Raw genomic sequence first — 72,089 nt, 5'->3', positions numbered from 1 at the left:
CAGAAATGGAGGTGCGAAGCGTAGACGGTGTGTGGAGGTTGGAGTTCTTTTGTCGGGGCATTGCCATCCGGATGCACACGGAAAGAAGTAAAGGAGCTCCGAGAAGCTCATAGTTCATGGGAGTTTTTCGAAGAGGCGCTCCTATAGGCATATGGAGGACGACGGAAGAGCCGGGGACGATGCGACTTCGACTAGTGGGTTGCATCGGCGAAGACCCACCGAGGCGCAACGAAGGCGTTTCGGGAGTTCGAGCGGGGGCTTGTTCGGCTCCTGGAGCGGGAGCAAAGTTTGGTGGGGGCAGACACAACCCTGTTGTTCGTTAGGTTGATTGACCGAGCGGAACGAGAGGCCATTGGGATTGAGCTCGAAGACGATGACAGAGCGAATGGCCTTACCGAGGAATGGTCGGAAGTCGAACGAGTATGCCGATAGTTGGATGAGGAGCAGTTTGCGAAAGGAAAAAGGAAGATAACGCGCGACGACGTGTCATCACGACAAGAAGCGGGCATGCAACAAGAAGGTTCGTCGAAGCTCGATGTCGAAGCCTTGGTCCGGGAAGCGTTCGAGGCTTTGAAGGCGATGGTTGAAGAAGAAGAGAGATCCGGCACACGGATAGATTCCGAAGACTCAGAGCAAGTCGTTCTTCTGGACAAGGTGGACAAGACCCAGGCAGAGGCCGACGAATGGTATGATGGTACCATGGGAGAGGGTGTGTGTTAATCCTTAGGGCCGGACAACAACCTAACATAGGGTGTCCCCTTAAGACACTTCACCAAAGGGTGTTACGGCGAGGTAACTTATGACACAATGCTTAATTAGACCTTCATTGGTTACTAGTAATACGTTATCAACACGCATAAGATATACCATAATCACATAATAGTGAACAATACTCAATGATTAAACAAAACGTTTATATTACTCTCCGTTAATGACTACATTGTAACCGGGCCTTTATATAGGTCACCGGTGCGAAGTACAAAATGGTGCCAACCGGCACCTATTCAGGATCGGTCGGGATCCGGATCGGCATACAGATTCCGGTCTGTCCGTCCACATCTTCTCATATATTAATATATTAAGATTAGTAATTACAATAGATTCCCTAAATAACAATTCCCCTTTTCACACCCTGGTGTTGGTGTCCTTAGCTCCTTTGTTGGCCGGGTAACAGTGTGGAGCGAGACGCTCTCTCGACTTGCGGAGAAAGACCGGCCAAGGAGGAGGTCGACAGCGGAGAAGAACCCTGCACACGGATTCTGGAGACTCCGGCAGTCAAGCCCATGTGCCGGCATAAGAGTAGAGAGATGGAAGACGCCAGCGAAGAAGGATGGGAAACGGCCTGCGAGGAGGTTGAGGACGGAGCCGCAGCAGAGAAGAAAGAGGAAATGAGAGCCGGCGCCGAAGGGAGCGAAATCGGAAGTCGACCCGACCGGGGATCGAACTGGTCGGCGTTCCGATTAGAGTGGAGCACGATCTAGATGTGGATTGTTCGACAGGGGCAAGGTTCGGTATGAAGGTGCCGATACGGGAGAGGGTGCGGAATGAGCCGCCCTCTTTTACATGGGAAGAAAGACCGACCGGGAGAAGGTCGGGAATCGGGAAGAAGATGGTCGAGAGTCCGGCGGGATCGACATCGGAGTCGAAACTCCGGACATTGGAGAATTAAGCCCAAGTGGGGCTTGATCGATCATAGAGAGAATGCTTTCCACCGACACCACTAAAAGGGTCGGTGGCCCTGGACGAGTCGTCGGTAGTCATTACGAAATCGGTATCCCCACATTTTGATTGGAGACTTCGGCAGTTCGGCCGGCGAGGCAACATGAGATCGAAAGAGAAGGGAGATGGTGGGGAAGCGCAAGAAAGGCGGTCGATGGTGGCAGGGAGAAATGAAAGAGGCAGTTGACTGAAGTATGGGTCCTCCACACTCATTCCTGAGACTTAGGCAGTTGCATCCGAGAACCAACGGAAGACCTAAGAGACAGAAAGTGGCGGCGAGGACACGGAAGTCACGGCCAATACAACTGATCCGAAAGCGGTGGAACGAAGACCGGTCCTACGGGTCACCTCACACCGGGCTAGAGACTTGGGTGGTCGGCATCGGATCCGACATAAGACCAAGATACTGACGGTGGCGGTAGGAGAACGGGACCCGGCAATTCAGAGAGATCGGATGAGCCCAAACGAGAACCGGGTAGGGCGGACTTCCGGATAACCGATCCGGAAGGGTGGAGGAAGCAGGCCTTCGGAGAGGCCGGGAATACGGTACCACGGTACCATGGGAGAGGGTGTGGAGCAAGCCACCCTCTTGACATGCGGAGAAGGATGACCCGAGATAAGGTCAGGAATGACGGGAGGCCTAAGGAGGATCCTCCACACCGGCCTAGAGACTTCAGCAGTCGACAACGGAACCGACGTAAGACCAAGAGAAGGATGGTGGCAGCGAGGGGACGAGGGCAAAGGTAGTGATTGGATGGTCCTATGGGATCCTCACACCAATCCGGAGACACTGGAAGTTCAAGCGGACATGGCAACGTGAGATCAAATAAGAAGAATGGTGGCAGTAGGAAACGGGAACCGGCGATGCAGCAAGAGAGAACGAGCGGGCATGGCGGTATCAGGGCCGGCAAGGCGGCCACTAACCGAGATCGGGCCTTCCGGCAAGGACGAAGGACGGAGACGCGGATCCGACACGGCCGGAAGACAATGTGGAAGACGGCCCTATGGGATCCTCACACCGATCCGGAGACACCGGCAGTTGAAGCCGACATGGCAACGTGAAACCGAGTGAGAAGGATGGTGGGGCAGGAAACGGGAAACGGCGATGCGGGAAGTGCGGATGAGCGATCCTCACACCGATCCGGAGATTTTGGCAGTCGGCAGCGGAGCTGAGGTAAGACCGAGAGACTGACGGTGGTGGTAGGCGAATGGGATCAGACAAAGCAAGGGCCGAAAGAGTGGAAAGAGGTATCAGGCCAACGATGGGGCCATGAACCGGATACGGACCTGACCAACAGAGTTGGCAAGACAAAGATCAGATGCACTCGGTACACAAGTCGGTGACCGAAAACAGGATCGAGGGCCAGAGAAGGATCTGACGCACCCTCTTCGGAGATCTCGGCGGCTCAGTCAGAGTCGGAACGACTGGCGTGGCAGGCCAAACCTAAAGTAACAAACTGGTGGGGATGAGGGGACGACGCCAAGCGGAAGGCTCCGAACTGGTGGCAACCGCGGAAGACGAAAGTGGCCAAGCCGGCTACTACGGGGTGTTCCTGTTATGCAAAGGACGCCGGTGTGTGGAGAAGCGGCGATGCACGATCTGGTCGGGCAAGGGCCGACGACGCATGCATGGGAAGTAATCGGAGTTTGGCACGGGCGGTGTCGAACACGAGAAGGGGATGCGCAACACACGGTGTCGTGCCTTTTGGCTCCGGATCGTTGCGTGAGTCGGGTGGGAGCAACTGAGGTTTTGGACTAGGAGAAACAAGAATATAATATAAGGCTAGTTATGAATAGGTAGAAAGATAGGTAAGTTATGAATCTCGTGAATCCCATGAGTTTAGTGTATTTAATCAATATTTAGATAGTAAGAGACAATTTTGATCACAAATTCATGAATCCCACAAATATATATATATTAATTGGTGTTTTAGGAAATATATCCAATTTCCAAGTATTTCACCCCGTATGACATTGTGCTCCTCATCCTTATATAGTGATGAGAGAGTCTTCACAATCCATGTTTTTTCTCTAACTATAGACTATATGCTTTATCTAACATGCTTTTTCTAACTTTAGTTTTCATGCACACTCCATGTGCATGATTAGCTTTCTATCCCACCTTTTCTTTTAACTCGAGTGTGTATGTATGAGTAACTTTTTGTACTGGTGCATATCTAGAATATTTACATGGGATAAAGTTTAGTATAACTTTAAAATTCATAATATGCTAGTATAGTGGTAAGGCTTAACATTACTAACATGGAGGTGCAAGGTTCGAATCTTTCCTTATGCATGTAACAATCTTTTCTTTTATTTACAAATTTGTCTCTTCATCCGGTGAGATACTCTCACTGGCCTTCTTCATCCGGTTCTTACCGGGTCTGCTTCATCCAGATCTCGCCGGTTTTCTTTATCCGGTTCTTACCGGGTCCTCCTTACCGGTCCTCTTCGTTCATTTCTCACCGACTCTCACCGGCCTTTTTCATCCGGCTCTTGCTGGGTCTCCTTACCGGGTTCGGTCCTTACCGGTTCCTCCTTCCGGTTCGCACTGGGTCTTTCTTGCCGATTCCTCCTTGTCCCATTCAGAAGGACCAAAATGCAATTTTCATGTAGTGTGCGAATTATACTACGACACTCGCCCCCTCCAAACCCGCACATCCTCCGGTATGTGCCGAAGTTGTCGGTGATTGTTAGTCTCGTTGTCGGTTCTGTTCGGTTGCAGGTTTCTCGTAATTCTCCTTTACTCGTAGTACCCTTCGTTTCGCTTGCTATGTCGACTTTGTCTCTCCATTTTGAGTATATACATTCTTTCCACCCGAACCATTGTTGCCATCCGATCCACCATATTCTTCTTTCATTCTTTGAATTGCCATGATCGGCTGTGATGGCTCCTTGTGCTCTTCTTGTGCAGGAGACATGCTTTCCACTTCGTCCACCTTTGTCGTATAATATCGTGTTAGAATTGACAATCTTCATGATAAAGCCCTCCTTTGTCGCGATCTCATCCTTGGTAACACCCTTCAAATTTGGTTGGCCCGCTTGGTCCTTGTCATCCTTTGTAGTGCACCTACTTGGCCTCTTCCTTGTCTTTATCATCTTGGATCTCTCCGACCTCCGGTTGAGTCGGATAAGCTTCTTTCTATATTGGTGTCGTCTGATCATCTTTCGGTTAGATCGGCTTCCATTTCGATTCATATTTGTCCGAATCGGAATCGGTTGATCGGTTTTTACCGATTCGGCCCCCTTTCAAGTCGGTTTCAACCGATCGGTTTCCGTCTGGATTTTCTTTCATTTCTTTGTTTTCACCGGTCTCGACCAGTTTGATTTCCAGAACTTCTTTCCGGATCGGTGTCGTTCGATCAGCTTCCGGTTGGAATGATTTCCGTCCGCGTCGAACTCTCGGATTTTTCCCGAATCCACTTCCGCTTGCTTTAGCTTTCTTTTAGACCGGAATTCTGACCTGATGATCTTCCATCCGAACCCACTTCCCATTTTACATTCTTTACTCCCACCTCCCGTCTCTCCGGTCTCACGTTGGTTCTCGGACACAACTGCCGAAGTCTCTAGAATTAGTGGGCAGAAATCCACGGTATTATCGTCCTCCGTTGTTTCACCTATAGCCACCTTCTCGGCTATCTCTCCATCGTATGCATCGGCTTCGACCTTTGTTTTCTCTCCGCCACCTTCCGTCTCTTCAGTCTCACGTTGCCTTTCAGACGCAACCGCCGGAGTCTCTAGAATTAGTGATGGGAAAGTCTTGATATGGTCATCCGACATTGATTTGTCCATAGCCACCTCCGATTCGATGTAATCTTTTGCGGCGACCTCCTTAATCAAGTCCGCCTCGCACTCTTTATCTCCATCAATTATGAAGGCATCTATTATGCTTAACTCTTTCTCATCCGATGTCTCGAACACTCGTATCCCAAAATCTTCTTCTACACTTGAAGTGGTGTTCGCCACTCTTAGTCTATTGGCCTTATCCTTCGCCGTCGTTCTTTTGCAAGACAAGAGGGTAGCTTGTTCTACACCCTCTCCCGTGGTACCTTCGTATTGTATTTCGGCCTTCATGTCGGCTACATCGTTTGTCCTCAATTGACCATCCTTCATGAGCCATGTAGTTGTTGACAAGATTCTCATCTTCCTCTCATCATGTGTCCAGCATACCCTTTCGACTTCAGCCCAATCCTCGGTAAGACCATTTGCACCGTCATCGTCTTCGAGTTTGATCCCGATGTCCATGATTTCTTTCTGATTGATCGACTTCACGAACATTAGGACATTATCCATCCCCACCAATCGTTCTTCCCGCTCTGAGAGTTGAGCAAAACGATACTCAAACTCTAAGAATGCTAGTGTTGCACTTCAGTGGGTCTTCTCCAATGCCACCCATTCATTGAACTCTCGCCGATCTCGTCCCTTCGATCTCTCGTAGTCATATGCCTCTCGTAAAGCTTCTTCAAAGGACCCCCATGTTGGGTTTTGTTGCCGTATCTTGTAGATTCTCTCTTGTAACCCATCCGTGGTTACCCGGCTGAAGGATATCACTTGCAATCCTTTCGGTCTCCCACATCGCATCATCTCTGCCTTGTAGTCACATAGATAGCATGACACATCCTTTCCATTGATTCCCCATTTCGTCGTAGAAGCCGCTCTACTACCGCCTTCATCTCCGACATCGCACGTTGTTCTTGTTGCATCCGCTCAATCATCATCATCATTATGGTCATCGCCTCTTGTTGATTCTCCATCTCTTTGCCACCCGTCTTCACGTCAGGTTCACCACTTGTGTCGTGCCTTTCGGCTCCAGATCGTTGCGTGAGTCGGGTGGGAACCACTGAGGTTTTGGACTAGGAGAAAGAAGAATACAATATAAGGCTAGTTATGAATAGGTAGAAAGATAGGTAAGTTATGAATCTCGTGAATCCCATGAGTTTAGTGTATTTAATCAATATTTAGATAGTAAGAGACAATTTTGATCACAAATTCGTGAATCCCAAGAATATATTATATTAATTGGTGTTTTAGGAAATATATCCAATTTCCAAGTATTTCACCCCCTATTACATTGTGCTCCTCATCCTTATATAGTGATGATAGAGTCTTCACAATCCATGTTTTTTCTCTAACTATAGACTATATGCTTTATCTAACATGCTTTTTCTAACTTTAGTTTTCATGCACACTCCATGTGCATGATTAGCTTTCTATCCCATCTTTTCTTTTAACTCGACTGTGTATGTATGAGTAACTTTTTGTACTGGTGTATATCTAAAATATTTACATGGGATAAAGTTTAGTATAACTTTAAAATTCATAATATGCTAGTATAGTGGTAAGGCTTAATATTATTAACATGGAGGTGCAAGGTTTGAATCTTGCCCTATGCATGTAACAATCTTTTCTTTTACTTACAAATTTGTCTCTTCATCCGGTGAGAGACTCTCACCGGCCTTCTTCATCCGGTTCTCGCCGGTTTTCTTTATCCGGTTCTTACCAAGTCCTCCTTACCGGTCCTCTTCGCTCGTTTCTCACTGACTCTCACCGGCCTTTTTCATCCGGCTCTTGTTGGGTCTCCTTACCGGGTTCAGTCCTTACCGGTTCCTCCTTCCGGTTCGCACTGGGTCTTTCTTGCCGATTCTTCCTTGTCCCATTCGGAAGGACCAAAATGCAATTTTCATGTAGTGTGTGAATTACACTACGACAACAGAGGTACTAGAGGAGGAATACATGCACGAAGATGAGTTGTGGGTCCAAGCGATCTCATGTAGAAGGCCAGAGAGGGATCCTCCACACTGGTTCTGGAGACCTTGGCAATTCGATCGTCATGGCAGCATAAGACCAAGGAGAAGGTAGGCGATGGCGAGGGACAAAAGCGTTGGAGGTCAGTGTGGAACGAGAATCGGGACGACGCGAAGGTCGACAGAGGCCAAGCGGGCCATCACGGGTGCTCCTCGGATGGAGGACACCGCGTATCCGAAGGAACGAGAAGCGTGAATGCAGTCGAAAGAAGGGCCTACAGGGAAGCACGCAGACCACGGGATCACTGTGAATGACCTAACGACGGGTCAAACGAGCCTACGGAGAGGCAAGTGCGGAGAAGGAACCGGAGCCGACGATTCAAACCGGCAAGGCCAACACGACAGCCAAAATGTAGATTACGGAAGACGGGTTCCTCACCGGCCGGAATCTTTCACCCTTCTCCGAACTTGGCACGTACCGGTGGACGTGTGGTTTGGTGGGGGCGGATGTAGTGAAGATTCCGGGTCACGGTGAGAAACCAGGAAATATTGGAAACATCGGCAAAGTGCATCATGTGCACTTACCCTTGTATAAACATGTGAATAATAGGGGTGCCCTTATGGTGCCGAGAAGGAGTTAAATCGGGACAGAGGATCCCATGTAAATCGGGATTTATCCCACATTGTTATGCATCCCTCTCCTTGTTCTATAAAAGGAACGAAGGGTCCCTTGTAGAGGGCTTGCCCATTTTGAATTGGGAGGGTATACCGTTAGATTTAGGGTAGTTCTTGGTCTTCATCTTTCTCTTATTCTCTTAAGGTTTGTACTTTGGTCTTTTCTCCCTACTTTGTTTTAGGGTGTTATCTTGGTAGCTTTCTTCTTCTTCTTCTTCTTACTTTCATGTTTTCGGTTAGGGTTCTTCGACTTCTTCTTCTCCTTCGTGTCTATTTAGGGTTGAGTCCGGTGAAGAGCTTGTATGTTCAGTGGGGTTTGCTTCTACTTGGTCTCCTGTGCAAGACCCCACTCGGCGCGACGAGCCCGAGAGCTCCCCGATCGGCGACTTGGCAGTAGACGGTTGTTGTAACCTAACCTACCTTGGTCCGGCTCGAAGCCGGAGTTGTATCTTGCTCTTGTAATTATATATAACAGGTTATGCATATTTGTGTCTTTGTTGGTGTCGGATGCGTTTCTTTCCCTTTGTTTTTGTACATAAGGGCGTGAGTTAGGCCAATGTTGCGTGCGTGCGTGGTCTCTCTCTCTCTCTCTCTATCCATCTCGCCCTCTTTTCTGATTTAGTAGCCTCCTGTACCCAAACCGGTAACGATCCGGTTTTGTGCTACTCTGGTGCGGTCGATCACGGAGGGAATTAGTCTCCCAGTACCCTCTACTCCCTAGTCCAAGACCCCCGCGGTCCCACCTTGGATCTTACACGTACTCGCGGAATATCGCGACAACGATTACAAAGGCAACTACCTCGTTCTAACTTTTCAATAATGATCAACTACTATTTACTAAAGTTTTCCCTAGTTGCTTATAGACAAAAGCAACTTTCTGGCTATTTACATGTATAGCCCCTAAGAGGCATTTTAGAGTATTTACAATTATAGTCTTCCGAATAAATTTCAATTTCGATGCCGGTTTTTATTTCAATTTCGGCCTCGGTCGAATTACCCTTGTGTCCTTGATTTCGGTTTTGGCCTTGGCCGAGTTACTCACCAAATCGGTTCTTCTCTTCCCATCCAGAGGAACCTATTTCCCAACATTCATAGCCATCTCTAACTCCTTAGACTCAATGTCGTTGTCCATGGCTATGTCCTTGTCACGTGCATCAGCTCCCATCTTCGCTTCCTCGTCGCCACCTTCCATCTCTTGGGTATCATGTTGTTTCTCAGACGCAACTGCCCAAGTCTATGGAACAAGTGTGGAGGATTCCATATGCCTTTGGTCGATCTCCTTTGCTGTGTTGTCCATTGCCACCTCCTTGATGTCGTTTTTCGTGGTTACCTCCTCAATCACGCCGTCCTCGTACTCTTTATCCTCCTTCATCATTTCAGCTTCTATTAGGCTTGCTCCTTCATCACCCAATGTTTTAAACACGATGTGTGGTCCGAAACATTTGTCCTCCCTTGAAGTGGCATTCACCATCCTCGAGTCATCGGCCTCATCCTTGGCCATCGTTTCTCCACAAGATGAGAAGATGAAGTGTTCCACACCTTCTACGTCATACTATCGCACTAAACCTTGGCCGTCATATCAACCGCATCATTAATCCCCGTTTGTTGGGAGGTCTCTTCTTCCTCAATCATCATTTACCTCCAATTTGGCTCCATTTTAAGCTTATCTTCAACCTCGACTTGCACCTTTATGTTCTCAAATGCTTCTCTCATTAAGGCTTCTATGTTCAGTGTCGTTGAATTTTCCCTCTTTGAGCTCTCTTCCTTCGGTGGTGTAGTGTTGCCACATCTTATCCTCCTTTGATCATCCCTCATGGACAGTGACATTGTCGACAAGATTCCCATCTTCCTTTAACATGTCGTTGGCATACGCTTTTCACTTCGGCCCAATTTTCGGTGAGGCCATTCAGACCATCGTCATCCTCGAGTTGGATTCCAATGGCCTTCCTTTCCTTCCGATAAATCGACTTTACAAACATTAAGACTTTATTTGCCTTCACCAATCCTTGATCCTACTCCGAGAGTTGAGCAAAGCGACACTCAAACTCAACGAATGCATGCATAGCACTCTGGTGGGTCTTCATCGTATAGACCTCATCCCTTCGACTCTTCATAACCATATGCCTCTTGTAAAGCTTCTTTGAAGGACACCCATGAATCATGAGCTTTTTGACGCTCGACAAAAGTACTCCAGCCTCATTGCTTCGTTCACATCTCTCGAATCCATCTCGGCATTGTAGGCCCTTACAAAATTTTGCACTTCACCCCCATGGAATTATCTGATTCACTGAGCACACTGTCGACGGATTGTTGGGTCGCATCTCCTCTTTTCCCTTTTCTTGAAAATTCTATCGTTTTTGACATTGCTTTCATGAGATATTCTTCGTTCAGCTTCATCCTCCCCTACCTCTCTTCATGCCGGGTTCACCAAATGATGTTGTGAAGATTCGCGCGCAGTTGTGCTTTCGTTGAGCGAGACCACCGGGGTCTTGGACTAGGGAGGACGTTCACAAATTTCTCCAAAAGATGACGATGTGAACATAAGAGTCAAGGAAACCAATGTCACACTTGAAAAGAACAAAGATTTTTATATTTGAGAAGAAGAATAAGAAGAATACTATATGATTGATGATGATGATCTCCAAATTGAAACCCCCCTTACACAAGCCCAACTAGAGGCTTTTATAGGTCTCTCCATGATTGTGACATTTTTATACGTTTGTTTCCTATGGAATATTGAATATGATAAGAAAATATACAAAATCAATTGTCTCTTACCTTGGAGGTGTAAGGTTCAAATGTCAATAGGCCCTATGTTTATTGTCTCTTACCTTGGAGGTGTAAGGTAAGAGACAATACTTGCACCCCTTTATACGTACTCAATGTCATTAGGCCCTATGTTTATTTATTATTGATTTATTTTCATTTACACAAGTATTTGTAAAATATGTGTGTATCCTCACTTTTTCACTTTTTGTCGCACTAAACACACCACATCCCGATAGTGGCGAAGGTCAAAGAAGAAATTGATAAACTCCCCCGAGTTGGGTTCATTCGGCCCGTAAAACGTGTCACGTGGCTTAGCCCAATCATCATCGTTCCGAAGACAAATGGAAAAATTCGGGTGTATGTCGATTATCGGAAATTGAATACAGAAACAATTACTAATGCATTTTCCCAAGTGCTTTTACGGATGACGTAGTGGACGTAGTGGCAAGCCACGAGAGGTACAACTTTTTGGATGGGTTCAGTGGATACAATCAGATTTGAATCCACCCCGAGGACCAAGAAAAGACAGCATTCGTGACTGAGTGGGGTGTTTTTGCGGCTAGGATGACAAGCTGCACAACATGCTTTGGGCTTATCACACTACATTCAAGACTAGAATTAAGTTCACGCTTTTTCGGTTGGCATTCGGATTAGAAGCCTTCTTGCCGATAGAATTCCAAGTGCAAGCTTACGTGTGCAGATTTCGGAACGACTCCCCGAAACCGAGTCATAACAGAAACAACTCAAACAACTACTCGAACTTGGAGAAGATCGGCTTGCTAGTATAAACTATCTGGAGCACAGTCAACTGCGGCATAAAGCGCTTGTCGATCTTCATTGAAAAGGGAACGAGAAATTATTTGAAATCGGCAAGGTAGTTTTGGCTTTTCAAACTCGGCTCGGCTCGATTCCGGGGATGCTCCGGTTTTGAGGGACAAGTCCGTTCTAGATTATCGACAAGTTAAACGACACCTTTCAACTCGAGACATTAGCTGGAGAAATCATGTTGAAATGGGTCAACGGGTTCTGATTGAAGCTATACCTCTGCCATACCCGAACCAACCCATTTTCAGACAAATTACACGACCACGGTCAGCCCGAGGTAGGTGACACCGCAGCTGACGGGGGCACGTCGCCCCAATTACGGTAACCACCCCACCTATCCGAATATGTACATTCATTGTATATTAAGTGCGAAAAAAAGGCCCACTAATTTGAGTATTAAAGAGCATGCACACCTAGCAAGGAAAAGAAAGTACAGATAATTTCCGACGCATGGAATTAATGGAAGGAATGGCAGGGAAGATTTTGAATCTAGGGCACAAGGCCGCACATCGAGAACAACATCATCTATAAAAAGCAGTTCCACATAGGCCTAGCATTCACTTACACATAGAAGCACTTAGCCTTCAAGCTTTCTCCTTGAGCTCTTGACCTTCTCGCTCTTTATAGAGAACCTTCCTCTCTATTCCTTACTCTCAATCTCCCGAGCCCAACATGTCGCTTGAAGTCTCCATGTAGCTCTAGACCTGGCTGAGCATGCACAACCTAGTTGGATACTTGAGATTTATAGACACACCGCCCCACCTTGACGCCCAAGAAATCGGCTTGTGGTTGCACCCCGACACCATCACAGGTGACCAGATATGGTCGGTGTTGGGTCTGAAACAAAGGGGCCATCACGATATCGAGGTTCCGCCCCAACATGTCCTTGAAGCCCATTTCGGGGATTACTCCGTCTTGGCCAAGGCCTATCGCACACAGGGCGGGCCGAACGCTTTTTTGGAGATGTGGTCAATCCCAATGGCGAAGCCCTAACAAACCTAGCATAGCCCTCAATAGGAACTCTAGGAGGAGACCAAGAAACCTTTGGTCGAAAACAAGACACAACCCTCTTGAGATCGACCTAAATAGCCAAGAAAAGATTCAGCAAACACACAAAAGGCGTTCGCACAACCGAGCCTCGTTAAGAAGCGTCGCCGGCTACAAAGGCGTAGCGAGGATAATTGCAGATCGTCGTCGTCCCCAATAAGACCATAGCCGTTGCCAAGGACGAGGCTCTATCCTTGACAAGGAATGTAGAACAGGGCCAAGCCTCTCGAATTTCAGACAATGAAGTGATGGCTTTCCCAAATCTACCAGTCGAAGCTTTCCAGCTAGCAGGCATTTTGCGGAACGGCACTTCATATGAGCTCATTGACTTCCTCACTCGACTCCAAGTAGTAGTCGTCACATGCATGGCCGAAGAGCATGCCAATAGGCTGATGGTTCAGCGGGCCATCGCAGGAGAGCTTGAATCGGACAAGGACATGGCTCTATAGAAAATCGGCTGAAAATGGCAAAAGAGGAGTAACCACCTCCTCATCGAACTACCCAAGTTGAAAAGAGGCTTTGATAGAAGCTTACAAGGAATTGATCCACAGGACCCACATGGCCAAAGATATGGCTATCAGTAGCAAAGAGGCGCACAAGTAGGCCAAGATGCAAACGGAGCTTTGGTAGGCTTCCGAAGGAAAAAATAACAAGCTTCAGCGTCAGGTCGGAGCAAGCGAAGAGAATGGCCAGGCTGAACAACCCGCGCTCCCCACTTCCGGCCACAATACATCTATGCCCTTCCCAGATTTAGTCATCGCCAAACCCACCTCCGCTACCGGCCTTCCCCAAGCCAAAACTCCGCTACCAAAGGTTACCACGCCTCTACCCCTCCCCAAGTCTGTCGTCGTCAAGCCCACCTCGGCTACCCTTCTTCCCCAAGCCAAAACTCTGCTACCAGAGATTACCACACCTCTACCCCCTCCCCGAATCCGTCATCGCTGAACCCACCTCGGTTACCCTCCTTCCCTAGACCGAAACTCCGTTACCGGTGGCAACCACTCCACGCCCCACAACTGTCGACATAATAGTCCCTACTGAGGACCTAGCCATGCAAACAGTGATGGCCACAAAGGCAAAAGAACATTACATTGAGGTCCTTGCCGAACTCAAGCACCTCCGAGCAACTTGTTGAGAAACCGGTCCTTCTTGATGGGAAGAGAATGAACAAAATCAGATGGAGTCTATGAGTGTTTCGGCCGAGGTCGAAACCGAAATCGGGAGACCATATATGTAAATAGTCTAAATGTGCCTTTGTGGGATATGTATGTCAATAGCCAGAAAGTTGTGTATTTATAAATACAACTAGGGAAAACTTTATGTGTAGTTGACTCATTATAGTTGTAAGTAGTTACTATGAGTAGTGGCCTCTGTAACTAGTAAGAGAGAGGGAGAGAGAGGGAGTGAGATTAGAAACTCTTCAGTCTTCCAGTTGACAAAGGAGAACTCATAGGTCGTTGCTTTAAGATTCTCACTATTGTATTTCCTCTCAATTATAGTGATTCTGTTTCTTAGGGTTTGTTGACCCCTGTGGTTTTTTCCTTTCGGGTTTTCCATGTAAAAGATCTTGTGTCTCTGTATCTTCTCATTTTCAGTCTTATGTTTTTCATTTTCTCGTCTAAGTACTATCTCTCTCAATTCTTTGCACCCGAACATATATACGAGGAACTGGTTGTAGTCGATTACGATCCCGACACAACCCTCCAAACGGCTTAACACCAAGAGGTTGAATTGCAAACACAATTCAACACAATCTTGCAAGTAAAAGAGGCAGTTCACTAAAGCCATGTAGCATCGGAGGTGCAAGGAGCAGAACGCCTAGACAAGCAACAACGAAATACTGAACAAGCCCTGCGTGCTAAAAGAGGAAGTGCATACCACAGTCTTGCAGGCTCTCACTGACCGAATGGCAGGTGCCATAAAGACAGTTCAAGCCGTCTTTCAACAGTCATTGCAAGATACAATCGTCACTCATAAGGAGGCCCTCTAGGATGCCTAGAAGAGATACGAGAAACTAGAGACAAAGAACGACATACTGGTGGCCGAATTCAACAAATTTCACCAATAGCTGCTTGACCTTTGAATCCATGATCGGCTACAACGTGACAAAATGGCAAGGTATCGTCAGGAACTCCACGCCATCGAACAGGCAGAGCATGAGCTAGTACGCCAACTCAAGGTTGAACATGCTTACTACACCGCCCAAGTCAATACAATGTGAGCTCAAATGGAGGAGATGTACGCTCAACACGCCAGATTTGAAAGCGACTTACAGGAATGCCGAGTGAAGAGCGAGATGGAAAAAACGCAGATTAAAGCTCTAATCTTCAAACACCGACTATGATTGTACTCCCAGGTTACTGATACCCTCTCTAGAGGATGGAACATGTGGTCAGCACAAGCAATCGAATTGCAAATTTTTTGGGCCAACCACGACAATCGACAAAAAGAGGGTCGTAGATATTTCAAGCTGGACAAAAGTAGAGTCCTAATGCTCCGAAAAGACTTGACAGAGCAAATCGCCTCTCTCATCTAGACCCATAGCAAGGCAATCAAAAAATTACTACAAGAGGAGACGAATCACCAGCCAGATGAACAAGAGGTAGTGATGGCCAAACCATCACACAAGACCATCTTGGAAAATGAGATAAGGGAAGAACAAGAGCAAAGGGTCAATCTCTTGGCCGACCTCAAACGGGATGAGTCGGAGTCAAATACATTTATACTTTGTGGGTCATCTTTGTGTCTGTCTCAATTTGATCTATCTTTTCCTACATATGTTCGGTATATAGTGTTAAGAAAACGTGAAGAAGGCACTCGGGCTCTTCTTATGTGCGCGGCGGATCATAGTGTGCTGGATCGTTAGCGTGCTCTAAACAGACAGAGAAAGGAAAGGGGACTTACCTCAGTAGTAGCAAAATGGTTTTCTTCTATTACATGTAGAGCTCAACTTGCTCTCGTCAGTCTTCTGGTCTCTCACTCTCTCTCAGAGTTCTCTACTCACTATTCTCTGTTTTTTTCTTACTACTTACTTCCTATTCACTCTCACTTACTTTTACCTAAGTCATAAGTTATTACACATGCAGCTAATTAGCTGCCAGTAGCTAATTAGCTGTCAGTCGCTAAATAGTTGTTCACTAGCTAATTAGCTGTCACTAGCTAAATAGCTGTTTTACCTTTTTGTTCACTAGTAGCTAAATAGCTACTATAGCTTATTTCCCAATAAGCATCGCATACCATGTTGAGCTTGCTTCTCAACACTCCCCCTCAAGCGCAACTTATCTTTTCTTGGGGTTATCTACAACTTCTTTTTCATGATGCTTTTCAGCCATCATATCAATATCTACAACTCCCATCATGTTCCGAAACTGTGTATGCTTTTCCACACTCAATCCCTTTGTGAGAATATCAGCAACCTGCTGATTTGTATTCACATACACCAGATCAACTTCTCCTTCAATCACTTTTTCTCTAACAAAGTGATAATGCACTTCAATGTGCTTTGTTCTTGCATGGAACACAGGGTTCTTTGCAAGTTGAATGCTGCTCATGTTGTCACAGCAGATTGTGACAGTACCGTCTATATACTCTCCCAAATCAGCAAGCAATCTTCTAATCCATACCTCTTCACAAGTGGCTATGGCAGCTCCTCTGTACTCAGCTTCAGTACTAGACAATGCAACAGTAGCCTGTTTCTTGCTACTCCATGAAATACCTGCACTTCCCAATGTAAAGATATATCCACTTGTGGATCTCCTGTCTGTTTGGCTTCCAGCCCAATCAACATCTGTATATCCTTCCAGATTTATGTCCAAATCAGCCCTGTAAAACAATCCATAGTTCTGAGTAGCTTTTACATACCTCAGAATTCTTCTAATGCAGTCCAAATGTGGCTTTGTTGGCTGTTGCATAAACTGGCTGACTAATCCAACAGCATAGCTCAAACCAGGTCTTGTTATAGTCAAATAAATAAGGCTGCCCACCATAGACCTGTACATGTTTACATCTTCTATCTTGGCTCCCAAATCAGCCCTCAACTTGCAGTTTTTATCAAGTGGTACAGCAATAGGTTTGCATCCAAGCATACCATACTTTTTCAACATAGTTGTTGCATACTGTTTTTGCAACATACATATACCACTTTCAGATCTGATGATTTCAATACCAAGAAAATATCTCAGATCTCCCAAATCTTTCATATGAAACTGCATTTCCAGATTTTTTTTCAACTTTCTTATTTCATCCACGGAATCTCCTCCAATAATCAAATCATCTACATAAATCAGAATAATAACAATGCAATCATTTTCACTTTTTACATACAAAGAAGGATCAGCTTTTGACATTTTGAAACCAAGATTTTTCAGAGAATCTGAAAGTTCTCTGTGCCATGCTCTTGGTGCCTGTTTCAGTCCATAGAGAGCTTTTTTCAGCTTACATACATAATCAGGTTGTTTCTTATCTTCAAAACCTGGTGGTTGACTCATATACACTTCTTCTTCCAAGTTACCATGTAAAAAAGCATTTTTTACATCCATGTGATGCAAAATCCATTTTCTGGCTGCTCCTACAGCAAGTAGTGTTCTCAAGGTTGCCATCTTTGCAACCGGTGCAAAAGTCTCATCATAATCAATCCCTTGCATCTGAGCATATCCTTTTGCAACCAATCTTGCTTTATGTCTACTTACATTCCCATTGGAGTCATGCTTTGTCTTGTAGACCCATTTGCAGCCTACCACATTTTTCTCTTTTGGTAACTTCACTAAATCCCACGTTTTGTTCTCAGCCAATGCATCAATCTCTTCTTGCATTGCATCCATCCATTTCTTCTCAGATTTTGCTTCTTCGAAGCTGTTTGGGTCAGGGATCTGTACTACCTTAGACATGTATGCATAATGCATAGCCATGTATGTATCATACCCAAATCTTTCTACAGTCTTTTTCTCTCTATCTGATCTTCTCAGTTTCTGATTTGCATTCTTTATTGCCTTTTCCATACCAGGGATTTTCATTTCCTGTATTCCAAGGAAATCATCCAAAGACATATCTGAATCTTCATCTTCCATGTTTTTTGATAGGTCATCCGGGATTTCATACTCTGGCATTTTCTGTTTTCCTTTTTTGTCATCAGATTTTTTCTGTCCAGTTTTTCCACTCCATGAATTTGAATCAGATTTACCATCTGAGCTTTTTGATGGTCCAGAACATTCTGTTGATGTTGGACTTTGCTGTCCAACCTTGCTTCCATCTCTGTGGCAGTCTTCTACATTTTCAGATTTGTCTTTGTCTTCAATCTCATTGTCTTCATCAGTCTCTGGATTCTGTTTTGGACTATACCAACTAGCCAACTCATCAAATATCACATCTCGACTTGTCACAATCTTTTTAGTCACAGGGTTATAACATCTGTACCCTTTTTGTTCTTCTGAATATCCAACAAAGATACATTTTTCTGCCTTTGGATCCAACTTACTTCTTACTTCTGCAGGCACATGTACATATGCAAGGCATCCAAACACTTTCAAGTGTTGTAAGCTAGGCTTCCTGCCATAAAAACACTCTTCAGGAGTTGCCTCATGTACTCCTGATGTAATACATCTATTTAAAATGTAATTTGCTGTATTTACAGCTTCTGCCCAATAGTATAATGGCATGTTCTTCTCAGTCATCATTGCCCTTGCTATGTTCACCAAAGTTCTGTTTTTCCTCTCAGCAACTCCATTTTGCTGTGGAGTATATCGGCATGTGAACTGTCTTCTTATTCCCTGATTACACAAAAAATCAGAAAATTCATTGGAGAAATACTCTCCTCCTCCATCAGATCTCAAACATTTTATCCTAGTACCAGCCTGCTTTTCTACCATGCATTTAAACTTACGAAAACAGTCAAATACTTCACTTTTCTCCTTCATGAAGTACACCCATGTCTTCCGTGAACAATCATCAATAAATGTAACATAAAATCTGCATCCACCAATAGATGCATTCTTTGTTGGTCCCCATACATCTGTATGTACCAAATCCAACAGATTTTTGCTTACATGTCTCTCATGAGGGAATGGCAACCTGTTTTGCTTACCATATTGACATGCTTCACATACTTTTCCCATTTCACACTTTTTCAAGTTTGGCAGTCCAGCCACTGCATCTTTTCTCAACATATTCTTTAATGTTTGCATACTTATATGGCCAATCCTTTTATGCCACATTTCCACATCTGAGATTACACTCGTTCCATTTGCAAACATGGCTGAAATCTGTTTGGGCATTTCTACATCCAAGATAAACATTCTTCCTTGTCTCTTCCCTTTTGCAATGAGCTTCCCATTCTTTTCTATATAGCATCCACTTGGCTTAAACTTTACTTGCATACCTTGCTCTACTATCTGTCCAACAGAAATCAGATTCTTAGCAAGATTTGGAACATGCATCACATCCAACATATACTTGGTTTTTCCTCTTTCTTCCCACAATGGGATATCTCCAACATGTTTTATTTGGTGAGTTGTGTCATCACCTGTTTGTACATAACCAGGAACCTCTGGTTCTCTTAAACTCTCAAACCAATTTGCATGTCCAGTCATATGGTTAGATGCCCCCGAGTCTACATACCACGTAAACTCTTCATTACATTTCTGTGAGCTTTCAGCCACTGCTGCTATCTCATGTTGCACTACAAAAACACCTTCCTTTTCACAATCTTCACTAGTAGAGGCATAGTTACTCTGTTGTCCTTTTCCTCTTTTCTCATCATTTTGTTTCTTGTAACATTCAGCCTGTGTATGGCCTGGTTTACCACAATACCAACAGCCATCATCATTTACATAAGTTTGCTTACCTCTACCTCGGTTGCTCCCCCTGCCTCTGTTGTTGTTTCCTCCTCTATGAGCTTGTTGTCCTCTTCCTTGAAAGCCATTATTATTGGTTCTTCCTGAGCCAAATCTTCCATGGCCTCTTCCTCGGCCTCTTCCGGCATTATTATAGAGGGCTTGCCCCTCGTTCTCTGAGTTTCCTTTATTTGCATCATCCATCTGATTCCTTTCCTCTACCACAAGCATTGAGACCAGATCTGAAAAACTTGGGATACTATCCCTTGTGAGCATAGAAGTTTTAAAACTCTTGTATTGAGGTCCTAAGCCTCTTAAGCATATTTCCACTTTGTCATCATCTTCTATCTTCACATTGATAGAAGCAAGTGATTCACATATACTCTTGATTTTTAGGGCATACTCATTTATTGACATCTTACCTTTTTCTAAGGTATTTAGCTCAGTCTTCAACTGTAGCTTTCTAGCTTTTGTGTTTACTGCAAACAGTTTTACCAAACTGTCCCAAGCTTCTTTTGGGAGCATAGCATCCTGTATGTGCCCAAGCATCGAATCTGAGATGCTAAGTGAGAGCCAATGCATTACCTTCCTTGCCCCTTGATTCCAATCTTTGAATGCTTTAATCTGTGCTGCTGTGGCATTTTCTTCTGGGATCTCCGGAGCCTCTTCTAGGTCTCCTTCAATGTAATCCCAGTATCCTTTCCCCATTAGGAAATTTGTCATTCTAAATTTCCACGCCGGGAAATTGTTTTTATCTAGTTTCTCTGTAACTATTTGGCCCGCATTCTCTGCAGCCATTATCTCTTCCAAACTAGGTTTTCTGTTACAATTACTTCAACAAGTAACTTTCTGATTCAGATCAGCAAACAGAGAAATACCTTTCTCAGATCTATGCACTTTTGTACTCTTCTTTATGAGCAACTCTGCTCTGATACCATGTTAAGAAAACGTGAAGAAGGCACTCGGGCTCTTCTTATGTGCGCGGCGGATCGTAGTGTGTTGGATCGTTAGCGTGCTCTAAACAGACAGAGAAAGGAAAGGGGACTTACCTCAGTAGTAGCAAAATGGTTTTCTTCTATTACATGTAGAGCTCAACTTGCTCTCGTCAGTCTTCTGGTCTCTCACTCTCTCTCAGAGTTCTCTACTCACTATTCTCTGTTTTTTTCTTACTACTTACTTCCTATTCACTCTCACTTACTTTTACCTAAGTCATAAGTTATTACACATGCAGCTAATTAGCTGCCAGTAGCTAATTAGCTGTCAGTCGCTAAATAGTTGTTCACTAGCTAATTAGCTGTCACTAGCTAAATAGCTATTTTACCTTTTTGTTCACTAGTAGCTAAATAGCTACTATAGCTTATTTCCCAATAAGCATCGCATACCATGTTGAGCTTGCTTCTCAACATATAGGATGTTAACTACCCATTGGTTGTAGTTGATTCTCAAAGTGTCAATATCAATTTTCGTAAATGATCTGACCACCACTCACACCACTAGTCTCTCACGCAACACGATTCCTTGACCCAATCGCAGGTGCGTCGAGAAGCACACATGTTGATAGCCAGATGCTATACAGGAAGGCGGATCAGCCCCGTGGTCATGGGGGAAGAGGTGGTTTAATACACATACTGGCGGCCGAAATGAGCAGAGCTAGAACAAAAGAGAAGAAAGCAAGCAAGAACCTTCCTGTAGTAGGGGGAGTCAAGGTGGTGTTAGAAACCAGTTGTTAAGAATTAGGTAATTAACTGTGGGTTAATTAGTACATAATTATGTGATTAAGCTAAGCGGAAGATTAAGTGATATGTGTGTGTATTTGTGTGAGAGGAAGAGAAAGAGGAAGTTACAATTATGAACAACACAAGATGGGGGATGATTAACTCTATATTAAATTAGCATCATCGTCATCAAATACAAAAATTCCCACAATGAGGTACATATACAACTCATGTGCAGCAATGCACATGTGTGAGTAGAATATAGGTACAAGGATGTAAGTCCTATATTCAATATACTTGGTAGTGGAGGATCTTGAATGTATCCCCACTTACGTACAAGAATGAAATCCTATTTAACGGTTTAAGGTCAACACTTCTGACTAGATTTTATCTAGGTAACTACTAAGTTACGTGCGTTTACTAAACAACTAATCTAAGTTGAGCTTGATATATCTCAAGCTCAAGTGTGAGGCGTCTAACATTCGGTTTGGTCGTGTGCTCCGGCCTTCGGCTTTCTTCAGCCTTTCCATGGCAATAAATGTGAGGCATCCAACATCCAGTTTGGTCATGGCTTTTGGCCAGCCTTTAGCTTTCTTCAGCCTTTCTGTGGCAATCTTGGTTCCTCCCCCTCAAGCCGGTGACGAAGGCTTTTAGTGTGTGGGCGAAGGCCAACTACTTTCATCCATCTTGGGTTACGAGCCACTTCTGTAGAGCTCATGCACTCCATTAGTAGTGCATCGATTCATGAGATAGACGGTCGTGGATGCCGCTTCAGCCGTGGATGTGCTTCTCATGTAACATGGCACGTACTACCTCGATTATTTGCCGATTCTTCCTTTCGGCGACTCCATTTTTTTGGGATGTGTGTCAGCATGAGAATTCTCTCCGAATGCCTTCACTTTGGAGGTAGGAGGTGAATTCATCGGAGAAGTACTTCTTGCCTCCATCCGATCGTAGGCATCGAATGTGCCGACCAGTTTCTTTTTTGACTTCTCCCTTGAGTTTTTGGAAGTGGGAGAACACTTCGCTCTTCTTCTTCATCGGGACGATCCACATGCATCGCGAGTAGTCGTCGATGAAGGTGACGTAGAATCAGCATCCGCCAATCGTCGGCGTTTGAGTCGGTCCCCATCCATCCGAGTATATGATGTTGAGGAGGCCTTTGCTTTCATAGCTTTCCTTTGGGAATGGGAGTCGATGTTGTTTGCCGAGTTGGCATGCTTCGCATACTCGGTCGACTTGTTTCAATTCGAATGTCGGAAGTCCGATGACAATTCCCTTTGATTGCATTGCTCGAAGCCATTGGAGGTTTATGTGGCCGATTCTTTTGTGCCACAACTCGATGCTTGTCTCGGTTTTGAGACCTTTGGCATACATGGCCTATTTCAACTCATTCGAATCGAGGATGAACATTCGACTGTCTCTCCGTCCCTTGGTTATGAGTTGGCCATCTTTCTCGATGAAACAATTGTCGTTGTTAAAGTGGACTTGCATGCCTTGCTCCACGATTTGGCCAAACGAAACCAAATTCTTCGTTATTGTGGGCACGTGCAAAACATTCTTGATGCAAGTTTGCTCGCCTTCTTTTCCGAATGGGACATTGCCGATGTGCCGAATGGGATGTGCGGTGTTGTCTCCTGTCTCTAAGAAGCCGGATTGGTTCGTTGTTCGTAAGTCACGAAACCACTCTTGGTGTGACATCATATGATGTGAGGCGCTTGAATCGACGAACCACAAGTCTTCCGAATTGGAGGTGCTTGCGGAGTCGGAGGCCGATATAGAGTTTTCTTTATGCCTCATTACAAATTGTCCGCTATAGTCGTCGTCTTCGGAGTTGGTGGTGTAATTCGTGAGTTGTCGACTTGTCGAAGCCGACTCGCTTCTTCTTTTTCCGCACTCCTCCTCGCAGTGGCTGATTTTTCCGCAATAGTTGCAAGTTGTGGGCCTCATTTGCCGACCTTGTTTGGCATGGAAGCTCCCACTTCTTCCGAAGGTTCTTCGATGGTTTCCATGAAGGTTTGAGTTCCCACAATGAGGTATATATACAACTCATGTGCAACGGTGCACATGTGAGAGTAGAATATAGGTACAAGGATGTAAGTCCTATATTCAATATACTTGAATGTATCCCCACTTACGTACAAGTACAAAATCCTATTTAAGGGTTTAAGGTCAACACTTCTAACTAAATTCTATGTAGGTAACTACTATGTTACGCGTGTTGACTAAACGACAAAACTAAGTTGAGCTTGATATATTTCAACACCGGCAAACAAAATCGAAAAACTATTGGTGTTGTGGCAAAAAGGTCCACATGGAGAGAGAATACTAGAAGAAGGCCAAATCAGGTAGAGCCGAGGCAGGGAATCGGCAACAGTTGCACTACGCCGAGAATTCAAGGCATGTTGGAAACGACCTTGTATTTATTATGAAGCACAATTCCAATAAAAGGGGAGTATGTAGGAAGAGTTTTGGTGTGTCGACTCCCGAGCTTCTCGAGCTTAGAGAAGCAGGAGCAGCTAGGAGTTGTTGAGACCGACGACAACATTGTACACCCGAATCGAGCACATCAATGATATCCCTCTGAGCTATGTTGACCAAAGAGAATTGATGCGGAATTTCTTGCATGTTCCAACAATCGCCAAGAATCTAGTGTCAACCAAGGCATGCAAGTCTGATTTAATCACCATGGCTGCTTCATCGAAGATGAAGGCTGAATTATTGCACGAAGGAATAGAGAAGGGAGGATGTTTATCCTCGACACGAATGACATTGGTGCCACAATGTTTGCAAAGGGATAGAACGTCGAGTCAGACATCGACCTCTAGCATAAGCAGATCAGCCACATCAACTTCGCAAGGCTTCAAGAGATGCAGTCAAAACGTATAGTTTTCAGCTTGCCCAAGTTCAATGGCCAGAAAGGCCAAATATGTGAATCGTGCCAACTTTGGAAGCAGCACCAGAGTCTTTTCCCCAGTGAACGCAATTGGAGCTATAACAAGCTCAATTTGATTCATTTGGACATTTGGGGACGAACACAAAATATCAGCATTGGTAGGAGCCGAAGTATCGGCTCCTTCATCGACAACTTCACCTGGCACACACGGGTATGTTTAATTGAAAAGAAAAGTGAAGTCTTCTCGTGTTTTCTGAAGCGGACGAGCCTAACCAAATGGGAGACTGAGTGGAAGATTAAGTGCCTGAGGTCCAATGGTGGAAAATAATAGTTTCTCGGTCAATTCACTTGTTATCTATATAAGAAAGGAATTCAATGGGAATTCTCCTACAGATACACGTCATAACAGAACAGTGTGGCTGAACAGAAGAATCATTCGATTGTGGAAGTGGTCAAGGCAATGCTTGAGGGGAAGAGAATATTGAAACTTTATTGGGATGACACCATCAAGATGACTATCTACCTTCAGAATAGGACATCGACAAATAGAGGGAAAGTGTCACCACATGAGCTAGATTTCAGGCGGAAGCCAAATTTGGCGCACTTGAGGGTAATCTTCTCGGACGAAAAGACGAGAAAGATAGATGCCAAATCCGAAAAGTGTATGCTCGGTAGCCACTTGCATGAGCAAAAGAGTTATAAATGTGATAACCCCCGAACCAAAGAGGTGTGAGTTAGTCGAGATGTTGTTTTCAACAAATCGGCTTTGTGGTATCTACCTCCAGCCAATCTGACCCTAGTGAGCTCTGAGCTGAATTCTGAAGATAAGGCAAGCATAGCCAACTCATTTGAGGAAGAAATAGCACTCAAGAAGAGGGTCCAATTTCATTTCAGCTAAGTGGGCTGATTGAGGAATCGAGCCAAAACAGCTACACGGAAAGCAAAGAAGAATTGGTCGTCCTCTCCCCAAAGAAAAAGCCAAGGAGGTTGACTCACCGAGAGAAGGGGAAGATGAAGATGTCAGAATACGGCATTGATGAGGAAACCTCAGATCGGAGTGAATCCAATGGGGCCATGACCGTGACAAAGGACCTCTAGAGTTGAGGTCAAACGCGGCCAAGAGGGCCATCAAATTGGCCAACAAGAAGTTGCACTGATCGACTCGCCACAAGAAGCTCATAATCCGGTACGAGTACAACGAGTACATGGCGCATCACTATGCATACATGCTGTATTATATGGTCATGACCGTAAACCTCACACTTATCCACGTGTATAGAATACTATGGTAAATTCTCACCATAGGATATTATATGGTCATGCCCGTAACATGATGAATGTGGCAGAAGTTCGCAAGCCAAAGAGCTACACGGAGGCATCACAGGATGCCAAGTGGCAAGAGACCATGGAGGAAGAAATGTGGGCACTAGCTGACAGCGAGACATGGGACCTGGTTGACCCCCCAAAGCAGTGCAAGCTGATCGGATGAAAGTAGGTGTACAAAGTAAAGTACAACACCGACGGCTCTGTCAAAAGGTACAAGGCCCGATTGGTGGCCAAGGGCTACACACAAACACATGGCGTCGACTACGATGAGACCTTTCAACCAGTAGCAAGGATGATGACCGTTCGTGTGGTACTGGTTGTAGTTGTAGCGATGTTATCAAGTTCAGAATGACGGATTGCCAATCTGTCGCCAGTTCTCTTGACCGAAATCTAAAGCTTCGCCATGACTCGGGAGCGGCTTGCAATGAGAAACAGTTCAGGCAAATTGTTTGAAGCCTGATATATTTGACTATCGCCAAACCTAATCTCAGCTATCCAGTCAGTCTGGTTAGCCAATGTTACCCAGCCGGCAAGGAGTGGAGGACAGTCCAGAATGTGAAAGGGCAGGAATTATCAGAAGCTGTTATTAGAATATCACGTAATTAAGTATATTTTGAGAAGTGAACGGACGGACTGGAATCGGTATGCCGATCCGGATCCGAACCGGTTCATATCAGTGTGCCGTTTGGCACCGTTTTGTATGCAGAGCCAGTGATCTATAAAAAGGCCCGGTTACATTGTAAATCACGACGGATAATTAATAAAGCTCTATTGTCTTATCTCTGTGTATTGATTACCGTTCTGTGGTAATTACTTTCTATCTTACACGTGTATTAAGATTCATGATATGTTGCTTAAGTAGCCGATAAAGGTCTGATCAATCGTTAGTCTAAGTTACCTCGTCGTGACACCCTTTGGTGAAGTGTCTTCCGTAGACGCCCTGTGTTAGGCTATTGTCCAGCCCTAGGAGTAACACAGTTTTTGGCGACCACGATTCCTACATAGGCGTAGGGAACAACAACGGGAATGGATGACTAGACCAACGAACGGACCGGTTACGAATCGCACAAGGAGACTTGTTGAGCGGCTGCGGAAGCGAGAGGCCTTCAAGCAAGTGGCGGAAGAGATTTGTGTGGATCAATCATTTTCCAAAGTGATCCGGCGAGTGACCGAGTAGTCACTCTGTTTGCAACAAGATTTCCACCCCGACGAAGGAAGCAGCTTAAGTAGTCTTCGGGAAGCGGAATCCCTTCTGCAGGCATTACTTGCAGGAGAAGGTGATTCAGAACTATTTTCGGCCTTTGGACTCGGACAGCGAATATAGTGCTCATTCCAATTACCGTAGCAGTCACGACACCCCAAATGAACCGGCGAACGAGGAATCAGACACCTTATCGACACGGGAACCAGAAATGAGAGAGCTGGAAGCCACAAACCGGCCAAGGTTTGAGCAACCCCCAACACTCGAAGCAGCGGAGGAAAGACCTCCCACCGAGGAAGAAAGACCTCCGACGGAGGAGGAGGAAAGACCTCCGACACCACCAGCCCGCGTTCCAACACCGGACAACGACATGCCGTTTCAATATCCCAAGTACCGAGATGATCCAGATGCAAAGGCCCACGTCTATGCATTTCAACAGACCTGGGAAGCGAATCATGTGTCACAACGCTTAACCGCAGCCGAAGTAGAACGCTCAAAGATGGTAGGGTTCGGCATGACCCTGGAAGGGCCCGCCACTAGATGGCGCCTGACACAAGATCCCAACACCATCACGACATTTGAGGCATTGAAAACTAAATTCTTGCACTTTTTTCACAAAGAGGTGGATCAACAGGAAATGATTGGCCTGTTTTATACCATCCGGCAAGAGCCCACGAAGAACATTCAACAATTTGTAATCCGATTCCAGAGAATGCACAACTAGCTCCGTCGGGCACCACCGGAGGAAGAGACTAAGGCGATATTCCTAGCAGCATTCTGAGAACCCCTACGAACGGTGTGCATAGTCATTGATTTCCGCACGAGTTCCGTCGACCAGGTCATAGACCGAGTCAGGGAAATGGAAAACTCCAGCTCGTGGCTGACGATGGGGCACTCCAATGAACGTTACCAACTGATGAAGCCCTCCGATTTCGACAAGAAATTCAATGTACGACTTGCTTGAATGCTGGACAATCGGCACTGGAGTGCACCATGCGTTCTCAATGCCTACTTTGCCATTCCACAAACCACACAATGGATCGGTGCGAGTATAACTTGTTGAATCGGCAAGTGCCATTGGTCTAGCTAATCAAACCATGGAGCAACCAGGAGGAGGAAGAAGAGCGTTGGCGGCGAGAGGAGCGTTATCGGCCGACACAAGATGTCCGGTACAGTGATTGAAGAGACGCTTATGACCGCGACCGGTATGATAGATATGATAGATATCGGGACTATAATGGGGAACGGAATGAGCTATACAACCGGGATCACTCCCCCGGTTAAAACCCACGAAGGGAGGACTATGGCAAGTATGAAGACCAGCCCCAACAGGGTTACCGGAACAAAAAGCATTTCAACAAAAAACGGCATTTCAATAAAAAAGGGGATCACCAACGGGAGCCGGAAAAGGGTACACCAAGCACCCAACCGGACCAAGGCCAAGCACTTACACCAAAATCCAGCAACACCCGGAAGGCTTATTGCTACTATTGCCGACAAGAGGGACACTACAGTAACCAATGTCTGGCGAAAAGCTACGATAAGCGACCAACGGTAAACATGGTGGTAGAAGAAGTTGCGGACATACAACAAGTGACCATGAGGTCAAAAGGAAAAGCAACGGAGTGGGAAACCCAAGAAGCCATCCGGAAGGAAGCCACCGAATGGGTAAAGAAGGCAAATGAGCGGAATGTGGCAGAACTAGAACAACAAAAAGAGGAGCCCACTGACAATAGCCAGGTGGAAAACCCAACATGGCAAGCGTTGCAAGAATGCCAAATCACGCTACCATTAGGTTGGCTATTGCAGTTAGTACCTCGGTTTACGGAAGGACTGAAGACGGGAGTGACTACGGTCGACACGCCACCGGCTCCGATGTTCTTTTCTAATCCGGAGGAAGGACCGACGGTAGTGGACACGAGCAATCCGGCTATCACAACCATCGTCAAGGGACGAGAGCTACCCGGAACGATTATAGATGGAGGATCCGGCGTGAATGTGATTAGCCTCTGAACTTGTAATACCCTGGGAATCCAGGACTGGGAGCCATGCCCATTTTGGCTCCGGATGGCGGACACAAGTTCAGTAAGACCTACCAGATTGATACGAGATTTGGAAGTGACTATTGGAGGTCACGCATTCCGCATTTCGGCAGTAGTCCTCCAACTCAATGCACAAGGGGTATACCCACTGTTGTTGGGCCGCCCATGGCTAAAAATAGTGCACATCAAGCAAAACTGGTGGAAAAACATAATTACTTTCCAGCGCGGCAAAGCGAAAGTACAAGTACCTACACAACCACGTTCAAGTACTGGCAAGGAGTTGACACCGTTGTATGCAGAATGTGTCAACATGCTTGAAGGATTGGCTGATGAAGAGGTCAATCAGTACTAATAGGAGAATCCGAAAATTGTACCTTTATTTGAAATTGATGTCGCCGAAGCAGTGGCACCATATATAATGCAACCGGAGGATGCCAATGAAGAACTGGATAAAGAAGCCATCAGAGAGTTACGGCAAGCGCAGGAAGCTTTGGAGAAGGAATTGGCAGTATCTCAACGCGTAAAAGCCTCTCAACTGGAAGAGGTAAACCTAGGCACCGCAGAAGACACAATATTGGTTCACATCGCCAAAGAAATGACTCCAGATAGGAAGAAGGCAATGATCACCTTATTAAAGGAGTTCCGGGACGTATTCGCGTGGTCTTATGAGGACATGCGGGGGCTAGATCCTCAGTTGTATCAACACCAAATACATCTAAGTAAGGATGACAAGCCGGTGGCACAACAGCGCTACCGAATGAACCCTAACTATGCAGCAAAAGTAAAGGACGAAATCAACAAATTGTTACGGGTAGGGTTCATCCGACCAGTCAAGAAGGTGACATGGCTGAGTCCGATAGTCATTGTACCGAAAAAAGAACGGAAAAATCAGGGTATGTGTCGACTACCAGAAGTTGAATGCAGCAACGATAACTGACGCCTTCCCACTCCCTTTTACGGATGGAATCCTGGATGCAATAGTTGGTCACGAAGTTTATAGTTTCCTGGACGGATTCAGCGGCTACAATCAGATCCGGATGCACCCCAACAACTAGGAGAAAACCGCTTTTGTTACCGAATGGGGAGTATTTGTCGCCGTAGTCATGATGTTCGGACTTAAAACGACGTCAGCGACCTTTCAGCGGATAATCATGGAGATTTTCGGAGAATTTATTCTAGCATTCATGTAGGTGTTCCTAGATGATTTCGCCGTGTACAATCAGGAAGAGGAACACCTCCAACACCTCCGACTATGTGTTGAGAAATGTAGGGTTTACCGGTTAAGCCTTAACCTGGCGAAATGCGTGTTCGGAGTGTCAAGCGGTGCATTACTAGGCCACATCGTTAGCAAGGATGGTATTGCAATAGACTCGGACAAGGTCAAAGCAATTTTGGAGGCACCGGCACCCACCACGGCGAAAGCATCGAGTCGGTTCCTAGGACAAATCCGGTGGCATAGCTGGATGCTCCGGTATCTGGCAGACCTGGCCACACCATTGCATGTTGCGGTGCACCGGACACCGTTTTAATGGACGGACACAGAAGAGAAGGCTTACCAGGCATTAAAAGTAAGTTACTATCACAAACACCGGTGGTGCAACCTCCGGATTGGTCTAAAGAATTCCACGTATTCGTAGATGTATCGGACATAGCAATTGGGAGCGCATTAATGCAGCTTGCCGAACCGAAGTGGTATCGGCCCGTGTATTATGCCAACCGGAAGTTGTCCTAGGCGGAACGTAATTACTCAACAACGGAAAGAGAAGCCTTGGGCACGATCTACATCGTCACCAAGTTCCGACACTATTTATTGGGGAGGAAATTTTCCTTTCATGTAGACCATTCGGCGTTACTTTACTTGGTCTCAAAAGCATCGCTCACAGGTAAGTTGGCCCGGTGGACGTTATTATTACAGGAATTTGAGTTCGAGATATTTCACCATCCAGGCATACGACATGCGGTTGCAGATTATTTGAGCCGGTTAGACTCCGGTGAAACTAGTGACGGAGTCCCAAACGAGTTTCCAGATGCAGTGTTGTTTAGGATCACAGCTGAAATGGCAACAGATGGTACGGTCGTCGAGGAGGACAAGTGGCTCACTAACATGCACCAATTCCTGAGCACCGGATTACCTCCAGAGGATATGAACAGAGACAAGCGGAAACGATTAGCAGTACAAAGCCGGCACTTCTGCCTACTGCAGGACACATTGTACCATAAAGGCGCGGATGGCATATGGCAGCGCGCGGTGCGCAATGATGAAAAAGACCAAATAATGCGCAAAGCACACTGCAGGGTTGCCTGAGGGCATTATGTTGGGCACACTACGACAAGGAAAATATGGTAGAGTCGTATGGTGGCCGACAACATTAAAAGACGTCGTCCAGTATGCTAAGGAATGCAATTTATGTCAGCGGATGGGCCAACCAACGGAACAGGCAAGAATGCCTCACCAGCCAGTGCTACCATTGGAACCATTTTAGAAATAGGGGCTGGACTTCGTCGGCCCATTTAAACCACCAGCAATGAGAACCAGCAACCGATATGTGATTGTCACTACGGACTACTGCACCAAGTGGGTGGAAGCCAAAGCACTACATGACAACACCGTGGCATCCACGGCAAAGTTTTTATATGAATATATCTGGTGCCAGTATGGATGTCCAATTGAGCTAATTAGCGACCAAGGTGGGCATTTCCTAGGACAAGTGGTGGAGAGCTTGAAGAAATTCTATGCGGTGGTGCACAAGCGAAGCACTCTGTATTATCCGCAAGCCAATGGATTAGCCGAATCCACAAATAAGACGCTACAAAACATCCTACGGAAAATCGTCAATGAGAACCGGACGGATTGGGATACAAAGCTGCACAGTGCACTCTGGACCTACCAGACAGCATATAAGACAAGTATCCGGACAACGCCTTTCCGATTAGCATTCGGATTGGAAGCGGTAATGCTGATCAAATTCCAGGTTCCCAATTTGCGGTTATAGGTTCGGGAACGTCTAAACGAGAAGGAGTCGGAAACAATCTGGCTAGCAGCACTATGCGAACTAGAGGAACACTGGATAACCAGCCTGATGCACATGGAACTGGAGCAACGGAGAAGGAAAGCGTTCATCGATCGACACCGGAAAGGTAACGAAAAAATGTTCGAGATCGGCAAGCCGGTACTTGTATTCCAGACCCGGATGGGTAAGATGTCGGGGAAGCTACGGTTTCGGTGGACCGGACCATATTGGATTACACAAGATTTCAACGGTTCCTACCAGCTAGGGATACTCGTCGGAGAAGTTATGGGTAAATGGGTCAATGGGTTTTGACTCAAACCATAATATGGACCCATGCCAAGAAACCCGTTTGAACAGACAAAGGCTGACACCGAACCAGACACTGGTAAGCACGACGAGACGACAACCGGTCAAGCAATCGGCAAGCACGAAACCGGTGAAAGGGAACACAATCTAGAGAAGGGTCCGTTTGGGCCGGATACAGATTAACAAGATTGTCTTAAAAAATAAAATAAAATCGAATCAGATCAAATCAAACCCAAATCATGTGATGGCAAAGAGTGAACGGCCACATGCAATGACAAGGAGTGAATGGGCACTTTGAAAAGCCACGTAGTGGGCTATTTATAGCGCATTAAAATGTTGTGGCACTTCATTGTTATTATAGTACACGACGTGCCATGCGCAAGAATCGAGAAAGGCGCCAACATGCAGAAAGAAAACCTCCACCACATGGAGGCCTTCTCATTTCGCGAACAGAGAATTGCAAACGTACACAGGCGATTAAAGATAATCAGACGCGAGCACCTAGAGCCCACTAACGCACCTACCTCACCAGCATCCACTGACTCCGAAGGAGAAATGGACTGCATGGCGCTCTCTAAGGCAACCAAGAAGTGGTTGAAGCAACACGGATTGGAAGGATTCTTGAGGATCATGGAGGCACCACCACACAGAGAGGCGGAAAAGGTTGTCAAAGACATCGACACAAAAGTAATCAGAAAGGAGGCAATCCGTGCCCTGACGGGCCTACCCGAAGGCGGCATCTTCACCATCGACAACCCTACCCCAAAGCAGCTCACGAAATACTTCGGTGAGTACTCTCTCGCCAACAAGGCATATCGCACACAGGGCAGCGAGGATGACTTATTTTGAGAGATTGCTCGTGTACTCCACGAGTTTGGCCATGTGTACCCTCGACCCCTAGCAATGCCTAGGAGCAGAGCCAGTTTAATTATAGCCACATATGAGGGTATAAAGGTGGACTAGTCGGTGTTGATCACCGACGGACTGCGCGTGGCCATCGACTCAATAAGAGGGAAGGATGACAGGAAAATATGGACGGCGGTGACGCAATGGCTCACACTGTTAGCACCACTAGTGGAGCCCATCACGGCGAAGAAGCGAGGGAGATCAACCAAAGGAACCTCCAAAACAGCTTCAAAACGGTAGCAGTTATTTGCTACTAAGACAACCAAAGGGAAGGAGGCCGACACTGGAAAAACGGCGAAAGAGCGGCCTAACCAGGTGGAGACGTAGGAGGAAACACCGGCACGGCCAATAAAGATTACATGGCGCCGACCAGGTCAACAGGAGCCAGATCCCTTGGCAATGAAAATCAATCTTGGGACTCAAGAGGAGGAAACAGGAGAGGAGCCCAACGAGCACCTCCAGCAGCGCGAGAAGAAGAGCACTACAGACCATGCCAGGGAGCAATCGGGTGCAGAGAAGGATAGGACGCTGATACCCCGCACTGAGGGCCTAGAGCCAAGGGTGGAATCGGAACCAGTTCGAACAGAACCGATCACAGAATTCCCTGCGCAGCAGGCTACGCTGGCGGGTCAGGACATAACAAGACTCTTTATTCAGGAACCGGTGATTCAGTTGTCTACACTACCGGCACACCAGGACCAACCAAAGCCGGAACGGCCACAACAGGAGAGCTAGAGAAGGCCCGGTCAAGGATCCGGAGCTTGGAACAAGAATTGGAAATAGCCACGGAAGAATTGGCTAAGATGGTCATAACAGGACCCCAAGAACAAGAACCGGTGGTTCCGGTACATGTAAAGAATAATGAAACACCGACAACTGTACATATGAATACGACCCCGGTGACGGAAACAAGAGCTTGTCGTTCTCAAAGAAGACCTGGCCACATAGGAAGCATTACGGGCCAGGGAAAGAGAATTAAAAATGGCGGCGGAGGAGGAACAATGGAAGACTGCTGACAACCTCCGCCGAGCAAAAGAAAGCCTACGTAAGGGACACCAAGCCTATGACCAGCTTAAGGAAGAGAAAGAAAAATTGTTGCAAGAAAAGGATAAACTCCGAAGGATGGCGGAAACAGAGATAAAGAAGCTCAAAGAAGAGCTTCAATAGCAAAAGGATAGGGAAGACCGAGCTCGCCGCCAAATCAATTAGAAGCTCAAGCAGAAAACAGACGATTTTGACCGCCTGCACCGGGATTATAAACATGTCGAGACGGAATACAAGAAACTCATCACCGACAGCGACCAGCAGCAGGAGAAGATGTTCGAGCTCCAGAATGAAGTGCAATGGGCGGAGACGGCACTAGCAGAAGAACGGGCTGAGAAGGCAAACATACGAACTGAAGCAGCGTAGGAACGCTTGGAACTCCAGATGCAACATCATGTGGAAATGGAACGCGCCACCATGGTCTTACAAAGAGTGCAGACAACCTATCAGAATCAACTAGTGTGCTACAAGGACCAGGAGGTGGTAACTTCAAACCTGATCAAACAGTTGAAAGATGAACGGCAGGCTGCAGAAGACAAATCAAAGATGGTGCTAGAGCAGATCCGGTGCATTGTACAAGCATGGAAGAATCGAACGAAGCGCTTGATTGAAGACAGCTCAGTGTTATGGTGGTCGAAATGGGCGAAGCATGCTGCCAAGCTACAGTTGCCGAGGGCGGACGCAAAAAACTGGCAAATGGAAGGAGATGAGTTCTATAAGCTGGAAAAGGAAGACTTTGTTGTCGTGAAAGATGAATTGGCAGATGACTTTGTAGCGTTGGCTGATGAACAGATAGCAGTGGTCCGGCAACTAGTGGCACAACTGGACAATGATCGACTGGATAACCAAATCCGGTTTGAAAGTTATAAAAAGGAGAGGCTACAGCAAGAAGCAACGAAGAGCGCGGCAACAATCAATCTCAGTGATGAAGAGCCATCGTCGGAGCAAAGGACGGACAGAGGCAAGGCTAGGACAAGCCAACTAGATTTAACTCAGGAGGAGCAGCCAAGGGAGGAATATCCACAACAACTGCCGGCACCGAGAGTCGGACAACAGCTATCAGAGGAGCAACGCCCAGAAGAGGTGGGGACCGCGTAGCAATAGGAGCAACAGCAACAGCAACAGCCAACGGAGCAACAACAACAGCCAACGGAGCAACGGCCACAACCAACGGAGCAGCAGCACGAGGAGCAGCAACAGCAGCAGCAGTCCGATCAGCTTTCCGAAGAACCCTTAGAGCCCCTCAATCAGAGCATTCTGGACATTTTGGACGAGGATTGAAGGCTGGATAATGGGATTCAACGTACAAGGTACTTTCCCATGGGCGTGCCATGTGTTAGCCAGCCGGCAAGGAGTGGAGGACAATCCAGACTGTGAAAGGGCAGGAATTATCGGAAGTTGTTATTAGAATATCACGTTATTAAGTATATTTTGAGAAGTGAACGGACGGACCGGAATCGGTATGCTGATCCGGATCCGGACCGATTCATATCAATGTGCCAATTGGCACCGTTTTGTATGCAGAGACGGTGATCTATAAAAAGGCCCAGTTACATTGTAAATCACAACGGATAATTAATAAAGCTCTATTGTCTTATCTCTGTGTATTGATTACCGTTCTGTGCTAGTTACTTTCTATCTTACGCGTGTATTAAGATTCATGATATGTTTCTTAAGTAGCCGATAAAGGTCTGATCAATCGTTAGTCTAAGTTACCTCGTCGTGACACCCTTTGGTGAAGTGTCTTCCGTAGACACCCTGTGTTAGGCTATTGTCCAGCCCTAGGAGTAACAGCCAATTCATGTAGAAGCCGACAACCAAGCACCTTTAGTGCGCGCATCGGATTTCTGATACATCGGTGGCATGAAGGATCATGGGTTGTTGTATCGGCACGGCATAGCTAAACAGTTAGTGGGCTATACGAATCTTCATTGGGCCGGAAATGCCACAGATCATCAATCGACATCAAGCTTCGCGTTCTCCCTTAGAAGCACCGGGATCGCGATGTCGCGGAAATCCGTGCATACGTGTCGGCTTGGGCGGGACCATGGGGGTCTTGGACTAGGGAATAAAAGAGGGGGAATTCATGTTCTCCCTTAGTAGCACCGGGATCACGTTGTCGCAAAAATCTGTGTGTGCGTGTTGGCTTGGGCGGTACCTGTTGAGAAATCAGTCCCTCCATATGGGATCCAGTTATGAATGAAGAGATCGGGAAACCGGATCGGATGGAAGCCTATTGAGGCTATATTTGTAAATAGCCCTAAGTTCATATAAGTATAAATATGACTTAGGGCAATCACTTTTAGAGAGTTGTCATATTGTTGTATGTGCATAACTGTTGTAAAGAGAGAGAGAGAGAGAGAGATAGAGCGATACTCTGTTGTAACCGCCGGCTGGCGAAGATACAGAGCTCGAGGTCGTTGCCTCCGAATCTCTGATTGTACCTTTCATATATAGTGATAGTTTTGAGTTTGTGGGCTCCCGTGGTTTTTCCCTATTAGGGTTTTCCACGTAAACATCCTGTGTATTCTCTATCGTTGTTTGTGTGTGTACGTGCATTCACTGCCTACTTCCCATTTCTGTGTTTGCTTCTTATAGAAGTGATTCAAGCCTTGGTTGTGGCCGAGCAATATTCCGCTATTCTTTCAATCTAGTATCAGAGCGAACAACATAGGGAATGGAAGATCGTTCGGGGGCATGTTCAAGCTCACCGGCTTTAACTACTCAGTGTGGAAGTCGAAGATGAGGGATGTGTTGGTGGTTAAAGATCTTTGATTGCCGGTTCAGTTTGGGGACAAGAGACCGGATAAGATCGACGCCATAGTGTGGGAGGTGATGCACATGAAGACAATGGCATACATCCCGTGCTTCATCGACATGAGCCTATACAATAACTTCAACGAAGAGAGCAAGGCTCATGAACTCTAGGAGAAGATCAACATCATGTTCCAAAACAAGAATGTCGTTAATCAAGTTTCGGTATTCTAGAAGCTAGTGAGGCTCCGGAACCAAGACGGCTCCAGTATGGCGGAGCACATGAATGTCTTCCAGGGGCTAATACACCAAGCAACTGACGAGAACTACACGTTCCTTATGCGCAACACTCAGCCACAACCGAGCTTAGAATCATACACAAAAAACAGGAATGAATGCACGACACAATGAAGAGAAGAGTACACAAGATGTTTACGTGGAAAACCCAAACTAGGGAAAAACCACGGCAGCCCACAGGCTGCAAACTATCACTATGTTACAGTGTACAACAGTAAAGCACCGAGGCAACAACCTCGAGCTTTCTATCTTCGCCACAGGCGGCGGTTACAACAGAGGCAACGACCTCTTCCTCTCTCTCTCTCTCTGTACACAGTTACGCGCTCTAATCTCTCACGCCAACAAGAACGCCAACAACTATTACATAAAAGTTTGCCCTAAGTCATATTTATACTAATACGACTTTTCGGCTATTTACAAATATAGCCTCGATGGACTCTCAGAAACATATTTACGAATATGTCTCTTCATCCGGTGAGCACTCCTCACCGGGTCTTCACCATCCGGCTCTCCGTAGTCGGGTACTCCTCATCCGGTTCTCATCGGGTCTGCACCATCCGGCTCTCCGTAGCCGGGTACTCCTCATCCAGTTCTCACCGGGTCTGCACCATCCGGCTCTCCGTAGTTGGGTACTCCTCATCCGGTGCTCACCGGATCTGCACCATCCGGCTCTCCGTAGCCGGGTACTCCTCATCTGGTTCTCACCGGGTCTGCACCATCCGGCTCTCCGTAGCCGGGTACTCCTCATCCGGTTTTGGTCTCGGCCTATCACCCTCGGCCGAGTTTGCTCATCAACACTGTTCTTCTCCCTTCCCATCCGGAGGGACCTGTCTCCCAACAGCAACCTCATTGTAAGTACCTCTCGCCGATGAGGTACTCACAGTGCTCCTGCTCGGTTCCCTCCCGAATAGCTAGGAGACGTTAGTTGTCATGTTGGGCAACACCAACCGGAAGGAAAACAGTTGTCCCTAGCAAGGGTAAAGTCAAGTTTTCTAGATGAAGAAGCTCGCCGGAAGGACCAGGAGTTCGGAACTGATCTGAAAGCCTTGGTCACGGAAGATGATCACAATCGGGGAAGAGGCAGGTATCAGTGTCCCCAAAATCGGGACAAGTCAGGGACGAGGTCGAAGTCAAGGGGGAGGCCTACTTGCTTTTATTGCAGGAATCTGGGATACTTCTAAAAGAACTATCAGCATTTTCGGAAAGAGAAAGAAACCAACACTACCGATTCAAAGAAGGGTTCGGACCGGAAAGGGTCGGATCGGAAGGGAATGTCGGCAATCGCGACAAGTGAAGAGGAACTAATGCTCATTACCGAGGAGAATGAGTTAAACCTTGTCGGCGATGAGACAAGGCCGCCTTCAGATGCAACACTTCCCAAGTCGCTGCATCGATCTTTTCTGGTCTTTTATCTCCGAACTACATCGGCAGCCAAAGGTTTTTGCACACGAGCATATCTCTCATCTTCGACTTCCACACTAATTAGTTGGCATCGGTTAGCTTAAACATGCCGCCGAATGAGTCTTCCATCACTCTGATACCACTTTGTTAGGAATTGACCGGCCACAACCGATTACACATTCGTATTCATGTGCAGAAACCAAGAACTAGTACACAGACAAAAAAACGTGAAGACATAGAGACCCCGATATTTTACGTGCAAAACCCGGAATGGGAAAAAACCACGGGGGTCCACAAACCCGGAGAAAACATATCACTATCGTAAAGAGGAATGACAAATACAGAACTTGGAGGCAACAACCTCAAGTTCTCCTTCGTCTGACAAACAGCTACAGAGTTACACTCCCACTCTCTCACTCACGGTTACAGAGGCAACTACCTTGTTCTAACTTTTCAATAATGATCAACTACTGTTTACTAAAGTTTTCCCTAGTTGCTTATAAACAAAAGAAACTTTCTAGCTATTTACAAGTATAGCCCCCAAGAGGCATTTTAGACTATTTACAATTATAGTCTTCCAAATCGATTTCGATTTCAATGTTGATTTTGATTTTGATTTCGGCATCGGTCGAATTACCCTTATGTCCTCAATTTCGGTTTCGGCCTCGGCCGAGTTACTCACCAAATCGGTTCTTCTCTTCCCATCCAAAGGGACTTATTTCCCAACATTCATAGCCACCTCTAACTCCTTCGACTCAATGTCGTTGTCCATGGCTATGTCCTGTCACGTGCATCACCTCCCATCTTCGCTTCCTCGTCGCTACCTTCCGTCTCTTGGATGTCACGTTGTTTCTCAGACGCAATTGCACAAAGCTCTGGAACAAGTGTAGAGGATTCCGTACGCCTTTGGTCGATCTCCTCTGAAATATTCGTCCTCCCTTGAAGTGGCATTCACCATCCTCGAGTCATCGGCCTCATCCTTGGCCATCGTTTCTCCACAAGATGAGAAGATGGAGTGTTCCACACCTTCTCCCGTCATACTATCGCACCGAACCTTGGCCGTCATATCAATCGCATCATTAATCCCCGTTTTTTGGGAGGTCTCTTCTTTGTCGATCATCATTTGCCTCAAATTTGGCTCCAATTTAAGCTTATCTTTAACCTCGACGTGCACCTTTATATTCTCAAATGCTTCTCTCATTAAGGCTTCTATGTTGAGTGTCATCGAATTTGCCCTCTTTGAGCTCTCTTCCTTCGGTGGTGGCGTGTTGCCACATCTTATCCTCCTTTGATTGTCCCTCATGGACAGTGACATTGTCGACAAGATTCCCATCTTCCTCTTGACATGTCGTTGGCATACCCTTTTCACTTCGGCCCAATTTTTGGTGAGGTCAGTCGCACCATCGCCATCCTCGAGTTGGACTCCAATGGCCTTCCTTTCATTCCAATCAATCGACTTTACAAACATTAAGACTATATTCGCCCCCACCAATCCTTGATCCTACTCCAAGAGTTGAGCAAAGTGACACTCAAACTCAACGAATGCATGCATAGCACTCTGGTGGATCTTCGTCGTATAGACCTCATCCCTTCGACTCTTCATAACCATATGCCTCTCGTAAATCTTCTTCGAAGGACACCCATGAATCATGAGCTTTTTGACGCTCTTTCATCTCTTCGTAGATTGGTTCGGCCACCACTTGAGAAAAGTACTCCAGCCTCATTGCTTCGTTCACATCTCTCGAATCCATCTCGGCATTGTAGGCCTTTACAAAATTTTGCACTTCACCCCCATGGAATCATCCGACTCACTGAGCACACTCTCGATGGCTTGTTGGGTCGCATCTCGTCTTTTCCCTTTTCTTGAAAATTCTATCATCGTCTTTGACATTGCCTCCATGAGATATTCTTCGTCCAGCTTCATCCTCCCCTACCTTTCTTCTTGTCGGGTTCACCAAATGATGTCACGAATATTCATGCGCAATCGTGCTTTGCTTGAGCGGGACCACCGGGGTCTTGGACCGGGGAGGACGTTCACAAATTTGTCCATACATACGAGGAACTGGTTGTGGCCGATTACGATCCCGACACAACCCTCCAAACAACTCAACATCGAGAGGTTGAATTGCAAACACAATTCAACACAACCTTGCAAGCAAAAGAGGCAGTTCACCAAAGCCCTGAAGCATAGGAGGCATAGGCAGCAGAACGCCTAAACAAGCAACAACAAAATACGGAACAGGCCCTGCATGCTAAAGAGGAAGAGCATACCACAATCTTGCGGGCTCACACCGACTGAATGGCAGGTGCCATAAAGATAGTTGAAGTCGTCTTTCAACAATCGCTGCAAGATACAATCGTCGCTCATAAGGAGGCCCTCCAGGATGCCCAGAAGAGATACGAGAAACTAGAGACAGAGAACGACATATTGGTGGCCAAATTCAACAAATTTCACCAGTAGTTGCTCGACCTCTGAATCCATGATCGGCTACAACGTGACAAAATGGCAAGGTATCGTCAGGAACTCCACACCATCGAACAAGCAGAGCATGAGCTAGCACACCAACTCAAGGTTGAACATGCTTACTACACCGTCCAAGTCAATGCAATGTGAGCTCAAATGGAGGAGATGTACGCTCAACACACCAGATTTGAAAGAGACTTGCAGGAATGCTGAGTGAAGAGTGAGATGGACAAAACACGAATTAAAGCTCTAATCTTCAAACACCGGCAATGATTGTACTCCTTAGTTACCGATGCCCTCTCCAAAGGCTGGAACACGTGGTCGGCACAAGCAACCGAATTGCAAATTTTTTGGACCGACCACGACAATCGACAAAAAGAGGGTCATGGATTTTTCAAGTTGGACAAAAGCAGCGTCCAAATGCTCCAAGAAGACCTGAGAAAGCAAATCGCCTCTCTCACCCAGACCCATAGCGAGGCAATCAAAAAATTACTACAGGAATTCGAGGACAAGCAATTGCAAGTCGCACTCACCGACATACCCTCTCCACTTCAGTCCAATCCTCCGTGAGGCCATTTGCTCCATCATCGTCTTTGAGTTCAAGTCCAATGGCCATCCTTTCCTTCCAGTTGATCAACTTCACGAATAATAGGACCTTATCCACCCCCACCAATATTTGATCCGGCTCTGAGAGTTATGCAAAACGACGCTCGAACTCTAAGAATGCTTGCATTGCACTTTGGTGGGTCTTCGCCATTGGTTGAACTCGCACCGACCTCTCCCCTTCGGTCTCTCATACCTGCATTCCTCCAATAGAGCTTCCTCAAAGGACTCCCATGACTCATGAGCTTCTCGAAGCTCTTGGACCTCTTTGTGTATCAATATGGCCACCACCCAGCAAAAATACTATAGCCTTGTTGCTTTGTCCACGCCCCCCTTCGTCATCTCGGCATTTTAAGCTCTCAAAAAATTTGGAACCTCGTCCCCGTTGAAACGGCCAACTCGTTTGACCACGCTCTTGATGGCTTATTGAGCCGCATCTCGTCTTTCTTTTCTCCTTACGAAATCTATTACTATCCTCGCCATTACTTCCGTGAAGTCTTTCCTTCCATCCTCGTCCTCCCTTGCCGTCCGTTCACATCAAGTTCATCAAAGATGTCACGGAAATCCGTGCATGCGTGTCGGCTTGGGCAGGACCACAGAGGTATTGGACTCGAGAGTAAAAGAGTGGGAATGGGAGCTTAACCTTTACGAGCTTCCGAGCACAAAGGGGGAAGCATACTGTGCGAGGGATTAACACGACAAGAACTAGACCAAGACAAGGTTCATCAAACAAACTCCATTATAAGGCATGAAAGCCACGATATGATTTACAATCACGGCCATATAGGCCGGACTCAAGCACAACTAGAAGAAAATCGAACCGAATACGAAGAAGAACTAAACCCTAATCAAGAGAAAAGAAAATGATAGAAAGGGGAACCTAGAACCAAAACCCTAAAACGAAATAAGGATAAGATGAAGAAGAAGAAAAGAAACCCTAACGATCTACCTCAAAACGACAAAATGGCGACCTCTCAATGGTGCCTCCTCATCCCCTTTTATAGTGGAAAAGGGTGAGGTTATTACAAAATGAGTGGCCAAATATTCTACTCTTTTCAAAGAGGGATATTTGCCTTGATTTTAGGAGAGATTGATGGGGCCTTAAATCCCTCTCCTCCGATTTTCACACACACCACCATGCCTACTACTTATTACACCCTTACATTTGGTGCCATAGGGTATTTCACCATCTTGAAAGTGTTAATATATGTTTCATCTTTTGTAGTAATGTGAAATTTAGTTCAACCTTTTTTTAATCGTACATTTGTATTCTTTGACATTATCTTTCAAGATGTAATTTCCAATTAGGTCCTACAGGTAATGCGATTATGTAACATACATTTCCTTTTTGGGTGGTAATTTGATGTTGAGTTGTGCTCTATATTGTTGAGTACTTACTTTTCACTAGGGGGGAAAATAAATTTATAAACAACTTGACAATGTGTATATGTAGAATATTGATAATACAAACAAACACAAGGCCCAGTTTCTCTCAATTGAGCTTGGTGATGAGGTTAGGGTTGTCATGAGTTAATTATTCAAGTTTCTAAGGGTTGTGCCACTCGCATTGGCTACGGAACCCTTCCAGTTACTTGTTGTACAGCTGCTTTCATACCTTCTTTATCAAGTGTGGTCTTTACTTGAACCTCTTGTACCTTTACAATAACAATTTAAAGGTTATTTTATGATTCCAAGATGCGATTTCCAGAGGCCCTATGGACTGCAAAAACATATATTGAATTTAACGCAAACCTGACGACCAGCTCGTGCTAAGAGAGTGAAACTTCCATGTTCTCCAGGAGCCTGTTATCAAAGTTGGAGCTCATAATGAAAAATAGACTCGATATATGCATTTACCTCATTTAGAGGTAACAGTTGCAAAAATATGTAATGCTTACGTTCGATAACCATAACTCGAGATCTTGAGAAACAACACGCTTTTCAATCGCCTTTCTCCCCAAGGTAACCTCGATAATCCTAGCCATGTGTAAGTATGAGAAGATGAGGTGAATATCATGCACACCCATATTGAGCATGATAAATGCAGGAAATAATGGTTTTGTATATACATTCATAAAAACGAGTGTGAAGCGCAGTTTTTACCCAATGGTCACACAGATATAATTCAAACCAACCTTGTAATGGTTATTGAGCTTTCAATTTCATTTTTATTTATGCTGTCATTGCTAACCAATGGTTGTCTTGCTTAGTCTATCATTGTTCATTTTGAATGAGTGTTTCTATGGCTTTCTCTTAGAAGTGAATTCTTTATCATCATGTCAATAGTGCAAGAAACATCTTTTAATCCTTCAAATTTTAGGATAAAACCTTTTTTCAGTTTTTCATTTATGTCTAATGCGTTCTTTCAATGGTTGTCTTGCTTAGTCTATCTTTGTTCATTTTGAATGAGAGTTTCTATGGCTTTCTGTTACATGTGAAAATTCTTCGTCAGCATGTCAAAGTCCAAGAAACATATTTTAATCCTTCAAATTTTAAGATAAAATCCTTTTTCAGTTATTCATTCATGCCTAATGTGTTCTTTACATAAACCAAGAACAATAGACTTTATATACAACTATGAACGACATAATCCTGCCATCTTGTTTCATCTATCTACATTTTTTATGTAAATTTCCAACTAATAATTGAGTAGACAATTTCGGTTTTCAGTTTACTGTTGCAAAGGCAAATAGTTTTTTGATGCAATAGTTATGTTGATCATCTTTCCATTTTCAAATACCTGTTGCATTTTCACATGTCATTTTTGTCTATATTAATATTACCAAAATCCTAGTTGAGAGGCATCCCACTGGTTCTACACAAATCAATTTCCAACAAAAAGATTAAAAGCAACAAATTTGTTTACGCACCCATCTTCTTGGAGTAGTTCTTGGCAAATCTCATCTAAGCCTGGCAATGACTCATTTAAGCTGTTATCATCCTCACTATTGACCACGCCATCAATCAGATCTTCCTGGTATGATCGTTTTGCTTAAAACACAAAATAACAACAGAAAAGTAAAATATGGAAAAACAAGTTTTGCATTGGATTTATATTGTTGTATATATATATAGGCACAAAACACAAATGAAATTATTTATTTATTTTTACTTGTGGCATGAGCGTGTCTAGTGTTTCTAAGAGCGGATCGGTTTGTAATTGTTTGATCGACAATGCTAATCTCATCCTATCCCTGCAGTACAAATTCAGAGTCAAGTTAAAAACAAGATTGAGACATGACTGCCTGAACTCTAACAAAGACTTGATTCATTGAATTCCATCTCAATCAACACTCCAAGCAGGGCTGGGAACATATAAAAAATGAAACACATAAACGGTCTAGACAAAAATACATGATTTGAATAAGGGAACTTACAAATCTATGCCTGTTACTTTAACTTGCACACTTTGACCTTCTTGAACGACATCTCGTGGATCATAGATCCGATCCCAAGACAATTCAGACACATGGACGAGACCTGTAACTGGATATGAACCTAACAAGAGAATCCAAGAGAAATATATATGTATATGCACAAGACAGTTTGTTAGAATGTGAGTTGAAAGAAGTTATCATGGATAGCTATCAAGAAAAAAAACAGGTATTTGATTGATTGTTGGGCAAAACAAAGGAGAAAAAATTAAACCAAAAAAGTTAAACATCTTTCAAGAAATTTCTATACCAAAAAATTAAATAAAGAAATTCAGTATGCTTTTGACAATGTCACGAGCGGTTGTTCTAGTACTATAAACTTAAAAACTTGATGAAAGATGTAATAGAATTCATATACATATATATATATGGTTGTTCTAGTGCTAGACAATGTCATGAGCAGTTGTTCTAGTACTAAAATAGATAGTTATTTTTTCCACTTAGAAACTTAATGAAAGATGTAGTAGAATTCATATACTTATATATATACGAACCATCTGGGAAACGGAGGTCTACAAAAGCACCAAAGTCTGTGACATAGTTCACTTTTCCTTCGAAGACATCCCCTTCTTTCAACTGTTTTACACTTTGGAGCCATATTGCTTTCTTCTCTGAAACCACTAATCTTTTCTCATCTTTGCTCGCTTCTATTACCTGTCACACAATGTTAGGCCTTCATATTTTCTCAACAAAATTTTAAAAGTAAACTATAAAAGCTAAGAACTTACTTTGACTAGAAGTGTTTGCCCTATCAATCTCTTGCCCACATCAGCAATGGTCTTTCCATCTGCAGAAAAATATTCGAAGTATGATCAACACCACAAAACTTTACCATTATTTATTTTATCCTTTTGCCCTTTACAATAGATGTGACAGTGTAAACCACCAAGCCAACAACCAGAGAGAGAAAGGAGAGGGAGTGTCAGTGTGTGTGTAGATTTATGACCTAGAAAAGCATGCATATATCATTAGTTTCTAAAGAATATTCAGCAATTGTGAAAATAGCATATGCAATGGTACCAATGTTTTTAGTGCTATCTGTAGTACAAAACGATTAAACAATATTATAATAACCTGATGTAATAACATTGTACTCCGTTATATTACATGTGTGGCCGATAGACCAAAGAATTTACACTTCCATGACACTAGACCAATTAATTGTAGGATGCATAGCATCATACCAGAGTGCAAGTACTGACAATTAATTCCTGGGCATGGAGTAGAACAACAACCGATGAAGATTCTTATTAGTCAATCAGTTACCTCTTGTTGGGAACAAGATAATGGAGTTTGTGTGCACAGACATTCACTAAAAACAAAATCTCCTTACCATTGATAAAAACATCAAATTTGGTCTTTTTTGAGTGTACATTTTGAGTTTCTCACTAAATATGCAAATGCAAGCATGGATGCATTCTTAGACAGCAATTGAAACAACTGAAGGGGTATTATGAGAGCAGTCATTGTTTCGTGGTCACACCCCCATTTTGGACGAACGTAACATATTCTACTATAGCATCAACAATCATTAAGGCTACAACATCTTCTATGCTTCATGATTAAGGAGCTTCATTATCAGTCCCATGTCAATGTTACAGTCTCTTAGCTTATATTTATATTGTTATGTATAAGCTTGCTATACAGGATTTTATCTTATCCCTTTTTGTCTATGCTTGCTACTTCAATTTCAGAGCTTCTATGATCTTTAATGAGAGTTTTGACATTTCAGATCCCTTTTAAATGCCAACACAAACTATGTTTTATGTACATTGTCTACTACATTCCATGCCTTTTGAGAAAAGATAGGCGGTCTGATCTAAACCCCATAAATTCTATTTTATAATACATCTCATCTAAACTCCATAGATTCTATTTTATAATACCACTCCCCTACTTTTTGCTTTGTGGTGTGGCATGCCTGTGCCTGTGCCTGTTTCTGTTCCCATTCCCTGATCCTGCTCCTTGATGACTATGGTAATATCATTGTGGTCTGGTATGATGCTGTATATGTGGCCAACATGAATCAGACTGGGGTATACACAGCATTGTTCTAGGGCGGTAAAATTTGTCTACCAAATTTGATATTTGCAAAAGTTTTTACTCATAGATAAGATGGTTTTTCATTCTAACTCTCACTCTAAACAAGCACATACAGGAAACCAACCTTCTGGAGACCGATTGCTTCCTATTTGAGAGAAGGGCAGAAATCCAGCAATTGATCCAAACCGCACTATCAGACCTCCATTGTTGCATCCTTCAACTTTTACATTTTCCAAGGCACCAGATTCTTGCAATCTAAGGACTTTTTCCCAGTCCTCATCTCTCTAATCCTTCAAAAGACTCTCATGTGAGTGTTGAATGCCGAGCACACTTTTGAATCTACTTAAATAAGCATGAATGAATCAAATTAAGCATGTAACAAAGATGCACCACACATGACCACTCTCTCTGTTTTTTTATTCATTCTTGCAGACCTTGCAGACAATATTTGAAATCAAGAAAATTCAGTTTCAATCCTCATCCATATGAATTTTATGAAATACCCTGAATTAAAGATATAGAATCACATTTTCTTTTGCAGGGTATTTCTAAATCTCAATGTCAAGAGAAAATAACACTTTTATTTCCCAAGACAACAATAATAGAATTAGAGTTTTTGAACTTCCAAGTATGAACTGCTTATATTTCTTTACAAGAAAAAATAGCTTTCCCACAATACACAAGCCAACATGAGAAAAAATTAAAATTTCCCCAAGAATGAAGATCAAATTGTGGCTACTTGTTGATGGTTTTTTTAATGAAGCAATGGTATGTACAAAATCGTATATTATGTGTACAAAAAAAAGAGATCCAGTCTACAAGACCAGATGTGGTAGCAATGAGAGAGGATTAGTGCTGCCATGTCGTTTTTAACTGACAAGCAACAAAGTTTAATCTGATCCTGAAAAAAATTGGAACCCAGACATACAAACAAATTGATGGATGATCCGAAGACACCAGGAAAAAATGATGGATATGAAAACTTTGATGAGGATCGCATGCATTAGAACCATTGGAACATTTCGGCCACATAAGCACCCTCTTGTGATAATCATTTCTTGTAAGATAAACAGTATTGCCTTAAGTGCTTCCTTGGCATGACACTTCTCAAACTGATCCTAGAGGAATTCTCCTACTCGATTGGTCTTTGACATTCATTTTCTCAGGAATTATACCCACATCATCTATTAGAGTCATCGTCTGTCAAAATGAAGTAGGATGATCCTCCAAAACACTTTGGCCTTCCATCTTTCTAAAGATGATTGGCATGGATCATTTGTAGCTGACTATTGACACTAAATCTAAACCCTTGCAGAAAACGATTTATGATGTTCCTTTTTTGTAAAAGCCAAACATTTCCTCCCACGCATCAAATTAATGCCAGAAAGACTTCACTGAGCCATTCTCCCAAGCCTTTCTTATACATCAACTCAAGCATTGAGAATTTTAAGTGACTGAACTATTGAATTATTGATACCACATCTCTATACTCTACCGATTAAGAATGCATCATTCAGTTTCTTGGCCCTAGTTCTGCTCATCTAACTCCAACTTTAAACCAGACAATCCAATGTCTGAATTGTTATCCAATTTGTTCAGAAAAATGATCTTTTGAGAGCTAAATCTGAATACCCAAACCACCATGGATTGCTCCAGCCCATACAATTCTGCTGCAAGTGTTGCAAGCTCATTCGAATTTCCTTTCCAGCCCTCCCATTCACCTTATACTATTTACTTTGCCCTGATTTTGCTGAAAGTAACCTTGGACAAAAACTTCTAGCCTGTCTTCACTGTGACTATGTAAAATATACAACATCTTTTATATGCTAGAATCTTATCTCTTGATTTGACAATAGGATCCGGGATTCATCAATCTGAACCATCCACGTCTTTCTTTCTTCTTCTAGATATATTATCTCTCCCTCAGAATTACTGAGTGGTTTTAATTCTGAGGAAAGTATAATAGAGGGCTATATACAATGGCTGAAGCAAAACTATATCACTGGGAGGCACCATGCCAATTACATCCTCCAGATCTACTCCCTCAATTTTACCATTTGAGTTTAAAAAAAAAAATTGTTCAAGCAGATCTAGATCTCCACTCATCCTTCAACCAGTAGTTCCTATACCATCATTCAATCTTTCTGAAACGAAATAGTTGTTCAGTAATTCCAGAATGATGTAATTTTTTATTTGTTACCTTCCCAAAATCCACCAAATTTGTCAAAACTGACCCCCTCTATTCTAGAGTCCAAACATGCACCTTTTCATTATCCAGTGTACTCGATTCCTCAAATGTCTCACCGGAATATTTTGTGGGCACCATCTTAGGTGTGAAACTTTCCATATTCACAACAATAAACAAATATAGAAACTTGTTTCATATCTGCCTTTTGAGATATAGATCTTTTGATACAAGAGCATCAATGTCATTTTCTCTGATTCCTACCACACGCCCACTTTTGCACTTATTATCTTATTATTAGATCAATAATGGGAAACCTCAATATGGTTTGAAAATCTAGTTTATCTTCCTTAAGACTAGAAGCATACTCAACATGGCTCATTAAAACCTGACATATAATGTATCTTTTTACCTAGAAAACAATACGAGGATTATAGCATCCAAAAGACATTGCACTTATTTAAAGAGGTCAATTTTCACATATTTATTTAGCCTCATTGCTGTTACTCATGCTACGAGTCAATCGCAGGCTACACAAGTGGGATCTCAACCAAGACACTGCAAAGGGGTTAAAATGAATCAGGCAATAGCAATTTTGTCATGCACATAGACCCCCGCGTTGTGGAAGAGAACCTCACCATCTTTTTCATTCACATAAAAAGACCATTATCTCCCACCATCACAGGTGTTTCCTTCACTTCAGCAGTTTCTCCATTTTGGATCATCCCATGCTGGAGAGAGACCGAGAGAATTACAATCTAACTGGCTTAAGCATCTTATATGTATAAATAACAGGATTCTTTAGTCGCTTCTATTTATTTTTCGTGCATAAAAACTTGGTTTATATGTAGAGGAAGACAGAAAATGCTAAGAGAAGAGGTCTAAAGGAGATAGTCACAAAGAGGGGGAAAAAAATCCGAAAACCCAAAATAAGAAAGTAGACAATATTTATTATATGTATGGAAAGACAGAAAATGCTCACCGGAGAAGTATAGCTAGTGCTCTCAGATCCATTAACAATATCCACTTTCGGATGGAGATCATCTACACTGATTCCGTTCGCCGTGGCTCTCAGAGATAGGAGATCGAATCTTTTCACATATGTCTTCTTCGTCTGCAGAGAAGAAATGAAAGAAACTCTAAATTTAGGGTGAGTTCTGATCGCCCAACACGATGAAACACAAGCATTTTGTGTGGGCAGTGAAGAGATCATCATCAACATATAATCTGTATAGTGATGGCAAACCCACATGGATTTAATTATTTAGTTTGGTTATGTTTGGGGAGGGGGGGGGAGGGGAATCAGGATCCTGAAGATGCAGAAGAAGATGCAGAAGATGCAAGTGATACTAAATACAATTAATTAATTCATTGGATTTTCTTCTCTCTTTATTTGTTGGGTTCAAAGAAGAAGAAGAAGAAGAAGAAGAAGAAGAAGAAGGAGCCAAAGGATTGATGATAAATGAATAAAAACAAATAAGGATATTCGTTTGATGATAATATATTAAATCAAATGAACTTGTGCATGCATGGTAGTTAAGTGTGCCACACCATGCACAAGCACAAGACTCTGGGAAATACAGAAAGAAATCACACCACCATGTCATATGAATGTGTGCCCCCGCCCGTTCTCGTTCTCGTTCTCGTTCTCATTCTCGTACATGTGTTAGAGCATGCAGATTGTCATGTCATGAGCGTATCATTCTTGTCCCCAACGCCTGTCTTGTGGATTCTCGGCTCAGATCTTCGTTTGTTTGTATGCCATGATCTGAACTATGAATGGAAAAAAAAAACCCCCGCTTTACCTTTGAGCTTTAAAAGGAGTGGCCATCCATGGGATATGGACCCACGTGTTGCCCAGTTATGATTCTTGCTCCAACTTGGGTGAGAAGTCCTTTCGAAACAAAGATTCAAAAGCGCTAGAGAGGTGTGAACCTCGTGTCTGTGTATCATGTCATGTTCCCCATGATCAAATGTGTGAAAGCATTAAGGAATGACTTGTTGACAAGATCGTGGTTTTTTTTGTACATGCTTTTTCCACCGTTTTGTTGCCCCTCTTGAGACGTACAAAACAAGTTGTGAATGTAATGGCCATCCTCACGTTGCAAGGATGGCGCACGTACCACACATAAATATAACTAACTAACTCACTACTTTGAACAGAGATGACATATATGGTCACGATGTCAAATGTTGATTGCCAATAGGGTCACACATTCAATCACATGACAGTGGCGATAACAACAATGAAGTGTCACGAAGGTAGCAATAGGAAGACTATCACCACCTAAACACACAAGTGATAATGGTAATACATGATATCACCAATTGAAGCGGATGATAGTGTAAGAACGTCATTCTCAATAATAACTAATGGTTTTGGACAACATGGGGCATGCCACCTTTTGTGGTGGAGAATGCCACCAATGATGGATGATCACCATCATAAAGGTGAGCATTATGTGGTCATCAGACTACATATGAATCGCTATGACATTCTAGATGTCATCATTGATAGAGGCCAATGTCATAAACAAGTTGATGTGTCAATGCCTTAACCCTACCACACAAGTTAAGTTAGTTGCAAAAGGGCGGACACATCTCAATATGACCTCATTAAGGATATATTAGCCTATGTGAAGGCCACCAATTCCACATCTAAGCACCAGAGTTAACGGTACATCTTCTTTGAATCTAGGATTGCTTAAACCTTGTGATCATCTCAAATTCAGAAATCCATATGGAATGGTCGAATATGTTCTTGATGATGAAGTGTGGATGCATAGTATGGCTCCAAAAGCAACATTTGGAAGAAATCATGGATTCATAAATGTTCTAGAAGGGCTATTCAGAAAGGTACTTGATCAATTTTGTCCACGATGCCGAAAGGGCCCAAATGTTTGTATTCAAACTTCAAGGCATAAAGATATGTCATTGCAATGTGATGACATAAAAGCCAAACTTGAAACAGGAGTTGTGCTTTCCTTGGGCATGGGTAAGCTCAAGCAACATTTCAAGATATACGCGTGTTCTTCCACTAAGGGATTTGTTGAGCTAGGGGGAATACCACACCAAATCATGGATGTAAACCATAATTAGCATAGAAGGGTCTTTGTTTATTTAAGAGAGTACAGTGTTAAAGGAAAATTCAGCAAGTGGTACGAATTTGAACCAGTCATTCTATTGAGAAATCACCATATAACAAAGGTATTGTATTGTTCTAGAACCTAATTTATCAATTTTGTGTTTCCATCACCATGGTGATGAAATGCAGATAATAGTGTGGTTGAAGTTCGAGAATTTGAAAAAGATTCTTTTTAGAGCATGAAATGAATTGTGCCCCTTAGTCCAATAAATATCATCTAGAAGACCATGTAGTTTTACCACATTTGTCAATAGAAAATGTGTTGTTTTTATCCCTAAGATGGCTTTAGAACACGGAATGAAGTAAATTATCTTCATAAACCAATTGACTACTACTAATATAATGTCCTAACCTAATTATCAATGAAAGTTTGTGATGAAGTTTACCAAAATTGAATACTGTTGAGAAGCAAGCTCAACATGGGCCGGATCGGATGAAGACCAATCGGCTAGGCCCAGATCGGTGAGCCAGATCCACAGGGAGCCAATAGGCCGTTAGAGGACTACGCTCCTAGCCTAGTAGACAATTATGTTTTTAGGAGTTAGTGTCAGTAGCTCAGTTATGAGCATTGAATTACTCGTCAATACTTCTGACTGTCCTTTGTGAACTTGTATAAAAGTGCTCTCTAAGCACATTTGTATGTACAAAGAAATATTATTTCGAATTAGATTTTTTCAGTCTTCTGCTCTCTCTGTCTCTCCCACGTACTATTCATCTCCGTTGTTTTCTCAGTTTTTCTCTCTGTTGCTTTCCGGCTGAGCCGATTCTGTTCTATTTAGCTTCCACACTTGAAACTTTACATGGTATCAGAGCGCGATGGTTGAGAATCCACTGCTGCCGACAAGCGTTCAATACAAAAAAACCCTAATCTCCAAAAAAGAACAAACAAGAAGAAAATGGACAAAGGAATGGGTGGTGCTCTTCCGACCGAGAAGTTGGACAGAAGCAACTACGCGTCTTGGGAGTACAAGATGCACCAGTACCTACTCTGGCATGGTTACTGGAGTTACATCCTGTTACTGATTAGGAACACTGTCTACTCTCAGTCCTTCGAGGTAGACTTCAAGGTGATTCCGGTGCAAGGAATAGATATGTAGGTGCGCGAAGCGTAACAGGCTTACAAAGCAGAGCTTATTGTTTGGATGTGAAGGGAGATAGCTACAACCGAAGCTCACCAGTGCGTGATCTCATATACACACTTACCCTACACTTACTAGCCCACAATTACCAACCGAATACTACAACGAAGCAGTAGAAGACTGACACATACACGAGAATCAGAGAAGATAGTATTGTATTACAAAAGGTAGCTCCCTAAAATACCTGCTAGCCCTTTACAGAAGATTTCCGCCCTTTATATACACAGGGCTTTTAGTCCGTTACGCTCCTAGCGTGAACCGTTACATGCGTTTCTTTAACGCTTCTAATAATATATTCTACTCGTCTAAGTGTTAGGTCCGGCAGACAACATCGACGGACAACACATCCAGGGAGAAAAAGAAGTAGCACTAGAACCGGCACTCAAGGATTTTATGGCGTGGGAGCAGGTGTCAAGTAGATTCTTGTAATACCTTATGTCTTGTGTGCACAACCAGATGCTTGACTACATTTGAGATGCAAAGACGCTGAAGGAGGCCTGGGAAAATCTGAAGAAGATTTTCGTCGCAAGTACAATGGCCCGTAAGTTGCAGCTTTGAAAAGAGCTCAACAATATCTGATAGAGGGATATGACGGTGATTGACTACACCACCAAAATCAAGGAAATCTGCGACGCCTTGGGGTCCATCAATATGACTTTGGACAAGGAAAAAATGGTATAGATTTGCCTCGGTGGTCTAGCTCAGAGGTACGGGTCGACCCGGATGGCTATCTACACAAGGGAGAAGCCACCATCATTTTTTGACCTGCAATCGATGCTTATGGTCGAAGAGAACCACACAGGTGTGTCAATGAGCACACATTCAGACAACTGGATGTTGTACACGAAGGCAGATCGGCACGCAATGGTGGCGGCTGACAAGAGCAGAATCAGAGGCATAATCAACATGCCGACAACAGTTTCAGACCCTCCACAAGTAGGGGGAGTCATGGCAGCACCGGAAACTAGCAAGGGAAGGTTGAAATGGAATGTTTGTATTGTGACCGGAAAGCCCACAGAGAAAGTGAGTGCTGGAAAAAGAAGGTTGATTTAGATAAATCCGGATCGAGTAGAGCCGAAGAAGGAAATCAAGAACGATCACACTACGCCAAAGTCTCGGAAGGAGCCGGAAAGGACCTGACCTTTGTGATGAAGCACAAGGGTAACTCGATGAAGACAAGCACCTCAAAACCAAACGAGGTGTGGTATGTTGATTCTAGAGCGTCAAACCACATGACGAGCCACGAAGAGTAGTTCTCATATTTGGAGAAACCAGAACAACCGGGGGTTGTCGAAACCAGTGACGACACCTCACATCCCATCGAGCATGTCGATGATGTCCCCCTGAGCCATGTCGGACAGAAGGGGAGACTAATGAAGGTCCTGCATGTTCTGACAATCACCAAGAACTTGGTGTCGGTCAGATAGATTGTTGACCAAGGGATGATGCAGGTCCGGTTCACACACCTCAGATGCTTCATCGTGTCAGAACCAATAATAAAAGATAAAGCGATGAAAGAAGGATAAAAGAGAATACGAGAAGAAAAGGACGAAATGATAAGAGAAGAATGGGTGTATTAAGATAGAAAGAGAAAGAGAATGGATACAAGATATGCAATGAGAGCTAAAGTCTAGTGTTGATTCGAATTGATTTGAGAATAATTGTATGTCTATATTTATAGGTTCCTATAGAATAGCCTAAAGATTTCCATAATGTTCTAGAATGTTCTACACCTAGAGTATTCTAAGATGTTCTAGGATATTCTAGAATGTTCCAAAGTATTTACAATAATCAATATATTACAAAAATTAGCTTTTATCATTTTATATGACCATAGGTTATCCTAAGGGTTGGGTTATTGATTATGTCTTACAAGGTTTTGGGTTCAAGCCCAGGTGAAGCCATGATGTTTATGTATTCATGACACTATCTCCTCTTCGAGAACGACGAGTGGAAGTCAGCATTAACAATGTAGGGATCGGTTTGTTTGGATAACGACGATGGAAGTTGTCGACAAGAACTTGAGCATTAGAAACATTATTGACGGGTTCCCAAGTGCAATCACTTGGAGGATAGCCTACCCAATCAACCAAATAATAGAGCTTATTGTGCACAATCTTAGAATCAAGAATAGCAGCAACCTCATATTCGGGGCCCTTAACAAGTTCGACAGAAGGCGGAGGTGGCACGACGTGATTAGGAATGGAAGAGGTGCAACAATGTTCCAAAAGAGAGCTATGAAAGACTGGGTGAATATGCATGTGTGCTGGAAGATTAAGACGAAATGTTGCATCATTAATCCGCGTTGTGATGAGAAAAGGACCTAAGCACAGATAATCGAGCTTCACACATGGTCGGGTAGTCTTGATGTGACGTTGAAGCAACCATACTCAGTCCCAAGCTTAAAAGGAGACTTAAGATGATAGTGATCTGCATTGGTCTTATGTTGTGCTTGAGTTGTCTGAAGATGTGAAGATAACTCTAACTAGATTCGATGTAGTCAATGAAGGTGATGCTCAACACTAGGGTTTCGTGCGACCTTGGGATCAACTTTTGTGGCCAGGTCAAGTTGTTAGCCCAAATGAAATGGTTAGACATCTTGGCTATCCATTGGGATGGAATGCAACAGGGAAAAGAAAGGTTGAATGGGTTCTGCAAAAAGTGAGACAAAAGCGGCTATTGGAAGATTGCAACATGGCCACTCCATGTCAGATAGCAGATAGTGCAATCTATATTTATGGCTTACATGCAGTATTACTTAATTATGATTGATTGGCAGAAACACATGATACAAAAGATTAACTCGGAAATCATAAACAGTTTTTGGTGCTCTAAGCAATCGCATAAAGGTGGACTCCTATCACTAGAGAAGATATGCACTCCACGATTGAGTGGAGGGCTAAATATTCTTAATTTGAATTTGCATATGTTGCCTAGAAAAGCTACTTTATTGCCAAATTTTGCTGAAAAAACATTGCCTTGGACAAAAATGCTATCTGATATGTTTGATCATTTGAAAACGAAGTCGTTTGGTTCATGGGATACTAACCATTGGGATGTAGTGTTTGGAAAGCTCGACAGTCACATCAAAGGTTGTCCGTTTAGCTCAAAGCTTCTAAAGCACTAGAAGGAAGTATTGCACCACATAAAATGGAGAGGTAGGAATTCAGAATCAGGGAACTCTTTACGCCTCGAAAGCTTACATTGGAGTGCTATATTCCCACAATCACTATCTGAACAAGAGCCTAAGAAAGCTTATTTTTTAGCAAAGAAGGGGTTGAAATCAATTGCAGATGTGGTAAATGACCAAGGTCACTTATTGCACTTCAATGACATGACATTTCGTTATAGTCTTGGGCCACATCATCGTGTTATCTAGAATCAAGTCACAAAGTTGGTACTTTCCTTGGTACCTGTGCCACCTCTAAATGGAGATGGCAGGATTCAAGATTGGATGTTACAAAAAAAGGAAAATTGTTATTCCAATGCATAACATTACAACACATTCAGTGTATATGATGTTGCAACCTGTCCCATGGTTTCACGAACATGCAAATGCATTATGGAACCTACACAAAATGCAGTCTTGATGGAAAAACAGGCTTACAAGCTTGTGGAGCTCTAGTCTTCCACTTAAGCAACAGGGTGTGCTCCCGTCTGGGTCGAATCTTCAAAAGAGATCGATAGCCTCACGACATTGTGCAAGATGTGGTGGACGATTGGAAACGGTCCCACACATATTATGGACTTGCTCATTCACTACAACATTTGTACAAAGACTAAGTGCATCTCTTTATCATAGATTTCCTAGCTAAAGGTTTGGTAAATACTTTTGGCTATTTGGAAAAATTCCATGCGCCCTATCCAACAATGCCTATTTTCTCCAATGGACACGATTTTGGGCACTATGGAGCATTTGGAAAGCCCGCAATAATAAGGTCTTTGATTGAGACCAACTGCATGAAGTTAGCTTTTTTAAGCAATCCCTCAGGCAATCTCTATTTGATTGTCTGCAACTTAGAGACATCACACTACAAATTTACAATCTTTACTTTGAGTGATTTTAAGCTCTTTAGTGTCGAATCGGCACTTGTATATTTTTCTTTATTCTTTGTGGTTGTTCACCTCACTTTGAGGTTTCCCACTAGTAATAAAAGTGTTACTAAAAACAAGAGTGCATCTTGCCACTTGAATTCTTGATAGTGTTGAGATGACCCTTGCAATGTGGAGCAAGATGCATGGCTTGGACTAATGTGGGCTAAGATATCCTTAGTGAAATTGTCAGGGTGAAATTGTTGCCAAATAATATCAACAAGGTTTGAATCAAGTGGCATGGCATAAACCATTGTTCCTTGTAGCTTTCATGGTCCTAAGCAAATTTGCTTTTGATTGTCGAAGGCCGGATCTCCAGGTCAAGGTGCGAGATATGAATGTCAAGAGAGAGCATCAACTTTCCCTTGAATAGTCCAAACAAACGCTTCGTTTTTCTTGGTGAGTTGGGTGAGAGGCAACACGATCTTTGAATAATTCCATATGAATTTGCAATAGAAGTTAGCAAATCTGAGGAAACATTGGACGTCTCGAACAAAACGTGGGGGTTGCCATTCAATTATTGTTTTGACTTTTGCTAGATCCATGAAGATACCCTTGGATGAAATAGTATAACCCAAGAATTCGACTTGGTCATTGTCAAAACCGCACTTCTCAAATTTGACATACAAACCATACTTTCTTAAGCATTGAAGTACTTTCTGGACATGTATATCATGCTCCTTCTGTGTTTTAGAGTAAGTCAACAGATCATCTAAGGGTAAAAGCATGTGAGTGGAAACACTATTATAACTAAATAGCTGCTAAAATGGCCACAACTAATTAGCTATTTGTTTAACTAGTTTTTTGTGGGAAAATCATAAGGATGGTTTACGAAATTTTATGTTTTATTAGTTAAATACATGTCATTTAATTTATGAGAATACTCAAATATTTGAACTTTGGTTTCTAACAGAGTGGAACATGGGCAATAGTGCCATCATCTAAGGTCGACTTGAATGTTATTAAATTCTTGATAATCCTGAGTTCGAGTTCAAACTCCAAATAGATGGAATACTCTGAGCATGAACACAGACGAAGCCCCCGCAGCAGCACAAAAACTCTGAGATCGACATTGCACCTTCAGAGCTACAACACACGAGCAAGTTGATCCTTGTCCAGGTATGTATCAGTTACATATTAAATTTATTTATTTATTCCATTTTGATAACTGTTTGTAACTTTGGTTCCTGTTCATCTTTCCCAAAAATCAAATAGGGCGAAGTCGTTGGAGTCCCAAACAAGGATGTCTCGAAGATCGGGGTAGCAGGTGTGTTTCTGATTGACAGAATTTCATAGTACGGTTGATTTCTGCCTTTAGTGATGATTAGGGTTTGTGTTTCCCTTAAATGGTTTAGGGTGTCTGATTACAAATTTCATATTACAAGTTTCTGGTTACAAATTTCTGATTACTGTCGCAATGTGTTGTAATTTTGCACCAATTCTCATGACAAATTTTGATTAGGGTTTTTGATTTTTTAAGTGGTTGATTTCTGATACATGTTGAAAAGGACAGATTACAAATTTCAGATTACTGTCTCAAAGTGTTGTAATTTTGCACCAAATTCACATTAAAAAAGTGCTGAACTTCGCAAAATTTTGCAAGACAAAGGAGGACTTTCACAACGTATATGATCTGTCGCTCGAGGGTATTAACCCTGCTGTTCTAACAAATAGATTGATTAGTGATGTAGACTGGATGTCAATATATAAAGTTCCTAGAGTGAAAGGCAAGGTCAAGCTCAAGCATGTACGACTAGACCTGTACGACTGCATGAGACTGCACCAGAAAGTACATAAAGAGATCCCGGTCAACAACGAGTTGTCCGTTTCATTTGCCAGAGCTTTTGCATACGAGTATTGCAAAACAACGAAGGAATCTCTGAAATGCACAGGGTAGCTTGGGAAATTTATGGTGAGGCATCAGTAGAAAGATGTCGAAAGATGGGGAGCTTGCAACAAAAAATGGCAAGATTTTGGAGCATGGCAGTTGATGATGCAATTGCCGACTCCCAACAAACCCCCAAGTATATGCCACACCGACACACAATGAAAGCCAATGTCAATGATACAGGTGAGACATTGATTAACTATATGCTAAAAAATGTCCATGAAGCCTGTGAGACATTGGAGTTTTTTAAGATTGATTTAGAGAATGCAACATTGGCTGCTGCGATGGAGAGCAAAGTCACTTTGGTAGTTACAACAATCAGAAATAAGATTAAGGTACCTATTGTTTTGCTAGTATGTAATATGTTATAAATAACTTGTACATGAAAATGTGCTACTAAGGCATTATCTGGAATAGGTTGCTCAATATGAACTTGAAATTGAGGGGTCGCTGGATCCCCAACGGAAAATTCAACTACAGATAAAGATCCAAGTTCTTTCAATGAACCTGGACCTTCTAGGTGTAAATACTGTCGCTGATTACAATTTGGAAAAGCTACAAGTAAGTTAATGATTCTTGTTTCTTGTTGTATTTTCCTCATTAAGGAATAATTAGTCGGTAAATTTCTCAGCTGCGTTGAAGGAACAATACTCCTGTCAAGAACAGGTAGTTCGCTGCCTTAAGAAGCCGCTACATTTTGCGGAGGGGATGGTAAGGAGCAGACAAGAATTGGACCTGAACATTCTTGCTCCCTTACGAAATGAAGGAGAACCAGGAAACGATATATTGATTGTTCAAGCACGTTGCATCGCTTGTGGATTACGTGTAGAGGACAAATCTGCTACTCTATTGGTTCACCTACAACCATGCCATCACACATACCATATCGTTTGTTTTCAATATGCCTGTCACATTGCTGCATTCTGTTTGGGGGATTGTAGTACAACTCTCCTAGATGAGTGGCGAAAACACACAGGTAAAATTGTTGCTTGTGACCATTGTGTAGCTAATTAGGTAAGCTGTATAAAGTGTGGAAACTATTTAGCTATTATGGTTGTAGTGTAGTAGCTAATTACCTAACATGTAGTTAATTAGCTAAGTGGTAGGTAATTAGCTACCACCATACTTTAGCTGAGTAGCTAATTAGCTAAGTGGTAGCCAATTAGCTACTACCATAGTTTGGTACAATAGCTAATTAGCTAAATGGTAGCTAATTAGCTACTACCATAGTTTAATTGAGTAACTAAGTAACTAATTAGCTACTACAATAGTTGACTATAGTAGCTAATTATCTACTACCACAGTTTAGTTGAGTAACTAATTAGTTAAGTGGTAGCTAATTAGCTACTACAATACTTTAGCTTAGTAACTAATTAGCTACTACCATAGTTTAGTACAGTAGCTAATTAGCTAAGTGGTAGCTAATTAGCTACTACCATATTTTAGTTGAGTAGCTAATTAGCTAAGTGGTAGCTAATTAGCTACTATCATAGTTTAGTACAGTAGCTAATTAGCTACCACCATACTTCAGTTGAGTAGCTAATTAGCTAAGTGGAAGCTAATTATCTACTACCATAGTTTAGTACAATAGCTAATTAGCTAAGTGGTAGCTAATTAGTTAAGTGGTAGCTAAGTGGCTAAGTGGTAGCTAATAAGCTACTACCATAGTTTAATACAGTAGCTAATTAGCTAAATGGTAGCTAATTAGCTATTACAATAGTTTAGTATAGTAGCTAATTAGCTAAGTTGTAGCTAATTAGCTACTACCATAGTTTAGTACGGTAGCTAATTAGGTAAGTGGTAGCTAATTTGCAACTACCATACTTTAGTTGAGTAGCTAATTAGCTACTACCATAGTTTAGTACAGTAGCTAATTAACTAAGTGGTAGCTAATTAGTGATTACCATACCTTAGCTGAGTAGCTAAGTGGTACCTAATTAGCTACTAATATAGTTTAGTATAGTAGCTAATTAGCTAAGTGGTATCTAATTAGCTACTACCATAGTTTAGTATAGTAGCTAATTAGCTAAGTGGCAGCTAATTAGCTACTACCATACTTTAGTTATAGTGGCTAATTAGCTAGTACCATACCTAAGCGAAGTAGCTAATTAGCTACTATCATAGTCTAGAAGAATAACTAGTTAGCTAAGATGTAGCTAATTAGCAACCGTGTTGTTGTAGAATCTTGTGGATTAAGGAGGGTGCATGAGATGTCTGGTGTTGATGACGCTGCAACCGATGAGGAGATAGTTGCCAACGTGGCTGAAAGTAAGAGTCATGCTATCACATCTCCTTCAGATCAGCTCCACCCTATTCTTTTGGAAGATGGTAATGAATTAGGCAATGATGTGAAAAGCCATGAAATATTGGAAACATCATGTAAATTTGAGGTTCACAACAGTAAGCTAATTAGCTAAGTGGTAGCTAATTAGCTACTACCATACTTTAGTTATAGTGGGTAATTAGCTACTACCATACTTTAGCTGAGTCACTAATTAGCTAATTGGTAGCTAATTAGCTACTACCATACTTCAGTTGAGTAGCTAATTAGCTAAGTGGTAGCTAATTAGCTACTACCATACTTTAGTTGAGTAGCTAATTAGTTAAGTGTTAACTAATTAGCTACTACCATACTTTAGTTATAGTGGCTAATTAGTTGCTACCATACTTTAGCCGAGTCGCTAGTTAGCTAACACTTAGCTAATTAGCTACTACCATACTTCAGCTGAGTAGCTAATTAACTAAGTGGTAGCTAATTAGCTACTACTATACTTTAGCTAATTAGCTACTACCATAGTTTAATACAGTAGCTATTCCAGTAGGGGATTAGCAATTCTGGTAGCTAATTAGCTAGTCATAAGCAACTAATTAGCTACTCTAGTAGCTAATTAGCTATTGTTATAGGCAACTAATTAGTTATTGTGGTAGCTAAATAGCTATGAATGGTACCTAATTAGTTATTCTGGTAGCTAAATAGCTATGTTCGATATACTTAGGGAGCTAATTAGCTATTTTGGTAGCTAATTAGCTATTATTGGTAGCTAATTAGCTATGGTCATATTCTAAGGTAGGTAATTAGCCATTCGGGTATGGTCATATTCAGAGGTAGCTAATAAGCTAACTAACTAAGCTCAAAAGTCAAAACAAATGTTGAGATAAATGTAAATATCGGAGATACATCAAGAAGATGAATGGGATGCTCCTCATATTGATTCCTTCCAACACATTTCCTGCATAAGTCCTTCTTATTGGGTGAAACCCTACTCTCATTAGTCCAAAATATTGTGATTATATTCTTGATTTATGATGTTATGGGTGTCATTGGCTTACATCTTGTTGTTAGCTTTAGCAAACTAGTTCCTTCACTTGAGGAGACTATCCGGTTCAATGTATTGCACACACTTTTTCTACTAACACCAATTACCTTAGATATCACACTGATGTTAATATCGTCAACATCACTATTAAGTAACATCATTAGACTAGAACTTTTTAAGACAAGATCATCTTCTGACCTACTCATGGATATGAAACTATTACGGAGATTATTTACTAGTACATATGTTATGTTTGCATTAAGACCATCACAATCAACTAACTCCTTTATCGATGGATCATTTAATATTCCATAAAGTACTACCTTGTTGTCTTCATTGCTGATGTGCTTGGTTTAAACATTGAAATAGTCTACAACCTTTTTCTCTATGATAGTAGTCTCATTACTTCCATTCTCAGTGATATTTAGACCTATATCCCAACCAATACTATCTTTACCTTTAGTGAGTGTGGCTTTCGCATCCTTCAACAATTGACGATGTTTTCTTTTTTTTTCTACCCAATACTTTTGTATCACTTGTTGTGACTTGATAGCGTCATCCCTATCCTGATGATCATTGAGGGGTAATTCTAAACACCCTCCTTCCCCTTCCATTTGGCTTGACGGGTTTAAACCCTAATTTTCCCGAAAAAAAGACACGTATTAAAGATGGCTATGGGCAACAACAATACACAAAAATATTCCGCAGTACACAAGATTATACACAACAATACACAAGATAATCAATAGACAGAATAGTTATTCAAATCCAAGACCGAACAATGGTGGTAATCTAGGGCCGAATAGTGGCAGCAACTGCGTGTAGAATGGCGGTAGTGGAGGAGTGAACTCTGTTTGATTGAACAGTTTTGACAATCTAGGACCGAACAATGGCGACAACTGAGTGTAGAATGATGGCAATGGAGGAGTGAATTCCGTCGGATCGAACAGGGCTAGGGCAACTACCTTCTAACATATTTACAAAGATTTCCTAAACCTAGACTGTCCAAAGGAACTTTGTGAATACGACCTTTAGAGATCCGTATTCGACAATTACATCGATCGACTCGCCACAAGAACCTAGTGATCCGGTATGGTTACAATGAATACATGGCACACCACTATGTGTACATGACGAAAGTGGCAGAAGTCCGCGTGCTAGAGAGGTATGCGAAGGCATCACAGGATGCCAAATGGCGATGAGCTATGGAGGAAGAAATGCAAACACTTGATGCCAACAAGATATGGGACTTGGTTGACCCTCCCCAACATTGCAAATTGATCGGCTGCAAATGGGTGTACAAGGTAAAATATAACGCCGACGGTTCGGTCAACCAGTACAAGGCCCGATTGGTGGCCAAAGAATATGTGCAGATCCACAACATCGACTACGAGGAGACCTTCGCATCAGTGGCGAAGATGATGACTGTCCATGTGGTGTTGGCGGTCGTAGCGGCAAGGGGGTGGCATCTTCATCAGATGGATGTCAAAAATGTGTTTCTTCAAGGCCACCTTGAAGAACAGGTATTTATGGTCCAACCCCTTGATTTTCAGTTGGAGATAGTAGATCAACCCATTGTGGCTATGCTGACTAAAGAAGTCGCTTTATGGCCTCAATCAAGCCCACCGTGCTTGGAACTCGAAAATCATGTTGTCACCTATATCCGCGAGTATGAGTCAGAACATGTAGAACCATGGGGGTCTTGGACCGGGGAGTCAGAATGAGTTACTGCGAAGCCGGTAGAATTCCAACTGTCTTTGTTGCCAGATGCCTCTATGAAGCACACAGGCTTTGAACACAATGAATAAACACAGAATGGAGGCGGAGAGAAACATCACCTCCTCGGAAGCAACAGACAAACACGAACACAGACGCAACACACAAGAGGAGTGAAGAACACAGGAAACGAGCACGGATGCATCAACACAACAATCGATTAACAGAAAGGAGAATACAAGAATGGCATGTCAGCTGGAAAACAGAGCTTCGAGCTCGACAATACATTGACTGATGAGCCTCTAGTCGAGAGCACACGGGCTTCCTATGCGAGCAGAGGCCTCACCACCACCTAATCGAATACACAGAGCAGGGAACAAACATTCGACAACACAAACCAATGTTGCAAAGGGATACGATCGACTGGTGCAACCATGATTCCACACTTGCCTCAACCACAACCACACATCTTGTTTTGGTTCGATGACCCAATACTCCTTGGTGTCAGGAATAGTACTAAAGCAGAGAGAGAATTAGTACTAAAGAAGAGAAGTACTATTAGTACTAAGAGGACAAGACTGCGTAAGAGTCCTAAGAGAGAAAGAGAGAAGAGGAGAGAGAGATAGCAAGGATGAGAGAGAGAGAGAGAGGATGATAACAACTAATATATTATGTGAAGGATAAGTACAAAGTGGCTAAGAGGCTTAAGACTGGCGTTGAACCAATTTGCTTCAAAACAATGCCTTGTGCCTCCTTTTATAGTGCTCTCAGGAGTGGTCCTGAAGCTTCTAGAATGTTCCAGAGAAATCTGGAATATACATTAATTTCTTATAATAAAGCATAAATGAAAATCATATCTTACAAATTACAATAGATGGTGTGATGGTTAAGAGCTTGACCCATATACCATAAGGTCATAGGGTCGAGTCTTGCCATATCATGACACTATCCCCCCCCTTAAGACGACGACTGGAACGAGTCGACGCTAATTGAGGATCGGGTTTGTCGGGATACTGTCGGTGAAAATCAACAAGAAGATCCTGAGTATTGGCGACATGGTCGACGGGCTCCCAAGTATGTTTGCTCGGACCATAGCCGAGTCAATCGATCAAATAATAAAGTTTGTTGCGAACAAATTTGGAGTCCAGGATGGTAGCAACTTCATACTTTGGGCCGGCGTCTAACTCAAGCAGGGGCGGCGGCGGTGTAACACGATCGGGAATAGTGTTTGCTTTATAAGGTTCAAGAAGAGAACTATGGAAGACCGGATGTGGAGGAAGATCAAGGCGGAATGTGACATCATTAACCTTACCGATAATACGGAAAGGACCGAGTCGTCGATAATCCAACTTGTCGCACGGTCGAGTAGTCTTGATGTGACGACGTAAAAGCCATACTCGATCTCCGATAGCAAAAGAGGAGGGAAGCCGATGACGATCCACGTAGGTCTTCTGTGTCTCTTGAGCATGACGAAGATGAGTAGAGAGATCCATCTAGATCTTGCGTACTCTCTCCAAATTATCCTCGGCATGAGGATTGGTAGGTAGCTCCGGGGTGTCGATCACCGACCAACGAGAATGAGAACCGATATAAGCGTAGAATGGGGAGACTCGAGTTGAGGAGTGAACAACATTATTATACGCAAACTCCACAAAGTGGAGAATATCGGCCCAATCGTCTTGTTGATAACTCAAGAAACACCGGAGATATTGCTCCAGTGTTTGGTTTGTTCGTTCCGCCTACCCATCGGTCTGAGGATGGTAGCCGGAGGAGAGGTTGCAAGAGACCTTGAGCATCTTGAAGAGATGCTGCCAAACTTTGGAGACGAATTGTGGTCCTCGGTCACTGATGATACTGTCTGGGAGGCCATGATGCCGAAATACCTCACGCATGACAAGGGCTGCGGTTTCCTCGCTAGTGATGGCCTTAGTACAGGGCACAAAATGTGCCATCTTCGTATATCGATCGACGACGGTTAAGATAGCATCGAACCCCTTCGAGACTGTCAGATTTGTGATAAAGTCAAGACAAATAGACTACCACGGCTTACTTGGAATTGGTAAGGGTTCCAACAGGCCATATGGATGGTGTCGTGGCATCTTTGGTCGGCAGCAAGCATCATAGGTCCGAACGTAGTCATCGATAAAATGTCGCATATGGGGCCACCAAAAGGATTGTTGAACTAGATCTAACGTCTTAATGCTACCGAAATGTCTCGCCATATGGGTGTCGTGACAACTTTGGACGATTTGAAGGCGACAGGAGCAATTAGGGACATATACAATCTTTTTAAAGAATAACAAACCATCATGATATTCGAATTATCGGTAGTCCATACCTGGTTGTTGAGACTGGGAGTAGGGTGCTCGAGAGGTATCAATGTGCGCTAGAATGTCTTGAGAAAAATTGTCCGTCTTCAAGTTCGCATGTATGGTGTCGGTAATCTGGGAATCCATTGGGGTGTGAAAAATCTGCGTTGTGTGCTATCGTGTTGGTCCCAAGATTACATGCTTTTGATTATCGAACGTTGGATCACCAAGATGAGGTGCAAGATATGAACACCGTGATAGTACATCTGCCTTTCCTTGCTGCTTCCCCGGTCGATATGTGATTTTAAAATCAAAACATGTGAGGAATTGAGCCCACCTAGCTTGCCGTCGATTTAGCACACGAGCGTTCTAGAAATAAGAAAGATTCTTGTGATCATTGAAGACGATGACCTGATGTGGAGAGCCCTCCAAAATATGCCACCATTGCACAAATGAATCCACGATGGCTAATAACTCCTTGTCATGTATTCCGTAGTTGATTTCCGCACCATCGAATTTGCGCGAATGGAAAGCCACAGGATGTAACTCTTCTTTATCTCATTGTTGAGAAAGGATGCTACCGAGGGCGAAATCTGATCCGTCGGCCTCCATGATGAATGGTTTGCTTGTATCCACATGAGCTAGAATAGGTGCTGATGTAAAGGCTTTCTTAAGATGCCGAAAAGCCATGTCTACTTCATTGGACCAAAGAAATGCTTATCCCTTCTTCGTAAGTTGTGTGAGAGGTAAAATAGTCTTCGAGTAATCCTGTATAAACTTGCGGTAAAAGTTAACAAAACCTAGAAAACATTGTACATCTCGTACTGACCGTGGAATTTGCCACTCTAGCACAGTTTGGACTTTAGCTGGATCCATGGAGATGCCCTTTGAGGAGATAACATAGCCTAGAAATTCCACTTGCTTGTAGTCAAAGCTACAATTTTCTAGCTTGGCATAAAGACCATTCCGGCGGAGTCAGTTTAGTACTAATAGTACATGAGAATCGTGCTCTTCCCGGGTCTTCGAATAAATCAATAGATCATCCAGATAGATGATCAAACAGATATCCAAGAGGTCTCTAAATATATCATTTGCCATGTGTTTGAAGACTGCGGGTGCATTGGTTAGACCGAACGGCATAACAATATATTCGAAATTTCCATACCGCATGCGAAAGGCGGTCTTCCATTCAACTCCCGGTCGGATCCGCACGAGGTTATACGCTCCTCGTAGATCAATTTTTGTAAAAAAATTGGCACCATTAACTCGCTCTAAAAGACTGAAGTGAGCCATCTTTCTTCTTGACAAAGAAGATGGGTGCTCCGGCCGGAGATTTCGAATGACGAATAAACCCGTTTGCCAAGTTCTCCTCTATGTAGGCTCGAAGGACTTCTAACTCGGTGGGTGACAAGTTGTAGATTGGTCCCCATGGTGGCTCTGCTCCTGGTTGTAAATCGATGGGACAATCGTAGGGACAATGATGAGGAAGAGTACTGACTTTTACCTTGTCAAATACGTCGGCATAACGATGATATTTTGCCAGAAGTTGCACTAAGGATTCCTCCTTAATATTGCTGGAAGGATGTACTGATATGGCAAATAGGAACATTGCCTCCTTGTGTCCTTCTTCGCGTAGTTGACGTAGTGAAATGGTCGAAACTCGATGAGTAGATTCTTGGGGTTGTCGATATCAGACTTCTCTTATTCTCCAATCTATGTCTGGATTATGTAGTTCAGACCAAGGTAATCCTAGGACAATGGGATGCTCTGAACTACTAATTATATTGAATGATTCTACACACACAAAACTACCTAGGACAACCTGAATGGGTTCTGACTCTTCTATAATATTGCCGGTGTCGCGAAAATACGACGAGGATACGTGAACTTTGAGGTAGGACCCCGGGGCCTCCGATCGGAAGATATCAGATTCGTATGATTATATTAAACAATTAATACAAAATGATAAAGATTCACAAATTTCATTAATAACGGAAAAGAAAGATTACAATCAATCTCAAGATTGAGATTACAAAAGTTTTATCTTAAGGAGATTGCTAGAATAATAGATTAGAAGAAATGAAATATGGATTTAATTAGAATATTAGGCTTTTTAGCTTCAATTCGAAAATTAGGGTTTTTGAGTTATATGGCTTTGATTAGGAAATTAGGGTTTATGACTTCCGTAAGGAAATTTAGGGTTCTTGGCTTCGATAAGATAAGAGAGCTCCGAAGGAAAAGAAGAACAATATAATACGGAGAGAGCATATGAGTATAGGAAAAAAAATGGAATTATATATGGAGTTCCTCGTTGATCATATGCCTCCACTTTTTGTTGCATGGCCTCTACTTTTAGTTGCATGGCTTTTTCTTTAGTTGCATGTGACCATCCACTTGACCTTTACTTTAGTCTCTTTTACTTTTCTTTAAATAGCCACATGATCCTTTTATCCGTTCGATTTGCGTCCAACCTCGTACGGTCGCCGGTTCCACCCGATCACCGAATCCCTCGCCGGCCGGTTCCATTTTGCTTGCCGACCGGTTCCGGTTTGCTTGCCGGTTCCGGTTCCGGTTTTGCTTACCGGCCGGTTTCCGGTTTGCATACCGGTTCCGGTTCCGGTTTTGCTTACCGGCCGGTTCCGATTTGCATACCGGTTCCAGTTCTGGTTTTGCTTACCGGTCAGTTCCGGTTTTGCTTGCCGGCCGGTTCCGGTTTTGCTTGCTGGTTCCGATTTCGGTTTTGCATACCGGCCGGTTTCCGGTTTGCATACCGACCGGTTTCCAGATTTGCTTACCGGACTCGTTTTCCGAATTTGCTTACAGGCCGGTTTCCAGATTTGTTTAGCGGCCGGTTTCCGGATTTAGGGAATTTGGCCACCATCATCCATCAAGACAAAGTGGCCAAAGTGCTCTTAGAACAAATGAAAAATGAGGGAGCTCAAGGTGCTTATATAGCCAGGGCCTTAAGTTTCCTATCTATGTGGGATAGTTCTAATTTCTCTATCTTCTCAAACTTTATTTTCACATAACTTGATATGTATTTCTCCATTTTGTATATAGTAAAATACATTTTGAAGCTCTTGAGTATATCCATCTTTCTATAGTAAGCTACTAATCTAATCTATAATAATTATTTCATTATTGTTTTACATAGTGTGAGAAGATTCACACGACACCAGAAGCAATGGGACAACCATCAATGACTACTTACAGATGTGAGGCAAGGATATTTTCTTAAGGATATCTAAGAAGCTTAGGCAAAATTTCGATCCATGAAACAAGAATTGGCTCTGGAATCTAAAAGTGCTAGGACTTGTACTCGAGGAGTACTTTTAGTACTAACCATGACTTGGGCTAGGAACACATTGCTAACTTGCTTGGAGGGAATGGAACCACTAATGGGTTGTACAGATCTAGGGTTGTCCAACCAAACGGCTCCTATTTTGGCTGGACTCAATCGTTTAACTCTTCATCTAATTGACTAAGGATTTCAAATTTATTTGAGATACTTGGGCTATTAGTACTATTAATACTATCAAACACTCTATTAGTACTATTAATACTATCAGACACTCTATTAATACTATTAATACTATCAGACACTTTATTAGTGCTATTAATACTATCAGACACTCCTAAGGGAAGAATTGACTCGGGTTTAGTACAGACTACGATTTGATTTACCTGTTTTCTTAGCATATGGGAACCATTGATTGCGATATGCCCTGGTCCACCGCAATAAAGACATAATCGATTTGCACGGCGTCGTTGCTTTTCTTCTTCCAATAACGGGCCACGTCGACGCATGGTGTCAATCTCCATCGGTGTCAGAGTATTTGCTTGAGGTATGTCTCGTGCAAACGGTTTAGCCACAACTGAGGCGTATGTGGGCTCCGGCCTAGAGTGTGGTATTTGTAATTGACGTTCGGAACGTCATTCGAAAAGGCGGTTGTCACATTGAACCGCTCGACTGATTGCCTTGTCAAGAGATTTTGGTTCTTCGGGGAAGGTTAAAAGTAAATCTTTTACATCGTTTCGCAGGCCGTAGCGAAACTTCTCCATTAGTGCTTGATCATCCCAGGGGATATCTAAGGCGAGTAGACGGAAATCCGCCGCATAGGCAGAGGCTGGACGATCGCCTTGACGCAATTGTCGGATCTTGTTGATCGTCGTCCTGATGTCGTCGGTGTCTACAAAGTAGGCTTTAAACTCTTTAATAAAATCTTCAAAGTTATTAAGCAAGGGCGATTGTTTTTCTAGAAGCGGAGCGAACCATGCTAAGGCTGAGCCGCTAAGCAACGTGCCTATTAGGCCAACTCGGGATGCATCAGCGGGGTATCGGGAAGGATGCATTTGGATGACCAATCGTACCTGGTTAAGGAATCCCCTGAATTGCGATCGCGTTCCATCAAATTTCACAGGAAGTCCAATCTTCGGCTCTTTATGAAATCCTTGGGGACTTGATCCTTGTTGTTGCAATGCTGCTTCGAGTTGTTGTACCCGTAACGCTAACTCCCCATGCTGTTGTTGCGTTTGTTGTTTTTCTAGAGCAATTTGTTGCAGATCCCCTATGAGTCGTTGGTTTTCTTGTTCCAAGGCAACCAATTTTTCTTTTAGGCTCTATAGCTTGGAGAAAACAGATTGATATTCTTGGGCACTAACAGTAGCCATAGTATAGGGATAAGGGTAGGAGGATGAGGGAGAACGACAAATAGGCTTGAGGAGGAAAATTGGTTCAAACTGTCAGGAATAGTACTAAAACAGAGAGAGAGTTAGTACTAAAGAAGAGAAGTACTATTAGTACTAAGAGGACGGGTATGCGTAAGATTCCCGAGAGAGAAAGAGAGAAGAGGAAAGAGAGATAGCAAGGATGAGAGAGAGAGAGAGAGAGAGAGAGAGAGAGATGATGATAACAGCTAATATATTATGTGAAGGATAAGTCCAAAGTGGCTAAGAGGCTTAAGACTGGCATTGATCCAATTTGCTTCAAAACAATGCCTTGCGCCCCCTTTTATAGTGTTCTTAGGAGTAGTCCTGAAGCTTCTAGAATGTTCCAAAGAAATCTGGAATATACATTAATTTCTTATAATAAAGTATAAATGAAAATAATATCCTACAAATTACAATAGATGGTGTGATGGTTAAGAGCTCGACCCATATACCATAAGGTCATGGGGTTGAGTTTTGCCATATCATGACACTTGGAGATCCACCTGATTCGACTCATTGGAATTGATTTACATTCTAGA

The 72,089-nt window shown here is 43.3% G+C and overlaps 1 protein-coding gene across 1 annotated transcript; it reads right to left on the bottom strand.

Moving 5' to 3' along the window:
• Positions 1-42,977: 42,977 nt before the first annotated feature.
• Positions 42,978-50,523, bottom strand: LOC147855326 (uncharacterized). The gene is made up of 10 exons (XM_087330630.1): positions 50,217-50,523; positions 47,174-47,333; positions 45,735-45,793; positions 45,501-45,660; positions 44,950-45,070; positions 44,685-44,766; positions 44,443-44,546; positions 43,471-43,549; positions 43,325-43,375; positions 42,978-43,227 (listed from the first exon to the last, which is right to left on the bottom strand). The coding sequence occupies exons 1-10, from the start codon at positions 50,484-50,486 to the stop codon at positions 43,144-43,146; spliced, it is 1,170 nt and encodes a 389-aa protein (XP_087186756.1). The 5' UTR covers positions 50,487-50,523; the 3' UTR covers positions 42,978-43,143.
• Positions 50,524-72,089: the final 21,566 nt, after the last annotated feature.

The sequence above is a fragment of the Azolla caroliniana genome, unplaced genomic scaffold (assembly GCF_043228905.1).
Source record: "Azolla caroliniana isolate FFs.n. ecotype wild unplaced genomic scaffold, voAzoCaro1.0.p SCAF_14, whole genome shotgun sequence".
Classification (NCBI taxonomy): Eukaryota; Viridiplantae; Streptophyta; class Polypodiopsida; order Salviniales; family Salviniaceae; genus Azolla; species Azolla caroliniana.
This window is presented reverse-complemented; position numbering and strand designations above follow the sequence as displayed.

Coding starts and splice junctions, on each gene's coding strand:
- LOC147855326 (XM_087330630.1), bottom strand. CDS start 50,486: ATGTGGGTTTGCCATCACTATACAGATTATATGTTGATGATGATCTCT. Junction 47,334..50,216: donor GCACTAGCTATACTTCTCCG/GTGAGCATTTTC, acceptor TTGAAGGATTAG/AGAGATGAGGACTGGGAAAA. Junction 43,376..43,470: donor TCGAGTTATGGTTATCGAAC/GTAAGCATTACA, acceptor CTTTGATAACAG/GCTCCTGGAGAACATGGAAG.